This window comes from Apium graveolens, chromosome 9, assembly GCF_009905375.1.
Source record: "Apium graveolens cultivar Ventura chromosome 9, ASM990537v1, whole genome shotgun sequence".
In the NCBI taxonomy this organism is placed as follows: domain Eukaryota; kingdom Viridiplantae; phylum Streptophyta; class Magnoliopsida; order Apiales; family Apiaceae; genus Apium; species Apium graveolens.
In genome coordinates, this window is record NC_133655.1 from 144,346,688 (window position 1) to 144,418,776 (window position 72,089).

Genomic DNA, 72,089 nt, shown 5'->3' on the forward strand with positions numbered 1-72,089 from the left:
GATCCAAATTTTCCAGATCATGTCTATTATCTTTTGAAAGCACTTTATGGACTGAAGCAAACACCTAGAGCCTGGTATGACACTTTATCAAAGTTCCTTTTGGAAAATCACTTCATAAGAGGTACTGTAGATAAAACTTTATTTTTCAGATATGTTAATGGCTCTAGTATACTTGTTCAAATTTATGTAGATGATATTATTTTTGGCTCTACAAATGAGAAACTTTGCAAAAAGTTTGCCAAACTGATGCAAAGTAAGTATGAAATGAGTATGATGGGAGAACTGACTTACTTTCTTGGTTAACAAGTTCAGCAAGTAAGTGATGGAATATTCATTAGTCAAACTAAATACATTTTTGATCTTTTAAAGAAGTTTGATCTAGTGGATTGCACATCTATAAAAACTCCCATGGCCACTGCAACTAAGCTTGAATTAAACACTACTGAAAAGTCTGTGGATATTTCAAGTTATAGAGGCATGGTTGGCTCACTTCTGTACTTAACAGCAAGTAGGCCAGATATAATGTTTGCTACATGTTTATGTGCTAGATTTCAGGCTGATCCTAGAGAATCTCACTTAATAGCTATTAAGAGAATTTTCAGATATCTCAAAGAAACACCAAAACTTGGCATTTGGTACCTTAGAGATTCTGGTTTTGATCTAACTGGTTATTCAGATGCAGATTATGCAGGTTGTAGAATTGATAGAAAGAGTACAATAGGAACCTGTCAATTTCTAGGAAACAAGCTTGTGTCCTGGTTCAATAAAAAGCATAATTCAGTTTCCACTTCTACATCTGAAACTGAATATATTGCTGCTGGTAGTTGCTGTGCACAGATATTATGGATGAAAAATCAATTACTAGACTATGGTTTGCAAGTTGAGAGGATTCCTATTTTCTGTGATAACACAAGTGCAATAGCCATCACTGAGAATCCAGTACAACATTCAAGGACAAAGCACACAGATATCAAGTACCACTTCATAAGGGAACATGTAATGAATGGTACTGTGGAGCTACATTTTGTTCCAAGTGAGAAGCAGCTTGCAGATATCTTTACCAAGCTACTGGATGAATCCACCTTTTCAAGGTTGGTAAGTGAGTTAGGTATGCTTAATTACTCTTAAATCTATATGAGTTAATTTGCAAGTTAAAATACAGCCAGAAATTTAATTGTTTTTTAAGTCAAGGATGAAATTTTGGCTAAGTCAAAATTTACATCTCGACGGATGATCTTTATCCATCGAGTTTGATCATCCGTCGAAATACTATTTGCTAATAAAAATCAATTTTTTTTCTGGAATATGTAATGACTAGACAGATAACCGTTTATCCTCATCCGTCGAATTGTCTTAATCTTAGCCGTTAATTCCCTGTACATTATCCATCGAGTATACCTACAGTTTGTAAGCATAACACGACAGATAATGGGTGGAATTTTTACAGTTTATTTTTTTTTAAATGGCTATTTTAGGCAATTTCTATTGGTTACTTTATTTTACTTTATTATTTTTGAAAGTTATCTTTGAGAGAGTATAAAAGCTTATTTTTTTTTAATCTCTTTTCTTTTATCACTCTCAATTCAACTGCTCTAATTTCATTCTCTCTCAAAGCACTTACTTTCTTTCTCTTCAAGCTCTTACTCTTTAACAATGGCACCTGTTGTAAAGATTATGTCTCAAATTGGGTTCATTTATGAGAAGAACAATTTCACTGCACTGGTTAACAAGGGTATTCAGCAATCTGGTGAATATCACAAGATGATGGACTTTGTGAGGAATTGCAAGCTCAATTATGCCATGCTGGAATCACCCACAATCTTCTGTGAAGTTGTTGAAGAGATGTGGACCACTGCTACCTACAACTTTACAGATAAGACCATCACACTAACCATTAAAAGTAAAGAATTCTGTATCAATAGTGATGTGATAAAAGCATGTTTGAAGATTCCTGATAACACTGTGACCTCACCACACACTGACACTGATATTATCAATATGCTAAATTCCATGAACTATGCTCTTTCTACTTCTAAGTTAAGTGATATTAGGAGAATGGAGTTTTATGTGTGATATTGTGATAAAGGTTTTCTCATAAAAGATCAGTAATTTTGATTCAGTGAATATTTCCATGCTTAACATGCTCTACATGCTAGTTACAGATAAGTATTTTAATTTTAGTGACCTTGTTTTATTTGAGTTAGGTTTTAAACTGGGAGAGTTAAATAAAAGAGGTAAGAATGTGTATTATGCTAGATTCCTTATAATGTTAGCTAACCACCTTTGTGAAGAGATTGTGCTGGAGAATCCAAACAGTAAATTATATTGTTGGGTTCAAGAGAGAAGGCTCATTGCAGATTTGAACATGGCCAATCATCACAAGAATGTACCATTATTCTATTTTCCTGTAATGCAAGCACCTCACGTAAGTGAGGTAAGTTCATCTATCCCTACAACTATTCCAAACTCAATAATTTCTTTGAGTTCTAGTGTGGCTATGGCAACTGTGTCAATGACCAAACAATGCCTACCCAACCTACCAAACCTACAATTATTTCAAAATCCAAATCAAAGAAAGCCCCCTCTGGTATCTCTCAAAAGATGCCAGTTGCAAAATCCACTAAAGCCAAAGAGGGGAGTGTGAAGGAGGGTAAGTTAGGTGAGGGAAGGGGTGAACATAAAAGAAACCCCAAGAATAAGGTTGGAAAGTTGAGTGGATCCCAGCCTAGCCACACTGCAGTTTCCCAACAAACTGCAGTGCTTAAAAAGGATAAAAGCTCATTTCTAGCTACATCCTCCCAAAAGGATGTAGTTATTGAACAAAGCTCTCAACCAAGAGCACAGGCCAAGAGGGTTAGGGACACAAGCTCACCCCAAACTTATGCCAGAAAGAAGAAATCTAAAACCTTTGGGGATGCACAGGGTACACAAACAGTGCAAACTGGTGCAACAGACACAGTCACTGCACCTTCACAAATTTAGTTTGATGTGGCTCCAATAAATGTGGAGTCACAGCCAAAATCTCTAGTTATAGAAGCACCTCAAACACCAAACTCACCAACAAATTCTCTGGATGTGTATATGATAAACACATCAATTCCTGAGTCCCCTTCTTTAACTCTGTTGGGGAAGCCAAAATCTATTGCAAGTGAGCATCATCTTTTAGATGATTTGTTGGCTCACTTGCCAATTCTTTCAGGAACTGTTGTATCATCTGTGCCCAAAATATCTTCAATCAGCACAGAGTCAATAAATAGTTTCTATTCCCAGCTCATTCATTTCTACTCTCTCGATGGATATTGCTCATCCGTCGAGTAGTGATTGTATCCCGACGGATAAGCTTGACAGCAGTTATCCGTCGGATAGCAAATCCACTCACTCGATGGATATCACTCATCCGTCGAGTATCTCTGCACAACTTCAAACTTCATTTATTTCAAGTGCAGAAGATTTAGTGGTTGTACAGTCACTCTTAGGATTGAGAGAGAAGAGTGTGTTGAGTGTGAGTCTGGGTTGCTCCCAGGAAAAAGGAGAGGAAATGAGTGAAACTATACAATCCATTTCTTCAGGATTGGCAAAAGAGAGTGAGAAGAGTCCCACCTTAGTAGGTGAAGGTGAGGGTGTGAGGGTGGGGAGCTAGGGTGAGACCCTGATGCAACAAAAGAGAGAAAACGAGAGAAATGCAGGTACTGGAGTTATAAGGATGGATGTCATTACTAGTGAGTCAATGAATGTCCAGGATGCAGACAGGGAAGGACTATCTCAGCATCCTAAAGTTGTTATAGATTCCACTTCCCTTGATGCTGAGGTATTTACTCATCCTGTTCCAGCTTATCAACTTATAGCTGAACAGGGCAATGACAATGCAGAAAGGATGCTGAATTTGGTGCATACCACACAGTCTATGATGAGAGCTAAGGATGCCATCACAGCTTTGCCTTCTATAGCTGGTGATGTGGACTATGAGACTGGTGGTTCAGCTGATTTCTTTGGAGATGGAAGTGGGGATAGTGAAGATGAAGCAATGGATATAGGGGGAGAAGTAGGCTCAAGTTCAAGATCAGGTATGCCATCATGGGCCTTCTCAAAGCACTGTGATGAGCATTACTTCAAGACCACCCTGATCCAACTAATCAATCAGACAAATACTGCTCTTCAAACCACTACTAATGCCAGTATCAAGAAGCTCCTTCAGGAACATCTAGCTTCCCTGCAACTTCAACAAATCCAGGGCTTCCAGCATTCTAGGGATGTAAACACCATGAAGGGTGATATTGAGGAGATGAAGAATTGCCAAAATTTTCAGGAATGGGAAAGAAATTTGTGTGATGGCTGGACATCCTCAATTTGCTCAAGCAAAGAGAGAAGAAAAGGCTAGATTGAAGCAGGAAAAGAAGCAAGTTGCTCTAGATGCTAAAAAGGCTAAACAGAAGAAAGACCAAATTGCTATCTTATCCAAGCTACATGTTATAAATTCATCACAACAAATTCCTGTTCAGCCATCTGAAATTACTAAATCAAAGAAGCCAGTTGAACAACAGAAGAAATCTCAAAGAATCAAGGAATTGGCTAAAAGAACTAAAAGGAAACTGGATATTGTTGACAAGGAATTGGAAGATCAATTTCCTAAGGAATCCACACCATCTACAACTCAAGCATCAAAGCCCTCTGTGGTATTTGAAGATATCAGGGTGGTGGATCCCTACAGGAATATTCATGGTGAACCTATTGTACCCAAGGATGAGCCAATAGAATGGGAGAACATACCAATTCCTGAATTCAATCTACCAATCCTTAGCAAGCCAAAGAGAACAAAGTCAAGAGCAGTCAAGAAAGTGAAGCTGTCACCTCTCAAATCCAAATCTGTAGTTAAAGCTCAGTCCAAAGACAATAGGGGAGATTACATGTACTTGTGTGAAATCAAAGAATTTTCTGATCTAAACCTCTATCTAGATGAACTAGATGAAGTGAGAGGAATTGATGCATACAGAAACCTACCTGAAAGGTTAGTGTTCAAGTACAAAGGAGGAAAGAAGATTCAGTGGCCACTTCACAGGATCCTTCAAGAAAGCCAAGCTGTACTGATTAAAGTTTATTCATCCTTCAAGAAGAACATTGGGTTCAACATTACTGCAAGAAGATTGGTACTGAAGAAGATTGAAGAGCTAAGGAGTGTTAGAGCTAAAGATGCACTTCCAAAGACTCTAATTATCCCTTACACAGGGAGAAGAGTGCATCTAAGGCCCTACTGGCTGATGGAGTTCAAGGATGACAAAGGTGTGAGAAGATTTTTCAGATTAGAAGACCAATTGAGCATCTCCAGCAATGAGACTCTTTTGGAAATGCAAGGAAAGCTAAATCTCTCAGAATCTGATGAACTGGAATTCCACAGGCAGCTCCAAAATCAGATTGAAGAAAACAACAAAAAGCTTGGAAAGAGATCCAGACCTTCAAGGAACTAGATAAATCTGTTCAGGCTAGAGGAGCATCTTGAAAATGAGTGTGAGCAAAACTTTGTACATTTTGTTATTTGAAGCACTTTTCAGTAATATCTACTTTCTTTTTAAAGTTGTATTTTTAGGGTGTTTTGATATCATCAAGTATCTCTTAATTTATGGCTACAATTCCAGTAGACATAAATTGGGGGAGATTGTTTTGTATATGTTGTGTACTTGATGATTTCATGAACAAAACACCCTGATAGATTTTACTTAGTGAAATTATGTAGCACTCGACGGATAAGATATATAGTCCCGACGGATGACTCATTATAGTCCCGACGGATGATGACTTATTATCCATCGAGTGAGTAGCTTATGTAACAATAAGTCTATAGCACATTTCTACATACACCATTGTATAGATTCTGTACGTAGTATTCAAGTCATGTTGACTTTAACTAGATATGCAGAATAGGTTGATTAATTGTACATAGATGATGTCTTGTAATTCTGCATAAATGAAATGAAGTCAAGTGCCAGATTGCTACCCGACGGATAAACTACAATGAAGTCGACGGATGATCAACTAGACAACCCGCCGGATGATCAATAACTCGACGGATGATCATGAACCCGATGGATAAAGAATTCAAATATCTGTTGACAGTGACAACTGAAAGAGATATGTCCTAAGTCCAATCATGTATGAGGATTTATGAATAACTTTTATGTAATCTGTTTTGATTTCATTGATATTAATAAAAGACTTGTTTTGTTTTTATTGCGGGCTCTATTTATTTAAATGTTTAAATAAGATATACCACAGTTTAGAGTAAAGTTTTTTATGGATTGTGATGAGATCATAATAATGAGACCTAAAAGATGATAACTCTAAACTTAAATAGTTCCTGGTCGTAGGATTACTAACTGGTAATTAATAATCCGCAAAGATTGGTACATACTATGCTTGCTTCATTATGAAGGATGTCTGTTCTCATAGACATTTGTGTGGTGACACTATAGCTAGTATGTAGGTGCTTATTATAGAATAAGTTCACTGAACATGACTCACACAGCTGAACAACTGATGGAGTTCACTCACGTGTCAGCAGTTGTTCACATAGTGATAGTTGTACAAGTATCCTTAGACTTGAGGTCATCATAGTCATCTTGTATACACTGAACTATGCTTTGGTTTAGTTCTTAGTCTCAAGGGACAATTATAAGGGCTCTACTGGGTATAGGAATTTGTACACGAAGATAGTGTATGATCAATAAAGGATCTACCCCTTCCAGTGTAGGAAGAGAATGTTCAATGCTGATCCACTTATGTTAGTTCAAGAATCTCTGGCCATAGTGAATGAAATTAGAAAGGAGTTTCTAATTTACATTAAATAGAACTAAGCATAGTGAATGGGAAAGCAAGTGATTAAATAAGATAGGCTTGACACAAGTTCCATGCCTTGTATTTAATCGTGACATTGCAGGGTAGAAGGAATTAATTGTACGGTAACTACTTACTGAATAGGTTCTTGGTATTCTAAGCAGTGAATTCGTATTATCCGGATAGTCGCGATATGCTGAGAAGTATCCCTCACAATGTAGAATAAATATGATTAATTAATTAATCATATTTAATGAATTAGAGAATTTATATAAATAATGATAAAATAGTTTTATTATTATTTATTTCTACTACCGGCTTAATATTGAACCTACAGGGTCACACCATAAAAGATAATGATTTAATGGTGGAGGAATTAATTAATAATGGCTGATAATTATTTATTTATGAAATAAATAATTAATTAGCAAATTTAATAATTGATTAAATGAGATTTAATTGATTATAAATTAATTAAGAAAAGGTTCTTAATATTATTAATTAAGAATTTAATTTTTGGAAATTAAATCAAGTGAGAGAATTATTTCTAAAGAGTTTAGAAAAAGGATTAATAATTAAAAGGTGTTTTAATTATTAGTGAGAATAATAAAGGGTTAATAATAATAATATTTTATGGGAAAATTTTCAGCTAAAATTTTTGCCTATAAATATACTATTATAAACCCTATTTTTGCCTCAACCAAAAAGATTTACAAAACCCTTCAATGGCATCAGAGCTACTTGCGAAAAGTTTTTTATTCGTTTATGTGTTTAACTGTTTTCGATATATGAGCATGTACGTGATTCGCCATGATTTGATGTTGATATAATATGCTTATATATGTATAGTTTTGAATATATGATATTCATGTGAGTTGTATAATCATAAGATGATTATGTAATCTGTATATATACTGATATATACATGAGTTATGTTTGTTCTAATTATGAGAATCATATTAGATACAGATTTTGAATTGGTTGATGCAGATTTGCTGAAATCTGGGTCTGGTGTCCGATTTACACAAACGAATACTCTATTCCATAGGTAAACGAGCGTCTGAACAAAACTGATAGTTAAGCTATCAACGACTCGTCTGTAAGGCGTTTGATGTCGTTTACTGCCCGTAAACAGTGATTCTTGTTTTTCTGATTTGATTCTGATTTTTCTGATTTTTGTCATATTTTCTTTTTATGATTAGATAATGGATAATATGATATGTTAAGATCAGATTATCTGTTTTAATATGCTTTTATGTGTTGTATGAGCATGGTGGATGGTTATGGCCTTTCGACCTTGGTGTAATGGTTTTGGTTTTGGTTTTGGTTTTAAATACGACTTGCATGTCGTTAATCTTTGTAATCATAAATCTCGAATGTAACTCGAGTTATTCTTGTAAGTTCATTAGATTAGTTTTACTTTCAATCATGTAATATAATTGAAGACTCACGAAGGCTATCCAATGGAGGTGATACAAAGAAGAAGACGAGGCATACAAGAAGTCTAAACAAAGAAGAAGACTTATGTAATAAGTAGTTGTATTTATTTCCATCACCATATTAGATTGACCTTGATCTTTATCATGAGCTTGATAAAGATCACATAGGATGGGGCCATAACCAAACACATTTACTTTATTGCACTTTACATTTACTTGTTTATTTAATTTTATATATGAGATATATGCCTATGTTTACCATGCGATGATAGATTTAGGTGAACTTAAATCAATATAAGGCGTGCTCTAGAAAATCTAGAATATGAATCGTTTCTTACCTTAACAATAAATATTATGAATACAATCATGAGATTCTTGTGTTTATGAAACACGTAATTGAATATAAATTTTCAATACTGAGAGAAAGGATGATTCTGTCAACAACAGATTTCTATCTGTAAGAAAGTGTTATTAAGTGACGCCTCTTGACAATTGTAACGCCCCCAAATCCGGGGTCAGAGGATTTGGTCGTCACTATAAAACCTCAATCCAAAATAACATGTTTAATCAAATAATAAATGCCAGCGGAAGATATTTATCATTTATGACCCCAAACTAATCCAAGATCTTTTAAGGTTACAGTTCTAGAAACAAGAATGCCAAATTCCATCAATAAATTTTCACTTTCTTTTACAACTCTTTTTAATAAATTCCAACTCAAAACTAAACCCACTAGTATAACTTCGAAATGAAGTATACTAGGCCCAAATAAAATACACAACTATAATATAATATAATATAATATAAACAACTTTACACAATAAAACTTACACTAGCCCGCAAACCCTGGATCAACCATCTTCCAAAAGCTTTTTCTTTGCTTCCTCGAATTACGCAGCTAAACAGCGCAAGCTAATCCTCACTGGAGGTTAAATTTAAAAACAGGCAAGTATGAGCGGAAGAAATGCTCAGCAAGTTAATTATAACATATATAGGGTCGTTTTGATATAAAACCGACATCTGCATCAGTGCAGAACATTTAAAAATCATAATTGTTGAATCATAAAATTATAGTAGTGGAACCCCATAATTGATTCCTTAATTGTATTCAAAAACCCTTTTTATATTTTCCAGCGACGTGCTTCAGCCATACTTTGAATCATAACAAGAATAAAACTCGTAAAACAGTGTTTACGGAAATATCGTAAACCACAATAACATAAAACAATGATTATGGATTGAATCATAAACTTTACTCAAAACCGAATTCTTGAGATTAATACTTATTTTGTTGTCATATCAAATTAGATATCAATACGAACTTTGATGCTCACAACATTCCATACTGAAGTCAACACCAATCATCTGTACTAATACCATCTTTGATATTTAACAACAAACTAAGTATCCTCAAAATAAGAAACTGAATCAAAACCACATTTCATCTTTTATCCGAAAATAAAATACTTAATAAATCATTCCTTGTAAGATGTCAAAATCAATATAATAATTTCGATTGGAACCAAATTATGCACTATGCTGTTCCTGATGATCAGTCATGAAACAGCACCGGTATCCCGCAGTATACCGTAAATATAGGTACTACCCGTATCCCGAAGACATACGGTACCTATAGGGCGCCAGAAAAAGGCATAACTAGCCTTGTAAGATATTACACTTCTGTATTGCACTTCCGTATAATAGCTCACGCTGGACCGGTGCCTCGGCCTCTTACGCTACCAGTAACCATCAAATCTCAAAACCTTTTATTGAAAAGGGGTCATAATACTCGACACCCGAAATAATTTTATTCCCCCATTAACTTGGGTAGGAATATTCACAACCAAATCACTCTTCTCAAAATCCAAAACATTTATAAATCCAGAAATTGGATAAGTAAAATCACTTGACTATTCTGAATATAGAATAGCAGATGAGTATTTGCATAAACAGAATTATTTAATTCAGCGATATGTAAAATATTTATCTATTCCGAACAGAGAATAGGGAAAACAATACTTGCATAAAATGATTCGAAATAAACATCACTTGAACGATAAGTGAAGTCAGGGATACTTGCCTTTGGGTTTTAAGCAGTTAGTCACACTCGCAAAACCACATCTATTCTGACATTCTGTCTCAAAACATCACCGTCTTTCTTTTCAACACTTCACCGATATGCTGCTCCTGCGATTGCTAGAAGCCAGATACCCAATACCATTCCATCTCATTCTTTATCCAACGTCTTGTCCTGATCAACTCGAATGATCCGCATCTATAATTAAAAGATACAACTTTAATTGTCTAAATGATAATTACTTGACGAACGGCGCGTCAAAACCCTATCGTCTACCCATACGATAGCCCACATATAAATATAACAGACAAACACAGGACTCTTAATCCACACACACACATAATTCACATAGCACATAAGCACATAACTCATGTATCACTTAATTCATATCACATATGACTCAGTTCGTCAAAAGGGTCGACTCGATATGTTTAAAACTGAAATCAGGTCAAAAATATGATTTTTCGATCAATAATCGACTCAGAATAACTTGTAAAACAAACGACCTTTCGAAACAAAAAGGATTTGGGTCTCGAAAGTATTTTTAATAAAAGCGGAATATTTTTCTGAGTCTGTACGCGTTCGTTTCGTATTAAACGGACGAACGGTTTATTTAATATGAATTTTTGAACATTTTTCGGAATTAAAACAGGTCTCCGAATCATTTATAACTAAATAATAGTGCTCGAACACTCGAAATAATTTTATAAGAATTATTGAGCCTGTAAAATAATTTAAAATAATATTTTCTTGGAAATCGGACAGCACCTCCTCTATTTCTCGGACTGCCAGTCGATATCAAATCGACACAACCAACAACAATCAACACAATAATTTATATTTACGCATATAAACACTCCAGAAATGAATAACACGGCCACCTGAACCAAAACTCGGACCAAAAGTGACTTCTCCAACAATTTCTAAAAATTATGAAATAAATATATAAACATTAACATGCTATAATATACACAAGTATGAAGGCGGAATTTCGGAATCGTTACCCAAAATAAATTCTGATCACCCCGAAGAGAAAATCTGATGTCCGGAAAATATCTCCAGAAAAATCCGAAATTAATAGTGATAGATATATACACGCTGAGATGCCATGTGGAGTAATCACCACCTCCAAACTCTTTTTCTACGCCCCGCAATTAAAATAAATTAAAATGGAAATATAACGGAAATATGCCCCGCAATTTTTCTTCTCAAAACCTTGCAATATATATACCTATGCGTAGGTATCGAAGCGCTGATCGTTTATATATATACCAATTGAAATTTGGATATACGATTGAGAAGATATGAATTTTTGAAAATTAAAAGTATATAAACAGGGAGAGAGACAGAGAGACAGAGGGGGGAGAGACTTTTTGGTAAAAGGAAAATGGGGGGGTTTGTTTAGTTCACGGGTGGCAGGTGGGGTGGTGGCCTCCTGCCACGTTTTCTCTTTTGTTTTTTTTTTTTTTTTTTTTTTGTTTTTGTTTTTTTTTTCAACAGATCACAGCAACGTATCCTTATTTATATCTGAAAATTTTGTTTTTTTTGCCCCGCATTTCTCAACTTATCGAATAAACGCGCAGGTAAATAAAATCAGAAAATTACCAAACAAATTCTAAAATTCTCAGAATAATTAAAAACTAATAAAATAAATTTTTTATAATTTTTAAAGCATTTTTGACTTGCGCGTTATACCCGCATTACACAATTTAACGAACCGAGCTGCACTTGAAACAAATTCAGAAAATCACAAAAATAGTCTTAAAATGTTACAAATATCCCGAAGTTTATAAAAACATAAATTTCGAAATTTTAAAATAATTTTTGAAACACAATTTATACCCGCTTTTATCAATTAAACGATTCAACGCGCGGTTAAAATTAATCCTAAAAATTCCCAAAATAATTTTGAAATTCTCAGAATATTTCAAACTTAAATAAATATGAGTTTCATAATTTTTGAAGAATTTTGGAATTAAATATGGATTTTATAAATAAATGAAATCTAAAAATCATACAGGGCTAAATAATTGATGAAATATTGATTTCTAAATTTTATAAAATCCCAAAAATAATTATTGTAATTATAAAGTCATAAAAATATTTTTGAAAGATAATTTAAATATTTATGAATTTAGATTTTCAATAAAATCACTTTTAAAGACAAAAACAAAATGATACGACTCAGTAATTTATAATACAAATAATCCTCAATCACAACTAAGTCCCACACAATTAATATTACATACAACACATAGCAGACATAATATCCATCCAATCCCCACTATTACTAAACGAACTCAATTTACCGATATCAATAAAATGATCGGTTTTCAAATAAACTTTTGAAAATAATACATTTAAGTAAATATTTTCAGATATTAACAAGGACCGATATAACACTCAACAATTAGCACATTACCAATTAATAACACAAACTCGTAAAATAGGAATTAAATATCCACCATTTTATTCCTTCCTAATCAGAAAATCACCTAAACATATTCAAATATTAATAATAATAATTCTGAAAATACGGGATATTACAATCTACCCTCCTTATAAGGATTCCGTCCTCGGAATCAGCAGAAGACAGCACTTAGGGTTTTCTAACCAACTTTCCATTTCCAAATAACCTCAATTTTCCATAATCTTAAACAAATCTTGTATTCCTGGTATAATAAAACTTTTACAGGAGCTTCACTGTGTACCACTGTTCCGTCTACATCCTTTGACCAATTCCTCAATAGAATCGCTTTACTGATTGCGAGAAAGAAGAATAGAGAGAAAGATAGAGGGAAGAAAAGAAAGATAGATAAAGAGAGAGAAATAAAAGAACAGATTGACTTCGCTATATGCCACTGATATTATAATCGCATCGCAGTCCACTGTCTTCCTTGATAATTCCATCACATCGCCTTACTTTGACTTGAGATAACTCAGCTTAACTTAATTAACATACCTTCGAATATTTGGAATGATACAATCATGGAGTTTCAAAAAGAAAAGTATTTGATACCATAACGGAACCAAAATCTGAATTTGAGAAAAAGTATTGTTGAAATAAAAGAATAACTGAGAGATCAATATGATCAAACGAACTTGGTATTGCGTGTCCAAATTAAGACAATACTAAAGGTTGTTAACCTTCATGTATTCACAACACACACAAGTGATGGCGTCCCATCCAACTCCTATCACACAGAAAGGTATACCTTGTGTCCCTTATAGTTAAGGTTGTTCATCTCAGTCAGAATAAAAGAATATCAAAGGAATTCAAAATCAAATGAATAAACTGAAAAGATTTCAAAGCTGATATTTCTGAAGGAATAGAATCCAGAGAACAAAATTATGTCACCAAATGAGCAAATGGTGTCACATCATCAAGAAACTATCCACCAAATAAGAAAAGTGAAATTCATTATTATAACTTGACAGAGCTATCAAAACCTGAAAAATAGGCTTCATGACAACCTCTGGCACATTTAAAACACAGTTATGATTGAAAATGAGTGTTAGGGAATATATCCTCTAACAATTACTTCTTTTGAGAGAGGCCAAAAGAAATTATAGAAAGAAAAGGTATTGCCAAAGTCTTAATGCTTAATACGTAATTTGAACTCTTCAGTTGACTCGTCATCCGATTCTAGATACTTCTTCACGTTCCAAGGATATCAAAAATCTTCATCATCGTCGAATCGTAGTAGTCTCGAAAGATTCCACCATATAAGTTCGCAGTTTCCCGGAGTTCCATCCAGCTCAACACAGCCATCTCGAATGAATGCGCCTATCTTAGCTTACTCGTTGGTACTATATCCAATAGTCCAACAGGAACTCGATATGAGCTCAAGCGTCCTCACATAGCTATAAACAATCCTACACACTCTCGTTTCTAGTTTACTATAACCTCAGCTCTGATACCAACCTGTAACGCCCCCAAATCCGGGGTCAGAGGATTTGGTCGTCACTATAAAACCTCAATCCAAAATAACCTGTTTAATCAAATAATAAATGCCAGCGGAAGATATTTATCATTTATGACCCCAAACTAATCCAAGATCTTTTAAGGTTACAGTTCTAGAAACAAGAATGCCAAATTCCATCAATAAATTTTCACTTTCTTTTACAACTCTTTTTAATAAATTCCAACTCAAAACTAAACCCACTAGTATAACTTCGAAATGAAGTATACTAGGCCCAAATAAAATACACAACTATAATATAATATAATATAATATAAACAACTTTACACAATAAAACTTACACTAGCCCGCAAACCCTGGATCAACCATCTTCCAAAAGCTTTTTCTTTGCTTCCTCGAATTACGCAGCTAAACAGCGCAAGCTAATCCTCACTGGAGGTTAAATTTAAAAACAGGCAAGTATGAGCGGAAGAAATGCTCAGCAAGTTAATTATAACATATATAGGGTCGTTTTGATATAAAACCGACATCTGCATCAGTGCAGAACATTTAAAAATCATAATTGTTGAATCATAAAATTATAGTAGTGGAACCCCATAATTGATTCCTTAATTGTATTCAAAAACCCTTTTTATATTTTCCAGCGACGTGCTTCAGCCATACTTTGAATCATAACAAGAATAAAACTCGTAAAACAGTGTTTACGGAAATATCGTAAACCACAATAACATGAAACAATGATTATGGATTGAATCATAAACTTTACTCAAAACCGAATTCTTGAGATTAATACTTATTTTGTTGTCATATCAAATTAGATATCAATACGAACTTTGATGCTCACAACATTCCATACTGAAGTCAACACCAATCATCTGTACTAATACCATCTTTGATATTTAACAACAAACTAAGTATCCTCAAAATAAGAAACTGAATCAAAACCACATTTCATCTTTTATCCGAAAATAAAATACTTAATAAATCATTCCTTGTAAGATGTCAAAATCAATATAATAATTTCGATTGGAACCAAATTATGCACTATGATGTTCCTGATGATCAGTCATGAAACAGCACCGGTATCCCGCAGTATACCGTAAATATAGGTACTACCCGTATCCCGAAGACATACGGTACCTATAGGGCGCCAGAAAAAGGCATAACTAGCCTTGTAAGATATTACACTTCTGTATTGCACTTCCGTATAATAGCTCACGCTGGACCGGTGCCTCGGCCTCTTACGCTACCAGTAACCATCAAATCTCAAAACCTTTTATTGAAAAGGGGTCATAATACTCGACACCCGAAATAATTTTATTCCCCCATTAACTTGGGTAGGAATATTCACAACCAAATCACTCTTCTCAAAATCCAAAACATTTATAAATCCAGAAATTGGATAAGTAAAATCACTTGACTATTCTGAATATAGAATAGCAGATGAGTATTTGCATAAACAGAATTATTTAATTCAGCGATATGTAAAATATTTATCTATTCCGAACAGAGAATAGGGAAAACAATACTTGCATAAAATGATTCGAAATAAACATCACTTGAACGATAAGTGAAGTCAGGGATACTTGCCTTTGGGTTTTAAGCAGTTAGTCACACTCGCAAAACCACATCTATTCTGACATTCTGTCTCAAAACATCACCGTCTTTCTTTTCAACACTTCACCGATATGCTGCTCCTGCGATTGCTAGAAGCCAGATACCCAATACCATTCCATCTCATTCTTTATCCAACGTTTTGTCCTGATCAACTCGAATGATCCGCATCTATAATTAAAAGATACAACTTTAATTGTCTAAATGATAATTACTTGACGAACGGCGCGTCAAAACCCTATCGTCTACCCATACGATAGCCCACATATAAATATAACAGACAAACACAGGACTCTTAATCCACACACACACATAATTCACATAGCACATAAGCACATAACTCATGTATCACTTAATTCATATCACATATGACTCAGTTCGTCAAATGGGTCGACTCGATATGTTTAAAACTGAAATCAGGTCAAAAATATGATTTTTCGATCAATAATCGACTCAGAATAACTTGTAAAACAAATGACCTTTCGAAACAAAAAGGATTTGGGTCTCGAAAGTATTTTTAATAAAAGCGGAATATTTTTCTGAGTCTGTACGCGTTCGTTTCGTATTAAACGGACGAACGGTTTATTTAATATGAATTTTTGAACATTTTTCGGAATTAAAACAGGTCTCCGAATCATTTATAACTAAATAATAGTGCTCGAACACTCGAAATAATTTTATAAGAATTATTGAGCCTGTAAAATAATTTAAAATAATATTTTCTTGGAAATCGGACAGCACCTCCTCTATTTCTCGGACTGCCAGTCGATATCATATCGACACAACCAACAACAATCAACACAATAATTTATATTTACGCATATAAACACTCCAGAAATGAATAACACGGCCACCTGAACCAAAACTCGGACCAAAAGTGACTTCTCCAACAATTTCTAAAAATTATGAAATAAATATAGAAACATTAACATGCTATAATATACACAAGTACGAAGGCAGAATTTCGGAATCGTTACCCAAAATAAATTCTGATCACCCCGAAGAGAAAATCTGATGTCCGGAAAATATCTCCAGAAAAATCCAAAATTAATAGCGATAGATATATACACGCTGAGATGCCATGTGGAGTAATCACCACCTCCAAACTCTTTTTCTACGCCCCGAAAATAAATTAAAATGGAAATATAACGGAAATATGCCCCGCAATTTTTCTTCTCAAAACCTTGCAATATATATACCTATGCGTAGGTATCGAAGCGCTGATCGTTTATATATATACCAATTGAAATTTGGATATACGGTTGAGAAGATATGAATTTTTGAAAATTAAAAGTATATAAACAGGGAGAGAGACAGAGAGACAGAGGGGGGAGAGACTTTTTGGTAAAAGGAAATTGGGGGGTTGTTTAGTTCACGGGTGGCAGGTGGGGTGGTGGCCTCCTGCCACGTTTTCTCTTTTTTTTTTTTTTTTTTTGTTTTTTTTTTCAACAGATCACAGCAACGTATCCTTATTTATATCTGAAAATTTTGTTTTTTTTGCCCCGCATTTCTCAACTTATCGAATAAACGCGCAGGTAAATAAAATCAGAAAATTACCAAACAAATTCTAAAATTCTCAGAATAATTAAAAACTAATAAAATAAAATTTTTATAATTTTTAAAGCATTTTTGACTTGCGCGTTATACCCGCATTACACAATTTAACGAACCGAGCTGCACTTGAAACAAATTCAGAAAATCACAAAAATAGTCTTAAAATGTTACAAATATCCCGAAGTTTATAAAAACATAAATTTCGAAATTTTAAAATAATTTTTGAAACACAATTTATACCCGCTTTTATCAATTAAACGATTCAACGCGCGGTTAAAATTAATCCTAAAAATTCCCAAAATAATTTTGAAATTCTCAGAATATTTCAAACTTAAATAAATATGAGTTTCATAATTTTTGAAGAATTTTGGAATTAAATATGGATTTTATAAATAAATGAAATCTAAAAATCATACAGGGCTAAATAATTGATGAAATATTGATTTCTAAATTTTATAAAATCCCAAAAATAATTATTGTAATTATAAAGTCATAAAAATATTTTTGAAAGATAATTTAAATATTTATGAATTTAGATTTTCAATAAAATCACTTTTAAAGACAAAAACAAAATGATACGACTCAGTAATTTATAATACAAATAATCCTCAATCACAACTAAGTCCCACACAATTAATATTACATACAACACATAGCAGACATAATATCCATCCAATCCCCACTATTACTAAACGAACTCAATTTACCGATATCAATAAAATGATCGGTTTTCAAATAAACTTTTGAAAATAATACATTTAAGTAAATATTTTCAGATATTAACAAGGACCGATATAACACTCAACAATTAGCACATTACCAATTAATAACACAAACTCGTCAAATAGGAATTAAATATCCACCATTTTATTCCTTCCTAATCAGAAAATCACCTAAACATATTCAAATATTAATAATAATAATTCTGAAAATACGGGATATTACAACAATGCTCCACCCGATCTGGGAATCATCTGATTATCGATTATTGATTTGAAATATTTAATTTAAAAGGAAGAATCTCTTTATAATATGATTATGATTGTAACGTAATATAATCCCTCTAAAATTAAATAATATCAAGTAGTAATTGGCCAATGATACAACGGGCTTGTGTCGGTCATAGCCTTCCAACATGGTAGAAATTGGTTCTTATTTTTAAATTATTGTCGTTTCATGCTACAGCCGAGGGCTTTGATTTTGAAATATGAAATACTTATCTATTACATAGAGATGTGTACATTGAATTAGAATCTAAAGGTCGGTACGTGCTACAGCCGTGGGCCGTTGGAGACTGATTCAATTGTACGAAATGTTGGGTTAGACTTGACTTAGAATATTGAGATTGTCGTGCCACAGCCGTGACTCAATTATTCAAGAGGCTAAACTTATATTAAGGAATAACATAAGATGTAATTGACAAGAGTTGTCTGCCTATTGCACATCACATGACGTTTCGTGCCACAGCCGAGGTTGTGTGATGGAATGTAGCATCCCTATTCCCACTAGCATTATGAATGCTTAATTTTCACTTAGGGGGTTGAAAAAATTTGATAAACTAGTGGGAGACACTTATGAATAAAGACCCGATTCATATAGTGTTTTGAAATGAAATTAAATATTTGCTAAGTGTTGTTATGTGTTTATCATTTACAGATTTACTATATTCGTCATGTCTTCTGCACTATCACTCCGGAGCATACTAGATGCTCACAAGTTGACTGGTCCTAATTTAGCTGTTTGTTTTCACTGTAACAAGTTGGGGCACTGGAAGAGGAACTGCAAGGTTTACCTTGCAGAATTGAAGAAGAAGAAGGGTAGTAAGACTATCGCTTCTGATTCAGGCATGTTCATGATCGAAGTTAATATGTCACTAGGTCAAATTTCTACTTGGGTATTAGATACCGCCTGTGGTTCTCATATTTGCAATTCGTTGCAAGGACTAAAGGGAAGTAGGAGTCTTAAAAAAGATGAGGTGATTCTACATATGGGCAATGGAGCAAGGGTTGCGGCCATATCTGTAGGATCATTTAGTTTACATATGCCTACGGGCAAGACTATTATTTTGAATAATTGTTATTATGTTCCCTCTATTGTGAGGAATATTGTTTATATTCCTATGTTGGATGTGGATGGTTTTTCATTTATTATTAAGAATAATGAATGTTCTATCCTTAGTGATAATGTTCTTTTTTGGACGTGGCATTTTAAATAATGGTCTGTATGTATGTGACGCAGAGCATGATTTACTTCAGATTGAACAAACTAATAAAAGAAAATGAGATGATGAAAATCTGACCTATTTATGGCACTGTAGACTAGGTCATATTAGTGAAAATAGACTGTAGACATTGCATAAGGAAGGGTTACTTGACCCCTTTGATTTTGAATCATTACCTACATGCGAGTCTTATCTATTGGGTAAAATGACCAAATCTCCATTTAGTGGACATGGAGAGAGGGCTGCAGATTTGCTAGGATTGGTACACACAGATGTATGTGGACCAATGTCTACGCAAGCCATGGATGGATTTTCGTACTTCATTACTTTCATAGATGATAGATCTAGATTCGGATATGTGTATTTGATGAAACACAAGTCTGAAGCCTTTGAAAAGTTCAAAGAATATAAACATGAAGTGGAGAAACAAACCAAACACAGTATTATAACTCTTCGATGAGATCGAGGTGGTGAATACTTGAATGGAGAGTTTCTAGATTATCTCAAAGAAAATGGTATAGTCTCCCAGTGGACTCCTCCATATACTCCACAGTTAAATGGGGTATCTGAAAGGAGAAATCGAACTTTGTTAGACATGGTTCGGTCCATGATGAGCTATGCGAATCTTCCAGTATTCCTATGGGGTTATGCATTAGAAACCTCAGCATATTTACTGAATAAGGTGCCTTCCAAATCTGTTCCTCAAACACCATATGAGATATGGAAAGAAAGGAAACCGAGTCTTAAACACGTTAAGATTTGGGGATGTCCAGCTTATGTCAAGAAAGTTGACCCATATAAGCTGGAATCTCGATCCGTAAAATGTAATTTTGTGGGATATCCTAAAGAGACTTTGGGGTATTACTTTTACACCGATCATCGAGTGTTTGTCTCCAGACATGCTACCTTCTTGGAAAAGGAGTTTATCCTTGAAGGAAAAAGTGGGAGCAAAATTGAACTTGATGAAGTTTAAGAAGCACAAACTACTACGGATCAAGTGGAAACACCTGTTCAGACTGAACAACCTTCTGTGGAACAGCCCATTCGTAGGATAGGGAGAGTGTCTTGCCAACCTGAGAGGTATTATGGCCTTGTCATTGAGAATGACAATGAGTTGTCAATCATTGATGATGACGACCCTGTGACATATAATGAGGCTATGAGTAGTGTTGACTCAGAGAAATGGCATAGTGCCATGAAATCCAAAATGGAATCTATGTATACCAACCAAGTATGGACTCTGGTTGAGGCGCCTGAAGGTGTTAAGCCTATTGGGTGCAAGTGGGTATACAAAAGAAAGATTGGAGCAGATGGCCAGGTGGAGACCTATAAGGCCAGGCTCGTGGCAAAAGGATTCAAACAAAGGCAAGGGATTGACTTTGATGAAACTTTTTCGCTTATAGCCCTGTTAAAATCAATTCGGATTTTGCTTGCGATTGTTGCTTACTACGACTATGAGATCTGGCAAATGGACATGAAAACGGCCTTCCTCAATGGGGAACTTGACGAGGAAGTGTATATGACACAGCCAGAGGGTTTTCTTTCCAAGGAAAATGAACACCTAGTGTGTAAGCTGCTGCGAACCATATATGGTTTAAGGCAAGCTTCTCGTAGATGGAACATCCGTTTTGATGAGACAATCAAAGAGTTTGGTTTTATCAAAAACATAGATGAACCATGTGTCTACAAGAAGGTTAGTGGGAGCGCGGTAACATTTCTTGTATTGTATGTGGATGACATACTTCTTATAAGAAATGATATACCGATGCTACAATCAGTCAAAGTATGGCTATCAAAGAACTTCACCATGAATGACTTGGGAGAAGTATCCTACATTCTCGGTATGAAGATCTATAGAGATAGATCTAGAAGAATGATAGGTCTTACCCGGGGTACATACATCCAGAAAGTGCTTAAAAGGTTTAGCATGGAAAACTCCAAAAGAGGTCTCATACCGATGAGCCATGGAGTGTCCCTTTCCGAAAAAATATCTTCTAAGACACCTGAGGAAAGAGAGCGTATGAGTAAGATTCCTTATAATTCAGCAATAGCATCTATCATGTACGCGATGTTGTGTACAAGGCCTGATGTTGCTTATTCAATTAGTGTGACGAGCAGATATCAGTCCAATCCAGGTGAAAACCACTGGAAAGCAGTGAAAAACATCCTTAAGTACTTGCGAAGGACTCAAGACATTTTTCTTATTTTTGGTGGTGAATTTGAGTTGAAAATAGAGGAGATGTCAAAGTCGAGAGAGTTGACACACATAACAACGTAGCAGACCCACTCACAAAGCCACTTTCTCAGAGTCACTTTGATCGTCATAAAGACAAGATGGGTATTAGATACCAGAGTGATTGGCTTTAGTACAAGTGGGAGATTGAAAGAGATATGTCCTAAGTCCAATCATGTATGAGGATTTATAAATAACTTTTATGTAATTTGTTTTGATTTCATTGATATTAATAAAAGACTTGTTTTGTTTTTATTGTGGGCTTTATCTATTTAAATGTTTATATAATATATACCACAGTTTAGAGTAAAGCTTTTTATGGATTGTGATGAGATCATAATAATGAGACCTAAAAGATGATAACTCTAAACTTAAATAGTTCCTGGTCATAGGATTACTAACTGGTAATTAATAATCCACAAAAATCGGTACATACTATGCTTGCTTCATTATGAAGGATGTCTGTTCTCATAGACATTTGTGTGGTGACACTATAGCTAGTATGTAGGTACTTATTATAGAATAAGTTCACTGAACATGACTCACACAGCTGAACAACTGATGGAGTTCACTCACGTGTCAGCAGTTGTTCACATAGTGATAGTTGTACAAGTATCCTTAGACTTGAGCTCATCATAGTCATCGTGTGTACACTGAACTATGTTTTGGTTTAGTTCTTAGTCTCAAGGGACAATTATAAGGGCTCTACTGGGTATAGGAATTTGTACACGAAGATAGTGCATGATCAATAAAGGATCTACCCCTTCCAGTGTAGGAAGAGAATGTTCAATGCTGATCCACTTATGTTAGTTCAAGAATCTCTGGCCAGAGTGAATGAAATTAGAAAGTAGTTTCTAATTTACATTAAATAGAACTAAGCATAGTGAACGGGAAAGCAAGTGATTAAATAAGATAGGCTTGACACAAGTTCCATGCCTTGTATTTAATCGTGACATTGCAGGGTAGAAGGAATTAATTGTACGGTAACTACTTACTGAATAGGTTCTTGGTATTCTAAGCAGTGAATTCGTATTATCCGGATAGTCGCGATATGCTGAGAAGTATCCCTCACGATGTAGAATAAATATGATTAATTAATTAATCATATTTAATGAATTAGAGAATTTATATAAATAATGATAAAATAGTTTTATTATTATTTATTTCTATTACCGGCTTAATATTGAACCTACATGGTCACACCATAAAAGAGAATGATTTAATGGTGGAGGAATTAAATAATAATGGCTGACAATTATTTATTTATGAAATAAATAATTAATTGGCAAATTTAATAATTGATTAAATGAGATTTAATTGATTATAAATTAATTAAGAAAAGGTTCTTAATATTATTAATTAAGAATTTAATTTTTGGAAATTAAATCAAGTGAGAGAATTATTTCTAAAGAGTTTAGAAAAAGGATTAATAATTAAAAGGTGTTGTAATTATTAGTGAGAATAATAAAAGGTTAATAATAATAATAATTTATGGGAAAATTTTCCGCTGAAAATTTTGCCTATAAATATACTATTATAAACCCTATTTTTGCCTCAACCAAAAAGATTTACAAAACCCTTCAACAACACAGTCACATGCGTCGAGTGGATGCAAATGGAATGTAGTAGCCTGTTCAACTGGGTTTTCGAGAACAAAGAAGCATTGTCATTTCCATGCTATTATGAAGATATTCAAAGATGCTGGAATAGAGTAATGAAGTAGCATTGTAATTGTAATAACCCCAAAATTTTGAACTTTTTGTAACCCTTATGAATAGTGTTTTTGCTGATATTGCTGAATAAGAAAATTTTTCATGCCACACTATGTAGGGGTTCTTTTATTGTTATTCTGAGATCGTAATAGTACTCTTTATGATAAATAAGTGTATGTAAAGATCGTCAGAATCCAAATCCGAACACTTTGATTTTTCCCGAAAATCCACCAGATATCGAAAGAATTGAGTATAAGGTAACAGGATAAAAAGGATTTAAATTCAAGGATTGTAAGAGAGGATCATAAAAGGAATATAATGTATTGAGAAAGGTTAAGGGAACCCAAGTAATAAGATCCTGGGTATGATCCCTCAAACGATAAATGAAAACGAAAGTTAAGCGAACCGTATAACAGATCAGCGGTCATTAGCCAAGTAATTAGAAACTAATCAAAGAGATTAGTAGGGATGATGTCATCAAACCAATGAGAAGAGGACAAAGGTGGGAGGGTGACATCACATAGTGACATAAGCATGACCAAAGCAAGTGTGTTGTTGGTTGAATTAGAACCACACAAAAGTTACCATGGTAAAAGGTAAGAAAACAAAGCAAAACAAATCAAAATGTCAACCAACCAAGCCAAAACATTTCATTTTCACCAAAAACACAAAATTATTTCATCTTCTTCATCAAAGCTCTCGGCTTTTCTTCTTTTCCAAAGAAAGAAAAATCAAAATCTTAGTTCCAAGCTTTGTTAATTAGCAAGGTAATTATCCAAGACTCCTTATGCATAGATATAGCTATCCTATAAGTTTGAGCTCCTAAATCATTCACAATCTCTTCCTAAAAATCATGGAAGAAGATGGTGAATAGTGTTTTTCAAGAACTTAAATTTTTGTTCTTGAGTTTTTGTTTAGATTAAGCTTGGATAAGGACTTTTAAGGGTGATTCCAAGCTAGTTACTTGATTCTCCACTCTCCAAGGAAGGTATAACCCCTCCAAACCCTAACTTTATCTGAGTAATTAGGTTTAGTTTTGTTGTTATAATTCATGAGAGGCTTGTTTGTTGTGAATGTAGAGATTAGTTGGTTTTGTGAAGTTTTTGGAGTGGTAATTCTTGGATTGTTGATTAATGAACTTAAGTGTAGTCTAAATTCATGTTTAAGAATAGTATAAATTGATGATGTAGAGTTGTTGGGGTTGTTATGATGAAGTATGGATGGAGTTTGGTTGGGATGTTGATTGTGAGTTGATTGTGAGATGATTTGGAGTGGTTTAAATTTGGGTAATCGCGTAAACATAGCCGTCGTAATGTCCGATTTACTTTAGGCTGTTTTTGTTCTTAACATTAGGACCCGTGAACTCACTGCTAGGTTTTGACCATTTCCATGATTAGATAGTTCATGTTACGAACTTCGTTTTGATATGTAGTTCGTTTGATTCCGATGTACGGTTTAGGAGAAACGACCATTTTAAGTAACGACGTTTTGCGAACGAATCATTACCCCTCGCCTTACTTTGAAACATAGGTTAAAGACCTAAAAGGACTAATTGGAGTATGAAACATTTATGTAAAGTGTAATAGGCAGTTGGTAAGACACTCGCGAAAGAATCGCCTTAAAACTCGTAATGGTTAATTTATTAAAAATGGTGGAGCCGAGGGCACTCGAGCGACTTAAGAGAATAAGTAAGCACAAAGCGAGCGTTAGAGTCTAAATTGGTTAAAGTATAGATTTATAAGTGACTTTGGTTTAATTCCAACTTATATGTTGTTTATAGGTTACCAGACTCATCCCAAGCCATTTGTAACCCCCAGTCGCTCAGGCAAGTTTTCTACCCGTTAACTGTTGTTGTGATGTACATGTGTATATGCATTATCTTGTGATAGATGCATGATTGTTATTAGCAAATTCTTGCGATATATTGGAGCATGTGATATGGTATATATGCATGTCTGTTTCGTAATCTTTATATATATCTGTTGGTTCAAATGCTTATAGTTGCATAATACATATGCTAGAGATAAGCAGTAGTTGCGTATACCCTGAGGATAGGGGACCCAAAGGTGAACCCTTTTCTAAAACCGGGAGTAGATGTTCCCGAATATATGATATATATATATATATATATATATATTTATATAGTTTTCAAAACTATTAATCGAATAAGGTTTATTCGATAAGTTTATATTATTTAATGAATATTACTTGAATATTCATTCGAGGACTTATGACTCAGTTTATATTATTTAATGAATATTACTTGAATATTCATTCGAGGACTTATGACTCAGTTTATATTATTCAATGAATATTACTTGAATATTCATTCGAGGACTTATGACTCAGTTTATATTATTTAATGAATATTACTTGAATATTCATTCGAGGACTTATGACTCAGTTATATTATTTAATGAATATTATTTGAATATTCATTTAAGGACCTATGACTCCGATTATTTACTGAATAATATTTTTTATTTTATTAAAGAATAATGTGTCGATAATCAAACTTACTTTTGATTATTCAAATAAAGATATTACTTTCGTATAAGTATATCTTTGGTTATTTACTATTCATTTCAAGTATAAGTTTTACAACTTCTACTTCAATTATTTTTATAAAGATTATTCTTTATGGGAATGTTATTTAAATAATAATATTCAGATATTTCCTAATATATTGGGACTGATTTACTTTATTAAATCGGCATTACTCCAAACACTCTTTATAGTGTTTTCGAGTCTTTAAAATGATTTTTAAAAGTTAGAGCGGATCCCAAAACTCATTTTTTTATATATTTAAGATCTTCCTTTTAAAGGGGATTTAAATACTCGCTCAAAACCGGAGGGATCCGGCTCTGTGGTGTATTTTATATTCGCAACAAGGTTGTTGTTTTGGTAAATGAATTGATTACTTACCCAACGTTCGGGAAGTAAGTCCATCTATCGAGTCGGCATAAGCAACATGGGCTCAGTGGGCGTCCATGAAAGTGTAAGTGGCTCAGTGGGAGTCCATCAAATGCGTAAGTGGCTGAGTGGCAGTCCAGCATAAGGACCTATTGCGACCAGGGTGATGACCAGTGGGGAATTCGTCCATCTACTAGTAGAAAAGGTTACTTATTGGTATCTTTGCCTGATCAGCAAGATACCGGGTTTTTGCCACAATTCTTTTCCTTTCCAAAAATTCATTGGATGTTACAAACTCTGTTCATACTTTACATGACAGAGGTTTTCAGGAAATGTATAAAGAGATATATATGTGGATATATATATCGGGACTTAATGAAGTATATCATAACTTCATAACTTCATTCAATAATACTTCAAAGATTTAATCTATTCAAATCTTGTCTTGTAGTCTCATCTATGTGATGAACTGTTGAAAGCTCATTATACTTTGAACAGTGGTAGTTCAAGTAGCTTTATAAATGATATAAGTATTGTGAAGTATTTGGTAACTTCATCCCTTGTTTTTGCTTATATCCAGTAAGTAATTATCTTACACTTGATAAAGGATTTTAGTAAGTTATCCATTTAGATACTTGCATTATTGTTTACACTATATATTATCTTGCGAGCTGTAATGCTCACTCTTTCTTTATTTCTTCATCACACAACAACAGTTAGGAAAGATGGCCAGACTCAAGCAGACCCAGCGCAAGAGCGTGGGAAGCGCCCCGCGCCTTCCCGTTGAGATCATAGCTGCTATAGCTGCAGAGGTAGATCTATCTGTAGATCAGACCTTCTACTTTTGGGAATCAATTATGTATAATTATAACTTGTGGCAGATAATGGCAATTAATTGTAAACTTATCAAGTAATCATTTTGGGTTGTAATAACTTTTAAATTGTGGATTCAAAGACTTGTACTTATTTCAATTTCATATCTGAGACTATAACGGGTTATGGTGTGTGTTAGTGTGGGGTCATAGCATAAGGTTATTTATTATAATTAAGTGAAGTGATATTGTGGAAAGAAAGACCGTGACGACCCGGATTCCTGACCCCGGATCTGGGGGTGTTACAGAAATGGTATCAGAGCTAAGCGTTATAAACCTCAAAGATGATGCGACGATATAATAATAAACTCACAAAGATAATAAGAACTCTTGCCAAGTTCATGGTCGGACTACTTAAAGTAGCTCTGACAGTTAAAACCCTTACGGGAACCCTTATAAGTATCATGATAGTAACTTAGCTCGTTTAATGTGTAGGCACATGAGATAGAGGACCCTGAGATGTTCGAGCGTGAGCATGATGAGGCACTGCTAGATGCCGAGGATCAGGAGGAGCCTGAGATGGAGGAGGATGAGGAGGACCCCTCAGAGGAGTCAGAGACAGAGGTTGTTGCTATTTCAGATGAGGAGGACCCGGATGAGGTCCCAGTGGCTGAGGAGCGTGTCGGAGCTATGGTAGTGTACACTGGTACCCCTTTACCCACACTCCCGGTGGTCAGAGCTCCTACCCCTCCACCACTATCTTGGATCCCCAATGATGATAGCTCAGAGACCCATACTTTCGAGCCTAGGCAGACCGAGGAGGCACCCCCAACAGCTCCGGATTCACCACCTCTCGACCCTGCCCATAGGCAGTCTTTGTTAGCCCACGGCTATGTTCAGGATGTACTGAGGACCCGAGTGGCTGTTGATGAGGCCCGGCTGGATGAGGTCAGGAGGGAGTTGGATGCGGAGAGGGCGGGTAGGCGTACCCGAGCTTATGAGACTAGGGCTGCTATACCCCGATCCTTGAGGAGGGAGCTGACGGGGATAGAGCTCACGTCCCGAGCGAGACTCCGATCGCTCCAGGGGGACAGGCATGATAGGATCTCCAGGCGGCAGGCCGACTATATCTTCCATCGTGCGATGGAAAGGGTATGGGAGCTGACCCGCTCCGGTGTATGATTCAGGAATGACGATGGGATAGTCTAGTTGTCTAGTTAGTCGAGACCTTAGTAAGAGCCAATTTTCCGGGATAGTTGACTTGTATATATCATCCTTTTTTCTGACTAGACAGATAGACTATTGTGTATCACTTTTGGGACAGATGGTTGTAGCACTGTTGTACTTTTGACCAGATCAAACTATGTATTTCTCGTATTATGTATATATTTGTTTCCTTTTAGTTCAGTTCCTTAGTGACGAGATCACTGTTTTTATCATTATTATTACTGCACTTCTTATTAGAACTGTCATAATAGAATTGCGAGATACATTCTCCCCATTATAGAACTGTGTAAGGCACAATGTTGTGTATGATTGTGACCTAATATGGAATTTCCCAAATATTTATCAGTATCATGCCGCCAAGAAAGATTGGAACTAGGGCGAACCCTGGATCTGAGGACCAGGGAAGCCATAACCAGGACGATAGGAACCAAGAACACAGTGAAGAGAAAGATGAGGATTATGTGGAACAAGATGACTCCCTGTATGAAGAGGAAGAGGAAACATATGATGTTGAGGGATTTGAGATAGAGGCTGAAGAAGGAGAAACTGAGGTTGAGCAACCAGTACCAAACCCAGGCATGGATCCCATGGGTCAGTTCATGCAACTACTAAGGCAGAACTTGGAACGTCAACCCAACCCACCCCCTCAAGGAAATAACAATGATGTGGTAAACTCTTTCAGGGCTTTTAAGTCCCTTAAGCCCCCTGAGTTCCACGGATCAGCCGACCCAGTTGAGGCAAGGGCATGGCTGAAGGAAATGGAGAAATCCTTTGAGATTCTGAGTACCGATGAGGCACAGAAGACTGTATTTGCTACCTACCTTCTTAAAGGAGAGGCCAACTACTGTTGGGAGGCCAAGAAAAACATGGAGACAGATGCTAGTATAACCTGGGAGAGATTCAGTCAGTTGTTTCTGGGAAAATATTTCCCGAGGTTTATGGAAAACCAGATGGAGCTCAAGTTCTTGGAGCTAAAGCAGAATAACTTATCTGTAGCAGAGTACGAAGCAAAATTTACTGAGTTATCAAGGTTCGTGCTGGAGTTTGTGAACACCGAGGAAAAGAAAGCTAGGAGGTTTCAGCAGGGACTGAAACCGTGGATTCAGAATAGGGTGGCAATCCTTGAGCTTACTGATTATGCCACTCTGGTGCAAAAGGCAACAATTGTAGAAGCCGGAAGTGAACAGATGCAAAAGAAAAGAGAGAAGAAGGGAATAAAGAGGAAAAGTATGAGCATGGGTGGAGGTTCCGCAAGAAGGAGCTTCCCAACTAGAGTTAATCGAGGAGCAGTATCCCTACCGGGACGGAACACTGGGTTTAAGCGGCCAATGAGCGTGAATGTGAGCTAGAGCGGCCAGAAGTCAAGAATGTCCTATTCCAACCAGTCTCGACCCCCATTGCCAGCCTGTAACACTTGTGGAAGGATGCATACTGGGGAGTGTAAAGGAAAGCCAGTAACCTGCTTTAAGTGCGGTCGAGAGGGTCACTATTCAACTAAGTGCCCTTCATCAACCCCTGCTGTCATTCCAACCACCACTTGTCATCAGTGTGGATGCCCGGGTCATTGAAAGAGGGAATGCCCAATGAACAAACCAGCAGCTTCAGGAGCCAGCAGGGCTGCCTCCAATAAGCCACCTACTGCGAGGACTTTCAACATGACAGTCCAGGATGCTATGAAAGACTCAGATGTGATAGCAGGTACCCTTTCTCTAAATTCAGTCAGTGCAAATGTTTTATTTGATTCGGGAGCAACTAAATCTTTTATATCAAAGGACCTTGTGCGTAAGTTAAGACTTAAGGCTGAAGCCTTGATAGAACCCTTACAAGTAGAAATAGCCAATCATGAAATTATTCCTGTTAACCAGATTCACCCTGCCTGTGAGTTAGGCATAGGGGAGCAATCTTTTAGTGTTGATCTGATTCCTTTTAAATTAGGGGAGTTTGATGTAATTTTGGGAATGGACTGGCTATCTAGCAATGATTCTCAGATAGACTGTAAGGGGAAGAAAGTTAAGTTAAATATCCCAGGAAAGAAAGAAGTCATATTTAGAGGAAAGAGGCGGACGCAGAAATTTTTGACTATGGCCCAGGCCAGAAGGATGCTACGAAAAGGAAATGAGGCTTACCTAGCTTATGTGATGGACACACAGAAGGAGGTGCCCAACTTACAAGATATTCCGGTAGTCAACGAATTTGAAGACGTATTCCCACAAGACCTTCCGGGATTACTGTGACGCCCTCAATCTCGGGGTTAGGAAATGAGGACTCACACACCTCTATTCTAATAATTAAATATGCATAAACCCCGATTAACTACTAACAGGATCAACAGGATAAAGTATGAGACAAGATTACAACTACCAAGCATTTGAAATCATTCGGACTCTTTCAAGTCGAAACTCATTCTTAAATCAGATTTTAAAGAAACAAGGTTCAGGGAGTGAATCAAAGATACGCAAGGAACAATCCTCAAGAATTCTGTATCAAGGACAACAAGGCACTAAATTAGAAGGATCAGCATTAACTTAGGGATCAATAGGGTGATCAAGAGAAACAGGATATCATTAAACAGAGTTAACTAATATAATCAATAGGTTCAATATGATTCATGGCATTATAGGTAACTTGAACAGAAAGGTCTGGTTATCAATGAGTGAAGTCAATAGGCTTATCAATAACAGGTTATCAAGAATAGGGATTCTTTAAATCAATAACAGGGTTTCATAAAACATGGGTCTCATAAAACAAGGGTTTTATGCTTAAACAGTTCAGTACTCTACATGGTATGAACAACATTTCCTTTATAAACATTTACACAAGTAATCAGAGTTACTTGCCTGAAATTGCTTTCCTGAGGGTTGAACTACTGCCACCAAGTAAATCCTTTCCTTTCCTAGCCTGAATGCCCTCACGCTCCGAATCTACAATAAAACCAAAATCTTAATTAGATTCTCAACTCTCGTTCCCGGAATGATCACTCTATACGATAACTCGATTATACCTTTGACTCGAGTATACGAATACAGCTTATACATATAAGCACATAGCACTTAGCACATAGCATAATCCTTTCTCGTAGTTTTTTTAAATCCTTATATACTTTGCAATCAAAGCGTACTTGCTTAACCTTGGCTACTTCTTAAATCATACTAACATAACTCTTTTACGACCACAGCTATCACTATAGCTCTTAATAACAAACAATTCAATTTCCTTTTTCTTTTATCCCTTAATTCGAACCATACATACAAAACACATCCACATATATTCAATTTCAATTTCATATAAACAAACACAACTAATGCAATTCACAAGGATCATTTAGCACTTAAACTTCATCCCTTTTTAACCAAAAAATCCAAATCCTACTTTCATTAAGATCGAAATCAACACTTCCGTTTAATTACCAAAATTCGAACATAACACTTCTTAATCTTTGTCATTCAATCAAAATCTCACTTAGCAATTCAATCCACTTAATTTCACCTTTTTATTCCTAAGAATCCATTCGAGTTTTTTTCCATAAATCAACATACAAGAATGGATTTTAACATGCAAGGCAATACATCACATTTCCCACTTATTTTAGTTCTTAACTAGATCATTCCATTCACTTAAACACCAAATCATGTAACACCTAACTCATTCAACCATCATGCATTTGCTTAATCAATAATTAACCCCTTTTTATCTTATTTTCATTCGGCAAGAACATAATTTTCAACTCAAGGACTAATCAATAACATGCACTAATTGATCTTCTTTAAAACTATCATGCAATCACCTTTAAGCCACATAAACCTAGTGTTCAACAAGATTAACCCACAAAACCCGAAGTCTTCTTCTTTATTAGCAAAAGCCGAAGCAAAAACCCACATGCAAATCCTCAATTTTTTGATTTTCTAAGCAATAATCATATGCACTCATTCATTTTCTTCCTAACACAATCAATGGAATCATTTAATCAAGCACACACTTGAATTTCATCAAAGAAACAAAACCCTTTTCTAAATTTTCAAGAAATCATAACATGCAACACTAAATTCCAACGATCACATCATGGAAAATCCACCGGCTCTCCTTTGGATCATGGCCGACGGTGTTCGAACTTGAGAGAGTCCATAACGGATCTCTTCTCGAGTTTATGACCTCCAATCACGCTTAAATTTACTCTCTTAGTTATGCATCAAGAAATTGTTTTTCTTGAACACAACCATAGTGATTACTTCAACAAAACCTTTATAATCACTTATATGCAAGTAGGAATCGAAGTATATACCAAGAATAACAACTAATGGAAGCAATATCTCGGTGTTTGAGTGTGTTTTAATGGTTGCATGCGAGTGAGAGAGGTGAGAGATGAGAGAGCCGAGAGAGAGTGAGAGAGAGTGTGTTCGAGAGGGAGAGGAGAGAAAAAGAAGAGAGAAAAGAGTGAGTTTACGGGAAAGAAGAAGAAAATGGGGGAGGAAGGAGTTATTTATACTCCACCGAAACAAGGGCAATTTAGTAATTCAATAATTCCTTTTTGACTTGCACTTTCTTTCTCTTTTTACTCAAATGCAACGAAATTCAAAATAAAAATATTTCTCTCTCGGAAAGTCGAAGATTATTGAAAATGATAATTTTAACACGTAGGTCTCAAAATTAGCTTTTTATCCATTACTCATAATAAGAATTTGAGCGAACGGTTGATTTTATATGAATTTCGCAAACTTGCTTTAATAAATACATTTTCCACATAAAATCGATTTAAAAATGCAAAGATCAATAATCAAATTCACTTATTATTTTTAAAAAGTCTCTAGGATCTTTACGAAGATAACAGAACACATCCCATGTTTTTATCCTTCTCAGATGATTTTATAAAAATACGCGAAGGTTAATTAAACCTTTACTTAAATCACATAATTCCTTTAAAATTCACAAAACTGACACAGAACACATAGTTATGCAGGCAGCCAAGCAATCACACACATACAGTCACATAACGACTCAGGTCTGATCATAGAATCTATCCCTCTTTAATCTTTATCATCTTTTACGCGTACCGGGTCACGTTCAACCTGACGGCCCGACGCTCGGCATTTCGATTACGCTTCTCATTATCTTTGCCAAATCAACACATCTCTTAAGACGAAATACTTTATTCATTCACTTCACATATAATTCACATTTTATATTATTTAATTCCATATTAGGACGGGTTCCGTTCTACCTGACGGCCCGACACCAAGCTTAACTTCTAAGCTAACTCTTTATTTTGGAACGTTTTTATCCACGCTCCTTAACTCTAGCATACAGATAAGACAAATAATCATCACGTAATTACATAATTATAATCACATCACATAACACACTCTTTATTTTCTTAATTACGACGCAAAATTCTCAGTCACTACAATCTACCCTCCTTAAAAGGATTCTGTCCCCAGAATCTAATCTAAGCAAACAGATGGGGATACTTTTCTTTCATTTCGCTTTCTAATTCCCAAGTCGATTCTTCGACTAACGGATTTCTCCACAACACTCTAACTAGAGGTACAACTTTATTTCTAAGCGTCCTTTCTTTTCGATCCAAAATTCGCACTGGTTGTTCTATATAGGATAAATCTGGTTGGATTTCCACTGGTTCCAACTCGATCACATGGCTCGCATCAGCATTATACTTCTTCAGGAGAGATACATGAAACACATTGTGCAGATGTTGCATTTGCGGCGGCAGCGCCAATTCATACGCCACTTTCCCAACTTGTCGCAATACTTCAAATGGTCCAATGTTTCTTGGACTTAGCTTTCCTTTCTTTCCAAATCGAGTTAAACCTTTCCATGGAGATATCTTCAACAAGACTTTGTCTCCAGTTTCGAATTGTACATCTTTCCGCTCTTGATTTGCGTACTTTGCCTGTCGGTCTTGAGCTGCAATTAATCTCTTTCGTATCATTTCAACCTTTTCCTTCGTTTGCTGAACTAGCTCTGGGCCAATTAACTTGCGCTCACCAACTTCGTCCCAATAAGTAGGGGATCTACACTTTCTTCCATACAACGCTTCATAAAGTGGCATGCCTATACTTGCGTGATAACTGTTGTTGTAGGAAAACTCAATTAAGGGCAAATGATCGTCCCAATTTCCTTTGAAATCTATTGCGTAGGTTCATAACATATCTTCAATCGTCTGAATTGTCCTTTCACTTTGTCCATCTGTCTGCGGATGATATGCCGTGCTCATTTTCAATTTCGTTCCCAAATGATCATGGAATTGTCGCCAAAATCTCGAATTAAACCTTGGATCTCTATCAGACACGATAGATACAAGAACTCCATGACGCATCACGATCTCATCCAGATACAATTTGACCAGCTTCTCTAATGAAAACCTTTCGGTTATCGGCAAGAAATGTGCTGACTTTGTCAATCGATCAATTACCACCCAAATCGCATCATGATTTGACTTGGTTTTAGGTAATCCTACCACGAAATCCATCACGATATGTTCCCATTTCCATTCAGGTATGTCCAGTGGCTGAAGCAATCCGCTTGGCCTTTGATGTTCCGATTTAACTCTTTGGCACGTGTAACATTTACTTATCCATTCCGCAATTTCCTTTTTCATGTTTGGCCACCAAAATTTTTTTTTTAAATCCTGGTACATCTTCGTACTCCCAGGGTGAATTAAAAATCTCGAGTTATGCGCTTCTTGCAAAATCTCGTACTTTAGTTCCACAACATTAGGTATCCAAATACGTGAGTTAACACGTATATCCCTTTTCCACTCTTTTGAGCTTTAATTTCTTCTCCCGTCATCTTGTCCTTTTTCGCGATTCATTATTTGCTCTTGACAGCATCAAATCTTTTCCAAAATTTCAGGTTGAAACCATATTGCATACATAGCTTCATCTCCACATTCTGAAGTCTGCACCTCTATTTCCATCTTTTTAAAGTCCTTGATTAATTCTCCCGATGACGTTAACATATTCAATCTTTCCTTTCGACTTAAAGCATCAGCTACCACATTTGCCTTTCCAGGATGATAGTTTATCGCACAATCATAATCTTTGATCAACTCCAACCACCTTCTTTATCGCATATTCAGCTCTTTCTGAGTAAAGATATACTTTAAGCTCTTATTATCCGTATAAATCTCGCACTTTTCCCCGTACAAATAATGCTCCAAATCTTAAGGGCAAATACAATTGCTGCCAATTCCAAATCGTGCGTTGGATACTTTTGCTCATGCGTCTTGAGTTGCCTTGACGCATATGCTATTACCTTCCCGTGTTGCATTAACACGCATCCAAGTCCTTTATATGAAGCATCACTGAATATCACAAATTCCCCTTTATCATCAGGTAACACCAACATTGGGGCGGTTACCAATCTCTTCTTTAACTTTTGGAAACTTTCCTCACACTTTTCTGTCCAAACAAACTTCTCGTTCTTTCTCGTCAACTTTGTCAACGGAACGGCAATCTTTGAGAAATCTTGCACAAATCTTCTATAGTATCCGGCTAATCCCAGAAAACTTCTGACTTCCGTCAGAGTCTTGGGTCTTTCCCAATTCATTACAGCTTCTATCTTGGCTGGATCCACTTTAATTCCTTCTTTATTAACTACATGACCAAGAAATTGCACTTCCTTTAGCCAAAATTCACACTTTCAAAACTTTGTATACAGCTTCTCTTTTCGCAGAATTTCCAAGGAAATCCTCAAATGCTCCTTATGATCTTCTTCCGTTTTGGAGTAAATCAGTATATCGTCAATAAACACAATCATGAACTTGTCCAAATACTGCTTGAACACTCTGTTCATAAGATCCATAAATGCAGTTGGCACATTCGTCAAGCCAAATGCCATCACCAAAAACTCATAGTGTCTGTATCTTGTTCGGAATGCTGTCTTGGGTATATCTTCCGCTTAGATCTTTAATTGATGATACCCAGATCTTAAATCAATCTTTGAAAAGCACGAAGCTCCTTTCAATTGGTCAAAAAAGTCGTCGATCCGCGGTAGAGGGTACTTATTCTTGATCGTCAACTTATTCAGCTCACGGTAATCAATACACAATCGCATACTTCCATCCTTTTTCTTCACAAATAACACCGGTGCGCCCCACGGGGATACACTCGGTCGGATCACTCCTTTGTCCAACAATTCTTGCAACTGAGCTGCCAATTCCTTCATTTCAACCAGCGTCATACGATAGGGAGCTTTCGACACTGGTTCCGTACCAGGAGCCAAGTCAATCGTAAACTCAATCTTTCTGTCTGGAGGTAGTCCAGGCAATTCATCAGGAAACACGTCTAGAAAATCTCTTACTACCAGAATATCGTCAATCTTTACAGATTCTTTTTCCATGTCCACGACATGAGCCAAATAAATTTCGCATCCTCGACATATTAATCTTCTTGCCTCAATAGCCGTTAGAAATTTCTTCTCTTGCCTCTTTCTTTTAAATATCACTTCCTCACCATCCTTGGTTCTTAACTTCACCTTCTTACTTTTACACTTTATTTGTGCCTCATGGTTTGACAACCAATCCATTCCTAGTATAACCTCAAATTCTCCTAACTTAAAAGGAATTAAGTCAGCAGAAAAGTGCCGACCTTCTATAGACACATCACAGTCAGGACAAATCTTATTAACAACAACTTTCTCTTGATTTGCTACCTCTATAATCAAATTAGGCTCTAGAGGGTACGCAACACAATTTACTTTATCAAGAATACTTTCAGAGATAAAAGATCTAGTTGCTCCAAAATCCATCAAAACTTTTACTTCTACTGAGTTTATAACAAGCATACCTGCTACCACGTCCACATCTTGCACCGCATCTTTCATTGTCATGATAAAGATTCTAGCTCTGGGTTGAGCTGATGGTGCTGGGAGAGACGGCGGTCCAGTAATTCTGATAACATTAGCCTTCTGCACAGGCTCCTTGCAATTTTTGGCCATATGGCCCACTTTACCACACTTGAAACAAGCCAAATCCGGTTTCCTTACTCCTTTGAACATTCTGAAGAATAATGCCCCTTCTGGTTGTACTTGAAACATGTTATGTCCAGCTTATTACACCTCCCCGGGTGTCTCTTTCCACAGTTCCTGCATTCTTGCATCCGGGGTCTGCTATCCTTTCCCGGTTGTCCAGCTTTCTGGAAACGGTTCTTCTGAGCTCCATTCTCGGGTCTAAACTTCTGGAACTTTTGGTTCTAACCTCCATGATTCTTCCCAAACTTCCCTCTGAACTTTGAGCTTCCTTGCTCTTGCTCGGAGCTTTCAAACTTCCTCTTTCTTCCTTCATTTTCTCTTCGAGCAGCTTCCCGCTCACCTTCCACTATGATTGCTTTCTGAATCAAAGCAGCATAGTTCTTGATCTCCAACATAGCTATCTGACTCCTAATCCACGGCTTAAGTCCCTGCTGGAACTTAGCCTTCTTCGCTTCAGTATTCACGTACTCTGGTACGAACCTTGACAATTCCGAAAACTTCACTTCATATTCTGCTACCGACATTTCCTCATGTCTAAGATCCAAAAATTTCATCTCCAACTGATCTTGCATATAACTTGGCAAATACTTTTTGTTAGAAATATGTGTATTAGGTTGATGATAAGTTAAGCAAAACACTTAAGTAGAAATCTAGTATTTGTAGCCTCAACGGATAAGACCATCTTGGCTATCCGTTGAAGGAGTAGCTTTACTTAGCAATAAGTTTAGTATTGTAGCACATTTCACTCTCTGGTTTCAAGCTGTAATTCTTAGATGTTGTTAGGAAATAATCAGTCATGTTGACTACTAATGGATGTACAAATAGGAGGGCTAATTGTAAATATTTCATGCCTTGTAATTTTGTATAAGTGAAGAAGTATCAACGGATATTGAAGACCTTCAACGGATAAGAAACAAAGCTTCAACGGATGTCTCTAATGCTTCAACGGATAATATCCATCAACGGATAAGTGCTTCAACGGATAAAGACTTCAACTGATAATGCATCAACGGATAAAGCTTCAACGGATAAAGCCTCAACGGATAAGGCATCAACGGATGAAAGCTTCAATGGATGCTTAGTTCATTAACAGTTGATAGTGACAATTCACAAGCTGACAGAGGCACATGGGTTGACAGAGTCATACTGGAATGTGGAAGCCTCTAGGAGGAATCAAGAAAATGCAGCATTTCCATTCTGATGCAAACAAGGAAATATTCAAAGATTTACAGATTTTCCTAGATTGCATTGGATAGAGAAATGAAGAAGAAACATGTGAAGAATCTTTTCAATTGTATTTTACAGTTTGTCTTCACTTGTAAACTTGGTGATATATAAACCAAGTAGCAGCTAGTAATTAGATATGAATTTTTCCTGAGCTGTTTAGAACTATCAAAAGAGAAAATTATCTAGTTTGTACTAGGAAGCAGCTGTGATTTAATTCTTTGAATCACAGATTTTCTGAAATAACACATCTCTGGTGGAACAACAAATCCACCAGAAAAGTTTTTAAGTTCTTTGTGCTCATTACATTTGTGTTTGAATATATATTTGTCTGCATCAGCTTCAAGCAATTCACACACATTTGATCACTCAAACACTTAGACTTAGAAACTGCTCAAAACTTGAAAAAGTTTTGAGATTTACATTCAACCCCCCTTATGTAAATCTCATTGTTAGTCTACTGGGAATAACAATTGGTATCAGAGCGAGCTCTTAACATACAAAGAGTTTAAAGATCTATTCTGCTAACATCATGAGTGCACAGAAGAATCCTCCTGCTACCATCATGAGTAGGAAGGATATTGGTGTAAAGATCCCAGTCCTGGAAAAAGATAATTATCATCACTGGAAAGTGAAGATGCATTTACATCTTCTTTCTCAAGATGAAAGCTACATCAACTGTATTGAAAATGGTCCTCACATTCCTCACAAAGTAGCCACAGCTGCTACTGCAACAGTTGCTGTTGGACAGTCCATTCCTAAGCCAAAAGCAGAATGGACTATTGAAGACATGGAAGAAATCCGCAAGGATAAGAGAGCCATGAACATTTTGTTTAATGGCTCAGATCAAGATATGTTTGACAATGTCATCAATAGCCAAACTGCAAAGGAAGTTTGGGATACTGTACAAATCATCTGTGAAGGTACTGAGCAGGTCAGAGAGAACAAGATGCAGCTTCTTATTCAACAGTATGAATATTTTCACTTTGAAGAAGGTGAATCATTAAATGATACCTTCAACAGGTTTCAGAAACTGTTGAATGGATTGAAGCTGTATGGTAGAGTGTACTAAGTCAAGGATTCCAACTTAAAATTTCTTAGGTCTCTGCCAAAGGAATGGAAGCCCATGACTGTCTCTTTGAGAAATTCTCAAGATTATAAGAACTTCACACTTGAAAGATTATATGGAATTCTGAAGACTTATGAACTTGAAATGGAGCAGGATGAGCTGTTGGAAAAGGGAAAGAGAAAAGGAGGAACAGTTGCTCTTGTAGCTGACAGTGAGAAGATGGAAGCCAGGAATGAGGAGAAGACAATGCCAAGTCTCAAAATTGGTACAAGCAAATCAGAATCAAGCAAGGGTAAAGAGCAAGTTGCTGAGGATGAAGACAATTCCAGTCAGGATGAATCTGATGATATTGAAGAACATTTGGCCTTTCTGTCCAGGAGGTTTGCAAAAATGAAGTTCAGGAAAAACACAAAGTTCACTAAGCCAAACAAAAACATGGTGGACAAATCAAAGTTCAAATGTTACAACTGTGGCATTAGTGGACACTTTGCAAGTGAGTGTAGGAAGCCAAATTCTGAGAAAAAGAAATTTGAGCAAGTTGATTACAAAAAGAAGTATTTTGATTTGCTCAAACAAAAGGAAAGAGATTTTCTCACTCAAGATGATTGGGCAGCAGATGGGGTAAATGAAGATAATGATGTGGAATATGTCAACCTAGCCCTGATGGCTAATTCTGATGAAAATGAAACTAGTTCATCAAGCAACCAGGTAATTACTACTGATCTCTCTCAGCTTTCTAAACATGAATGCAATGAAGCCATAAATGATATGACCAATGAATTATATCATTTGCGTGTTTCCCTTAAATCACTAGCAAAAGAAAACACTAGGATCAAGGAGAATAATGTGTTTTTAAGTGATAGGAATGCTGTGTTAGAGGATCAGGTAATTGAGCTTGAAAAGATAAAACTTAAATGCTTGACTGTTGAGAGTGAAGTAGCAGAAGCTGTTAAGAAAGTAGAAATTCTTTCTACACATTTAGAAAGTGAGCAAGAGGTAATCAAGGCCTGGAAAACATCTAGGGATGTTAGTGTTCAGATTACAAAGGTTCAGGTAATTGAATCATTCTGTGAGGATGCCTGGAAGAAAAACAAAAAGGAGTTAGAATTAATTGATGGATTGTCAACGGATGTGGAATCAACGGATGATGAAAGTTATCCGTTGAAGGAAGAAAAGGAGCATCCGTTGAAGGCTCATCAATTAAAACAGGCAAGTTCTTTTAAAAATAAAAATCTCAATAAAAAGAATGATTCAACTCTCTAGAACTTTGTCAAAGAAGGAGCTAGCACATCCAGAGATGTCAGTAAGGTGAATATAGGACACATGACTTTAGATCAGCTAAAAGATAGGCTTAAGTTGGTTGAGGATAAGAAGGAAACTAAAAGAAAATCTAAAAGAAATGGGAAGGTAGGGATTAATAAACATAACAATTACACACCTGATAGGTATGCTCCTAGAAAAAGCTGTGTGCATTGTAAAAGTGTTAATCACCTATCTGATAATTGCAAATCTGTTAAAAATGCTCTCATGCCTTCAAATCCCTCCATGCCTAACATGTCTATGTCACCTCTGCATGCTATGCCTGTTATGTCTCACCAGAATCCCCATGCACATTTTGCAAACATGCCATATATTAACAATCCTTATCTTACTGCATTTAGTATGCCTCAAATGCCATACAATATGCCTATGTGGAATAACATGTTTACACAACCTATGCCTTATCAAATTCAATCAAATGTGTTAAATGATTCTGTGACTAACCCTACACTTCAACCAACCATATCTGAGACCAAGGTTGACCCAAAGTTACCTAAGTCAAAAGATGCAGGAGGAATGAAGTCTAGGAAAAAGACTAACAAGGCTGGACCCAAGGAAACTTGGGTACCAAAATCAACTTAATTGATTTTGTTGTGTGCAGGGACAAAGAAGGAATCTATGGTACTTGGACAGTGGTTGATCAAGACACATGACAGGAGATTTCACCCTGCTCATAGAGTTTAAGGAGAGAGCTGGCCCTAGCATAAACTTTGGAGATGACAGCAAAGGATTCACTATGGGATATGGCTTGATTTCAAAAGAAAATGTCATCATTGATGAAGTTGCATTGGTTGATGGTCTCAAACACAATTTATTGAGCATCAGTCAACTATATGACAGAGGGAATACTGTTTCCTTCAATTCTGAAGCCTGTATTGTCACAAGTAAAAAGGACAATAAAGTGGTTCTAACTGGAGTTAGAAAAGGGAATGTGTACTTAGCTGATTTCAACTCTACAGATGCAGAATCCATTACTTGTCTTCTCAGCAAAGCAAGTCCAGTTGAAAGTTGGCTATGACACAAGAAGCTGTCCCATTTGAATTTCAAGACAATGAATGATCTAGTCAAAAAGGACTTGGTTAGAGGAATGCCTCTAGTGGAATTCACAAGGGATGGACTGTGTGATGCTTGTCAGAAAGGAAAGCAAAAGAAAGTATCATTCAGTAAGAAGCTTGAATCTGCAATTGATGAACCACTACAACTTCTACACATGGATCTTTTTGGACCAGTCAATGTATTGTCAATTTCAAGGAAAAGATACTGCCTAGTGATTGTAGATGATTTCTCAAAGTTTTCATGGGTTTATTTTATTAGATCAAAGGATGAAGCTAGTGAAATCATCATCAATCATATCAAGTAAGTCAACAATCATCCTGATTTCAAAGTAAGGAATATTAGGAGTGACAATGGAACTGAGTTCAAGAATTCAACCATGAAGTTGTTTTGTGAAGAAAGTGGGATCATGCATGAGTTCTCAGCTCCAAGAACTCCACAACAAAATGGTGTGGTGGAAAGGAAGAACATATCACTAATTGAAGCTGCAAGGACAATGCTTGAAGAGTCAAAACTCCCAACTTACTTTTGGGCTGAGGCTGTTAACTGTGCATGTTACACTCAGAATATTTCTCTAATCAATCAAGCAAAATGCATGACTCCCTATCAATTATTCAAGAGAAGAAAACCAACTTTAAACTTTTTACATGTCTTTGGTTGCAAATGCTACATCTTAAGGAATCAATCTGATCACAAAGGGAAGTTTGATGCAAAGGCTGATGAAGGAATATTTGTTGGTTATTCTGCTGGAAAATCATATAGGGTCTCCAATCTAAGAACCAACATTGTCATGGAATCTGTACATGTTGTGTTTGATGATAAAAAGATTGATGGACTAACAGATGAGGGACATCATGAAGAACTCAAATTTGACAACATTGAGATATATTGTGATGATAGTGAAGATGAGAATGATAAAGAACGCATCTCAAGAAGAATTCATAATCTGCCTTTGGATAATGCACAGAATGCTGCATCCGTTGAAAGTCATAATTCAGCTTCCGTTGAAAGAAGCAATGCAGCATCCGTTGAAAGACAAAGTGCATCATCCGTTGAAGTTCATAATGAAGCATCCGTTGATCACAGTTTGTCAACGGATAATCAATTCACTTCATCAGTTGATAGAGCTCCCAATTCCTTTCAAAGGATCAGCAACTCAGGGGGAGTTTCAACAAATCAACATTCTATCTCACATCATGACAATACTGAGGCAACCTCATCCAGGGCTAATCTACCACCTCAAAGGAAATGGACCAAGAATCACCCCTTTGAACTGATCATTGGTGATGCTACATCAAAAGTACAAACTAGAAGGGCTACTCAAGATGAATGTCTGTATAGTAGCTTTCTATCACAGGAGGAACCTAAGCGAGTGGAAGAAGCTCTATTGGATCCAGATTGGATTTTAGCAATGCAAGAGGAGCTAAACCAATTTGAGAGGAACAAAGTATGGAAGCTGGTACCCAAGCCAAGGAACAAGAGTTCTATTGACACAAAATGGGTATTCAGAAACAAGATGGATGAAAATGGCATTGTCATAAGAAATAAAGCCAGATTGGTTGCTAAAGGCTATTCTCAACAAGAGGGAATAGATTTTGATAAAACATTTGCTCCAGTTGCCAGACTTGAAGCCATCAGAATCTTTCTAGCCTATGCAGCTAATGCCAATTTCAAAGTCTATCAAATGGATGTCAAGAGTGCATTTCTAAATGGGGAATTGGAGGAAGAAGTTTATGTAAGCCAACCTCCAGGTTTCGAAGATCCAAATTTTCCAAACTATGTGTATTATCTGTTGAAAGCACTCTATGGACTAAAGCAAGCACCTAGAGCCTGGTATGAGACTTTGTCAAAGTTCCTTCTAGATAATCATTTCACAAGAGGTACTGTTGACAAAACTCTCTTCTTTAGAAATGTTAATGGCTCTAAGATACTTGTACAAATTTATGTAGATGATATTATATTTGGATCTACAGATGATAAGCTTTGTAAAAAGTTTGCTAAATTAATGCAAAGTAAATATGAAATGAGCATGATGGGAGAGCTAACTTACTTTCTTGGTTTACAAGTTAAACAAGTTAGTGGTGGAATTTTCATTAGTCAAACTAAATATATTTATGATCTTTTAAAGAAGTTTGACCTAATGGATTGTTCACCTGCAAAAACTCCCATGGCCACTGCCACTAAGCTTGAATTAAACAAGGCTGAAAAGTCTGTGGATATTACAAGTTATAGAGGCATAGTTGGTTCACTTTTATATTTAACTGCTAGTAGACCTGATATAATGTTTTCTACATGTCTCTGTGCTAGATTTCAAGCCGACCCTAAAGAATCTCACTTAGTGGCTATTAAAAGAATTTTCAGATATCTCAAGGGGACTCCAAATCTAGGAATTTGGTACCCTAGAGAGTCTGGTTTTGATCTAATTGGCTACTCAGATGCAGATTATGCAGGTTGCAAAATAGACAGGAAAAGCACAACATGCACCTGTCAATTTCTAGGGAACAAGCTTGTATCATGGTTCAGCAAGAAGCAGAATTCTGTTTCCACATCAACAGCTGAAGCTGAGTACATTGCTGCTGGTAGTTGCTGTGCACAGATACTATGGATGAGGAATCAACTATTTGACTATGGTCTGACTGTTGACAAAATTCCAATATTCTGTGACAACACAAGTGCCATTGCCATTACTGAAAATCCAGTGCAGCACTCAAGAACCAAGCACATTGATATCAAGTACCACTTCATTAGGGAACATGTGATGAAAGGTACAGTGGAAATTCATTTTGTTCCAAGTGAAAAGCAGATTGCAGACATATTTACCAAGCCACTTGATGAATCAACATTCACAAGATTAGTAAGTGAGTTAGGTATGCTTAATTATTCATAATCTATGTCCTCTATATAATCTGTCTTGAAGCCTGAAATGAATTTGCTGCAAGAACAAAGCTGGCTTTAATTAAGACTTATCCTATCAACGGATATTCTCTATCCGTTGAAAGCCAAAATTGTTCTATCAACGGATGTTCATTATCCGTTGAAAGACAAATACATTTCTGGTAATTTTATCCTTCAACGGATAAAATGGTGTTGTTCATCAACGGATAACTATTTCCCTTATCCATTGAAGTGTCACGTCAGTTACTATAAGTGAGTCACAGCCGTTGATTCTTTTACTCAACCGTTGATACAGATATACAGTGTTGTATGTATTTGTATTTAAGGTACTTTTCAGAATTTCTACAGTTTTATTTATTCTTGAACGGCTGTAACTTACTTAAAAGTCTCATTTAATCATTTTATTTACGGTTTAATTCAAGAAAGTATAAAAGCCCAATTGAACTCTTATTCTCACTTTACGCTTTCTTGCAATTCTTATTCTCTTTCTCTCTAAATTCTCAAGTTTTTCTCTGCAACTTCTACTCACAACAATGGCACCAGTAGTCAAAATTATGTCTCAAACAGGATTTGTTTATGAAAAGAATAATTTCATAGCCTTGGTTGAAAAGAATGAATCCCATTCTGATTATCACAAGATAATGGACTTCATCAAAAACTACAAACTAAGCTATGCAATGCTGGAAGCCCCAACCATCTACTGTGAGGTGATTGAGGAGATTTGGACAACTGCAGAGTTCAACTCCACAGATATGACTATTGCATTCTCTCTCAAAGGTAAGGACTATTGCATTAATTGTGATGATATACAATCTTGCTTTAAGTTGCCTGAGAATAATGCCATGACACCACACACTGATAAAGATGTCTCTGCTATGCTAGATTCCATAGGCTATGCTTTTGATTCTGCTAGTTTAGGTAGTATTAGAAGGAAAGGCCTTAGGAAGGAATGGAGTTTTCTTGGAGATGCCTTTATTAAGGTTTTCTCTGGGAAGATTAGCAATTTTGATGCTATCACTTCATCTCTTGTGAATATGCTCTATATGCTAGTTTCTGATAGGTACTTTAATTTTAGCAACTGTGTTATGCTCGAATTAGGTTCCAGATTAGGTAACAAAGCTAATAGACCACATAACATCTACTATGCTAGATTCTTTATGTTATTGGCTAACCATGTTGCTGAAGGTTTGGTTATATCCAATGAGAATAATAAACTCAAATGCTGGGCACAAGAGAAAAGGGTCCTTGCAGACCTTTTGAGAATGAACCTCAACAGCCAGGTGCCATTGGTATACTTGCCAATCATGAATGCACCACAGGTAAGTGAGGTAAATACTTCTATAACTCCTACTATTTCCAACCCCAATGTTTCTGTAATAACCCCAATTTTTGGGAAATTTTGAAACCCTTATGAATAGTGTTTTTGCTGAATGAGAAAACTTTTCATGCCACACTATGTAGGGGTTCTGATATGGATATTCTGGGATATTATTAGTACTCTATGTAGTATATAAGTGTATGTAAAGATCGTCAGAATCCAATTCCGAACACTTTGGTTTTTCCCGGAAATACCCTAGATGCGGAAAGAATTGAGTATAAGGTAACAGGATAAAAAGGATTTAAATTAAAGGATTATAATAGAGGATCATAAAAAGGAATATAATGTACTGAGAAAGGTTAAGGAAACCTAAGTAATAAGATCCCGGGTATGATCCTTCAAACGATAAACGAGAACGAAAGTTAAGCGAACCGTATAACAGATCAGCGGTCATTAGGCAAACGATTAGGAAGTTAAGCAAAGGGATTAGAGGGAGTGATGTCACCCAACCAATGAGAGGAGGACAAGGAGGGAAAGATGACATCACAACATGACATAGGCATGACATGGGAAGGAAGGAGGTGTGGTTGAATGAGAACCACACAAAATCAAGGGCAACAAGGTAATTAACTAAAAACAACACAAAAATCAACCAACCAAGCCAAAACATTTCATTTCACCAAACAAAACACAAAAATCTCTCTTCTTCTTCTTCATGCTCTCGGGTGCTTTTCTTAAAAAATGAAAGTCCAAGCTCCTCCACTTACTATTTAGCAAGGTAATTATCTAAGCTTCCCCATGGATAGTTACATACTTCCTATAAGTTTAAGCTTCTAATTCCAAGCCAATCTTTTTCTATAAATCATGGAAGAAGATGGTGAATAGTGTTTTTCAAGAAATAAAATTTGTGTTCTTGAAGTTTTGTTTAGATTAAGCTTGGATAAGGACTTTAAGGGTGATTCCAAGCCATTCTCTTGATTCTCCACTCTCCAAGGAAGGTATAACTTCTCAAACCCTTAGTATTAAGTTTTGTTGGTTTGGATTTCATAATGTTAGATGATGGGTTAGTGTAATGAGTGTGTACTCATAATAGAGCTTTGTTTAGTAACTGGTTTTGTTGATTTTGGAGTTAGGAGTGATGCTTGTTAGATTTGAAGTTCTTGGTCACTTTTTTTTGACTTGGTTTAGATGAATAAATTGGTAATATTGAGTTGATTGGGGGCTGTTGTAATGTAGTTTAGATGGAGGTTTGATTGGGTTGTGAATTGGAGTTGAAATTGTGGTTGTTTGAATTGGTTTAAATATTGGAAATCGCGTAAACATAGCCGTCGTAACGTCCGATTTTCTTTGGACTGTTTTTGTGCATAGCATTAGGACCCGAGAACCCCCTGCTAGATTATGACCACTGCCATGTTTAGATAGCTCATGTTACGAGCTTCGTTTTGATATGTAGTTCGTTCGATTCCGATGCACGGTTTAGGAGAAACGACCGTTTCAAGTAACGGCGTTTCGCGAACGAAACTTTTCCCCTCGCCTTACTTTGAAACATAGGTTAAAGACCAAAAAGGGTTAATTAATGCATGAAACAATTATGGTAAGTGTGTTAGGCAGTTGGTAAGACACTCGCGAAGGAATCGCCTTAAAACTCGTAAAGGTTAAATTATTAAAAATGGTGGAGCCGAGGGTACCCGGGTGACTTAAGCAAATCAGTAAGCGCAAAACGAGCGTTAGAGTCTGAGTTGGTTAGAGTATAGATTTACAAGTGACTTTGGTTTAATTCCAACTTACTTGTTGCTTATAGGTTACCAGACTCGTCCCGAGCCATTCGTAACCCCCAGTCGCTCAGGCAAGTTTTCTACCCGTTATACTGTTGTTGTGATGAATATATGTATATGCATTATCTTGCGATAGATGCATGTTGGTTAATTAGCAAACGTTGCGATATATTGAAGCATGCTGATATGGTATATATGCATGCCTGTTTCGTATTCTTGATTTATATATCTGTTGGTTCAAATGCTTATTCGTTGCATAATACCTATGCTAGAGATAAGCGGTATTTGCGTATACCCTTAGTATAGGGACCCAAAGGTGAAAACATTTTCTAAAACCGGGAGTCGAGGATCCCGAGTAGATTTTATATATATATATATATATATATATATATTTATATATATATATGGTTATAGTTTTCAAAACTATTAATCGAATAAGGTTTATTCGATAACTTTATTTTATTAATGAATATTATCTTGAATATTCATTCGAGGGCTTATGACTCCTTTTATTTTATTAATTGAATATTATTTGAATATTCATTTGAGGATGTATGACTCCTTTATTTTATTTAATGAATATTATTTATAATATTCATTCGAGGTATTATGACTCCGCTTATTACTGAAATATATTCTTTATTTTATTAAAGAATAAGGTGTTAATAATCAAACTTATTTTCGATTATTCAAATAAAGATAATACTTTCATATAAGTGTATCTTTGGTTATTTAATACTCGTTTCTAGTATAAGTTTTAATACTTCTACTTCAATTATTTTTATAAAGATTATTCTTTATGGGAATATTATTTAAATAATAATATTCAGATATTTTCTAATATATCGGGACTGATTTATTTCATTAAATCAGCTTTACTCCAAACATTCTTAAAAATGTTTTCGAGTCTTCAAAATGATTTTAAAAGTTAGAGCGGATCCCAAAACTCGTTTTCCGATTTAAGATCTTCCTTTCGAAGGAGACTTGAATATTCGCTCAAAATCTTGGGGATCCGGCTCTGTGGTGTATTTTATATTCGCAACATGGTTGCTGTTTTGAGAAAACAATTTGATTACTTGCCCAATGTTCGGGAAGTAAGTCCATCTGATTGAGTCGGCATAAGCGACAGGCCGGGGTACGGTCTATAAAAGTGTAAGTGGCTGGGTGGCAGTCCATCAACGCGTGAGTGGCCGGGTAACGGTCTAGCGCGAGGTCCTAATGCGACCAGGGTGATGACCGGTGAGGAATTCATCCATCTACAGTAGAAAAGGTTACTTATTGGTATCTTTGCCTGATCAGCAAGATATCTGGTTTATGCCAAAATTCTTTTCCTTCCAAATTCATTGGATATTGCAACTCTGTTCATACTTTACATGACAGAGGTTTTCAGGAAATGTATGGGAGATATATATGAATCTATTTATATATCGGGACTTAGTGAAGTATCTCGTAACTTCATTATTTATAATGATATTCAAAGATTGAATCTATTCAAATCTTGTCTTGTAGTCTCATCTATGTGATGAACCTTTGAAACTGGTTATAACTTGAACGGGGGTAGTTCAAGTAGTATTTGGGAAAGATATAAGTATTTTGGGGTATCTTGTAACTTCATCTTTTAAACTTATATCTAGTTAATGATTGTCTTATGAATGACAAAGATTTTCGGAAAAACGTTGAGACAAGGTTAGATATATGAGATCACCTTGCAACGATATTTTTATATATACAGTTATAAACTGGAACTCTATGTGTATTATGCATGGAAGAGGACTTCTCATATTTTGAAAAGTATATATATATATATATATATATACTGAATATTTTGCGACTTCATCGCATTAAGATATCAACTTGGTTCATTTCTTTTGACCAAGACTTTTATGAGTGCTATGAGAAGGCTCATATATTGTTAATCATTATACATATTATTTTGGTGGGCTTGCTGCTCACCCTTGCTTTATTTCTTCATCACACAACAACAGTTAGGAAAGATGGCCAGACTCCAGCAGACCCAGCGCAAGCGCGTGCGAAGCATCTCGCGTCTTCTCGTTGATGTTGTAGCTGCTATAGCTGCAGAGGTAGATCTATTGTAGATCAGACCATCTACTTTTGAGAATCAATTATGTATAATTATAACTTGTGGCAGATAATGGCAATTAACTGTAAATTTATCAAGAAATCATTTTGGGTTGTAATAACTTTTAAATTGTGGATTCAAAGACTTGTACTTATTTAAATTTCATCTCTGAGACTATAACGGATTGTGGTGTGTGTTAGTGTGGGGTCACAGTATAAGGTTATTATTATTAATTAAGTGAAGTGATATTGTGGAAAGAAAGACCGTGACGACCCGGATCCCCGACCCCGGATCTGGGGGTGTTACAGAAATGGTATCAGAGCTAAGCGTTATAAACCTCAGAGATGATGGGACGTTAAGATAATAAGTTCACTAAGATAATAAGAACTCTTGCCAAGTTCATAGTCGGGCTACCTAACGTAGTACTGACAGTTAAAACCCTTATGGGAACCCTTATAAATATCGTGATAGGAGCGTAGTTCGTTATCGTATATGGTAGCGGGACTCCGAACCCTGAGGTTGAGGAGCAACATCGCGATGATATTTTATTACTAATTGGAGATCGGATTGTGGATCCGATAGAGTGTCCTAATGCAGGACCGGATGATGTTGATATTGAGAAGTTAGCGGTTGAGGATGTTGTCCTAGAAGGGATAGTTGTTGAGGAGGATCCCATGGAGGATCCTGACAGGATTGGATAAAGGACCACTGATGAATTGATGACCATGGTTTGGTCGACTACCAGAGGTAGGATTGGCCGGTCACTACCGGAGGTTCGTTCAAGTTGTAAAGATAGTAGCCCCTTTAACGCGGCTTACTCGTAAGACTGAGAAGTTTGAATGGACAGAGAAATGCGAGAACAGCTTTCAAGAACTGAAGCAGAGGTTGGTGATGGCCCTTATGCTGGCATTGCCGGATGGAAAAAGAGATTTTGTGAAGTATAGTGACGCTTCGCACAAGGGCTTAGGGTGCGTGCTTATGCAGCACGGTAAGGTAATCGCGTACATGTCAAGACAATTAAGGTAATATGAAATTCGATATCCCCGCTCATGAGCTTAGGCTCGTGGCAATAGTTTACCCTAAAGATTGGAGGCACTACTTGTATGGAGAGAAGTGCGAGAATTACCTAAGCCATAAGTGCTCTAGTACATTTTCACGTAGAAAGAGCTCAACATATGCCAGAGGAGGCAGTTAGAGCTAATCAAGAATAATGATTGGGAGATTCTTTATCATTCGGGGAAAGCCAATATGGTGGCTGATGCCCTTAGTAAAAAGGAGAGACTCAAGATGATAATGTCTTTTGGAGAGTTTATAAGAGATTTTGAGAAAATGGAAATAGAAGTGAAGGTAACCGGAGCCGGTACCGAAAAGTTGTTTGAGATTGCAATACAGCCCGAATTATTGGAAAAGATCATATTGTGCCAGAAAAAGTTATGAATGAAGGCAGGGAGCCAACAATTAGATAAAAGATTAATATCGAGAAAGATGATAAGGGAATAATGAGGTATTCCTATAGAATTTGGGTTCCGAAAGTTCAAGAGCGTAAGGATGAGAACTTAGATAAGAGCCATAGTTTGAGGAATAAGATTTAGAGCAAACCCTGAACGTAATAGTCAGGGAGGTCGCCATCAAGATAGAAGGAACCCATGACATAATGGAGTGGAAAATGAGGATTTTAAATTAAAAGATGACCCCAATTATGGGGAGTAGGATGAAACATTTCATACTAAGGAAACAGAAAGTCGAGTAAGGAAAGGAGACCCGAGACGGTACTCCTATACGGCAATTCATGGACCTGTCTAAAAAGAACTCAGACTATTATCCCCAACCACCACCCTGAGGAGACAGTGCGGTGAGAAATTCTTTCAGGACCTTTAAGTCGCTAAGCTCTCAGAGTTCCATGGAACAAGCTGACCCAGCCGAGGCGAGAGCCTGGCTAAAGGAAATATAGGAATTATTTGAGATTCTAAATGATTGACGAATCACAAAAGACTGTTTTTGTCACTTACCCTCCTAAGAGAGAGACCACCCGCTGGTGAAAGACCAAGAAAGGCACGGAGCCAGAGGTTATGATAAACTGATTAAAGTTCAGCCAATTGTTTTCGGGAAAGTAATTCCCAAGGTTATGGAGAGAGTGTAAAAGCTTTAGAGCCAGAACAAAGGCAGACGAGTATGATGAATTGTGAATTTAAGTTGTAAAAGTTGTCAAGATTCGTTCTAAGGGCACGAATCCAGAATGACGGGATGTTGAAATCAATGTTTATGTTGTGTTGGTTCATGAAATAATGATAAGAGAAAGGAAAAAAAAAAGAAATTGAAGTGGAAAGGAATATAACGGCAATAGAGTTTGAGGTATGATAAGGGAGTTGGGTATGAGGAAACCCTAACGACTCGTAGCAATAGAAATAGAAAAGTATGCATTCTTCAGGATGAGGGTGATTCACCATGAGTTAAAATTGATGGTTGAGGGCATAAGAGATACATATATATTATCCCCTGTAAGTTAGGAGGATTCGAAGAAACCTTGAGATAGTTCGAAGGATAAATAATGAGACGCGGATAGACTGAGGAGACAAGAAAGTAAGAAATTAAGAAAATTGGATTAAGGAAGTGACCTTCAAGAATGTGAAGTGTAAGACCGGTGGCTTGATACCCAGGAAGGGAGACGCCAGGTATGAAAGATATCCCAATATTGAGATGACTGTTGAGATAAACAACAAAAGTAAATAAGGATTTATTAAGAAGAAGTTCACGTTGAACACGACCAATATCTTCCAGAACATCCTTGTTATCGTTACCAAATTAGGCAAGACAAGCGGATAACCGTTGTTATCTTTTGGAGGCCATATGGATTGACCTCAATTTGAATAAGGATGCTATTATGAAGTTAGGTATAGACTATCGAGGTGGGAATGATGAATATGATAATCTATCAAGGATATATGACTTGATTTATTCATGGAAGGATGCAGGTACCTTTTAAAGGTGGAATTAAGGATAGAACATTGGTAACTTAAAATGAATCCTAGGGGACTGCATAAAGGTTGGCATGTCACCCTTAATAGGGACAGTATGAGTTTTGACAGTATGATTGGGAAAGGGTTAAGGTAACAACAACCTTTAAGAATCAGTGGAGAAATTTTTCAGAAGTATATAGACAATGGTTCTAGTATTAGTAAATGGTATTTTGATATGCCCTGTATATAGGGAATACAGGAGGAACGATTGAAGGATAACCTTAGAGGTTTTACAAGGAGAAAGGAAATATTCGAAATTCTCAAGAATAAAAATGTTGATAAAGGAAATATGACATAATTATAATGATGCCAAGTGGGGCACGTGTTAAACCACGAGAAGGTATGGATCGAACCAGTAATGGTCGAAGTTGTTCAGGGCAATTAGGACTTAAGATAAAAAGATGTTCTAATTATGATTGAGAGTCAGTCGTGACAGTGATTAACCTCTAAAGACTGAGGCAATAACTTATGGAAAAATGGTGATTTTTTTTTTCTCATCAGATTTTAATGAAAACATCTTCACATAAGCTGTGATGGAAATGAGATAGAAAATTTAGTTGAAGGTGGTTAAAAGACATTGATTATAAGGAACTATGACTATCGGGAAAGGCCAAAGAGGTGGCCGACACTTTAAAGGTAAAAGGATAATTGTAGGCGCTTGTGCCAAAGGAATACAGTGATGATGGTTAAAGCTGTGATGGTTGTATTTTGGGCTGGAAGATTGTCATTCCTTCTTATGACTGTGCAATACCCAACCGTAATAGTAGTTAGTAAAGGTTTAATTCGTGTAATCGCCATGAGCGGGCTATCTATCTCAGAAGATACTATCTTGAGATAAGCCAGGACTATATTTCAAAAAGGATTAAACAAACCTTTGAGTTAAGTCTTCTATTGAAGGCATATGATTAAGAATGGTATTAACCTGCTATCGTTGCTTTGAGCGAAACTCTTCTGCAAATTTTATCTGCTTCATGTCATGTATGTATGTCAGAATCAAGAGTGTACTCCATGAATCATGAATGGTGATTATGTTAACTCCTTAGAAGGATTTGATACGACATATATGGACTCCGTATGGTTAGCTATTAAGACTTCATGGAAAATGAATGACTACAGTAGGTCAGTGGTGGACCATAGTAAGGCAGCAATGATTCTGCGAGTATTGAGCTGATTACAACCGTGAGAGTTGTATTGGAATGGGTGTTGAGATTGAGTACCACTAATCGGGTCGTGGTAGTGTATAAGTTATCATTGATAGACTAATTAAGTAGAGTATCTACCTAGTGAATAATTATTCTTTCTTATCAATAGAGAGTCGTATTATTATACGAGGAAGGTTGCGGTGCAAGCATAGAATCCTAGTAACGGTGATATATAGAATGAGATCCCAAATTCGATTTTCGATGTCGAGGGAGTTTCAAAGGTGATTGTGTATAAGCTCGAGGAAGAGCATGGGTCCATAGAATGATGGACGGGATAGCGAAAATATTTAGGCACGTGAAATGCGATGCTATAATACTTGATGTTGATATAAATACATATATGTTTTGTTCTTCTATGACAAACCTCTATAGTTCAGAGGTAGATTCCAAGCCAGATATTTTATGGCAATAAATTTTTTTATGAATATACAATTCTCTTCAGTTCGTTCTTTTCTCTTATTTTCATTTCATGTAAACTGAGAAGAACAACCCTTCCAGAAGGGGAGGTATTGCCGAATGACTATCTATCTGTGTGATAGAAGCCGAGTAGGATACCAGCTATTGTTTAATTGCTTGTCAAGTACTAAAGGCTGGCCACCTTCTGTACTAACTATGCGATATAACAAGTGTTCATGATCATAGTGATCTCTCAACAAATTCCTTTACTTCTATTTGATTGATCAAATTTTGGAAAATAGAAACAACTGAAAAAGGAGTAATAAAGTGGTGGTAGTATGCGGAATGGAAACACATTCGTGATACTAAGGTTGACGTGGTTATTAAAAGGTTATAGAATGCTAGCGAGCAAAAGTATAACCCGTATAATATTAGGAACGGAAGGTAGTAGCGATTACGAACTGGAAAAGAATGGGTATTGAGAAGCAAAAGCTCTAATGCTAAAAGCTATAATGAGAGTCTGTGCAATAGACTTGAAAGAAATTGGAATGATCACTTAACACGGATTGAGTTTTCTTACGACAATAGATCATATGTCAGTATTGAGATATCGACTTATGAGATCCTTGAGGGAAGACAATGTCGATCTCCCTTATGTTAGGATTAAATTATAGAGCGCAAGATGCTCAGACCCGCAGTTGTCCAAAGGACCAGGGATATAATAGATCTAATCAGAGGACGGCAGGTAGTAGCCCAAGATGGACATGATAAATATGTTGATTTGACACGAAAGGACAAAGAATAGGAAGTAGGGGACCTAGTGTTGTTATAGGTATTCCCTTGGAAAGGAAGGATGAGGTTCGGAAAGAAATGAAAGCTAAGTCCACGAATTGTTGGACCCTTGGATATATTAAGACATATTGGGAAGTTATCATATGAGCTAGCCCTAACCCCGAACATGTAACAAGTTCGTAACGTGTTTCACGTATCAATGTTAAGGAAGTATAATTCAGATGCCAGATAAATAGGGGCATATGAGCGCATAGACATGCAACCCGACGTAACCTATATGGAGCAACCAGGAAGGGTTATAGAGTGAAAAGGAACAAGTGCTTAGGGAAGGGTTATCAAACTATTCAGAGTTTGATGGAAGAACCACAATGTGGGAAAATTTACTTGAGAGTTAGAAAGGGTAATGCTAAGAAAGTATCCCTATTCATTTTCTATCTGATTCCGGGACGGAATCCTTTTAAGGAGGGGAGACTGTAATAACCCCAATTTTTGGGAAATTTTGAAACCCTTATGAATAGTGTTTTTGCTGAATGAGAAAACTTTTCATGCCACACTATGTAGGGGTTCTGATATGGATATTCTGGGATATTATTAGTACTCTATGTAGTATATAAGTGTATGTAAAGATCGTCAGAATCCAATTCCGAACACTTTGGTTTTTCCCGGAAATACCCTAGATGCGGAAAGAATTGAGTATAAGGTAACAGGATAAAAAGGATTTAAATTAAAGGATTATAATAGAGGATCATAAAAAGGAATATAATGTACTGAGAAAGGTTAAGGGAACCTAAGTAATAAGATCCCGGGTATGATCCTTCAAACGATAAACGAGAACGAAAGTTAAGCGAACCGTATAACAGATCAGCGGTCATTAGGCAAACGATTAGGAAGTTAAGCAAAGGGATTAGAGGGAGTGATGTCACCCAACCAATGAGAGGAGGACAAGGAGGGAAAGATGACATCACAACATGACATAGGCATGACATGGGAAGGAAGGAGGTGTGGTTGAATGAGAACCACACAAAATCAAGGGCAACAAGGTAATTAACTAAAAACAACACAAAAATCAACCAACCAAGCCAAAACATTTCATTTCACCAAACAAAACACAAAAATCTCTCTTCTTCTTCTTCATGCTCTCGGGTGCTTTTCTTAAAAAATGAAAGTCCAAGCTCCTCCACTTACTATTTAGCAAGGTAATTATCTAAGCTTCCCCATGGATAGTTACATACTTCCTATAAGTTTAAGCTTCTAATTCCAAGCCAATCTTTTTCTATAAATCATGGAAGAAGATGGTGAATAGTGTTTTTCAAGAAATAAAATTTGTGTTCTTGAAGTTTTGTTTAGATTAAGCTTGGATAAGGACTTTAAGGGTGATTCCAAGCCATTCTCTTGATTCTCCACTCTCCAAGGAAGGTATAACTTCTCAAACCCTTAGTATTAAGCTTTGTTGGTTTGGATTTCATAATGTTAGATGATGGGTTAGTGTAATAAGTGTGTACTCATAATAGAGCTTTGTTTAGTAAGTGGTTTTGTTGATTTTGGAGTTAGGAGTGATGCTTGTTAGATTTGAAGTTCTTGGTCACTTTTTTTTGACTTGGTTTAGATGAATAAATTGGTAATATTGAGTTGATTAGGGGTTGTTGTAATGTAGTTTAGATGGAGGTTTGATTGGGTTGTGAATTGGAGTTGAAATTGTGGTTGTTTGAATTGGTTTAAATATTGGAAATCGCGTAAACATAGCCGTCGTAACGTCCGATTTTCTTTGGACTGTTTTTGTGCATAGCATTAGGACCCGAGAACCCCCTGCTAGATTATGACCACTGCCATGTTTAGATAGCTCATGTTACGAGCTTCGTTTTGATATGTAGTTCGTTCGATTCCGATGCACGGTTTAGGAGAAACGACCGTTTCAAGTAACGGCGTTTCGCGAACGAAACTTTTCCCCTCGCCTTACTTTGAAACATAGGTTAAAGACCAAAAAGGGTTAATTAATGCATGAAACATTTATGGTAAGTGTGTTAGGCAGTTGGTAAGACACTCGCAAAGGAATCGCCTTAAAACTCGTAAAGGTTAAATTATTAAAAATGGTGGAGCCGAGGGTACCCGGGTGACTTAAGCAAATCAGTAAGCGCAAAACGAGCGTTAGAGTCTGAGTTGGTTAGAGTATAGATTTACAAGTGACTTTGGTTTAATTCCAACTTACTTGTTGCTTATAGGTTACAAGACTCGTCCCGAGCCATTCGTAACCCCCAGTCGCTCAGGCAAGTTTTCTACCCGTTATACTGTTGTTGTGATGAATATATGTATATGCATTATCTTGCGATAGATGCATGTTGGTTAATTAGCAAATGTTGCGATATATTGAAGCATGCTGATATGGTATATATATGCATGCCTGTTTCGTATTCTTGATTTATATATCTGTTGGTTCAAATGCTTATTCGTTGCATAATACCTATGCTAGAGATAAGCGGTATTTGCGTATACCCTTAGTATAGGGACCCAAAGGTGAAAACATTTTCTAAAACCGGGAGTCGAGGATCCCGAGTAGATTTTATATATATATATATATATATATATATTTATATATATATGGTTATAGTTTTCAAAACTATTAATCGAATAAGGTTTATTCGATAACTTTATTTTATTAATGAATATTATCTTGAATATTCATTCGAGGGCTTATGACTCCTTTTATTTTATTAACTGAATATTATTTGAATATTCATTTGAGGATGTATGACTCCTTTATTTTATTTAATGAATATTATTTATAATATTCATTCGAGGTATTATGACTCCGCTTATTACTGAAATATATTCTTTATTTTATTAAAGAATAAGGTGTTAATAATCAAACTTATTTTCGATTATTCAAATAAAGATAATACTTTCATATAAGTGTATCTTTGGTTATTTAATACTCGTTTCTAGTATAAGTTTTAATACTTCTACTTCAATTATTTTTATAAAGATTATTCTTTATGGAAATATTATTTAAATAATAATATTCAGATATTTTCTAATATATCGGGACTGATTTATTTCATTAAATCAGCTTTACTCCAAACATTCTTAAAAATGTTTTCGAGTCTTCAAAATGATTTTAAAAGTTAGAGAGGATCCCAAAACTCGTTTTCCGATTTAAGATCTTCCTTTCGAAGGAGACTTGAATATTCGCTCAAAATCTTGGGGATCCGGCTCTGTGGTGTATTTTATATTCGCAACATGGTTGCTGTTTTGAGAAAACAATTTGATTACTTGCCCAATGTTCGGGAAGTAAGTCCATCTGATTGAGTCGGCATAAGCGACAGGCCGGGGTACAGTCTATAAAAGTGTAAGTGGCTGGGTGGCAGTCCATCAACGCGTGAGTGGCTGGGTAACGGTCTAGCGCGAGGTCCTAATGCGGCCAGGGTGATGACCGGTGAGGAATTCATCCATCTACAGTAGAAAAGGTTACTTATTGGTATCTTTGCCTGAACAGCAAGATATCTGGTTTATGCCAAAATTCTTTTCCTTCCAAATTCATTGGATATTGCAACTCTGTTCATACTTTACATGACAGAGGTTTTCAGGAAATGTATGGGAGATATATATGAATATATTTATATATCGGGACTTAGTGAAGTATCTCGTAACTTCATTATTTATAATGATATTCAAAGATTGAATCTATTCAAATCTTGTCTTGTAGTCTCATCTATGTGATGAACCTTTGAAACTGGTTATAACTTGAACGGGGGTAGTTCAAGTAGTATTTGGGAAAGATATAAGTATTTTGGGGTATCTTGTAACTTCATCTTTTAAACTTATATCTAGTTAATGATTGTCTTATGAATGACAAAGATTTTCGGAAAAACGTTGAGACAAGGTTAGATATATGAGATCACCTTGCAACGATATTTTTATATATACAGTTATAAACTGGAACTCTGTGTGTATTATGCATGGAAGAGGACTTCCCATATTTTGAAAAGTGTATATATATATATATACTGAATATTTTGCGACTTCATCGTATTAAGATATCAACTTGGTTCATTTCTTTTGACCAAGATTTTCATGAGTGCTATGAGAAGGCTCATATATTGTTAATCATTATACATATTATTTTGGTGGGCTTGCTGCTCACCCTTGCTTTATTTCTTCATCACACAACAACAGTTAGGAAAGATGGCCAGACTCCAGCAGACCCAGCGCAAGCGCGTGGGAAGCATCCCGCGTCTTCCCGTTGATGTTGTAGCTGCTATAGCTGCAGAGGTAGATCTATTGTAGATCAGACCATCTACTTTTGAGAATCAATTATGTATAATTATAACTTGTGGCAGATAATGGCAATTAACTGTAAATTTATCAAGAAATCATTTTGGGTTGTAATAACTTTTAAATTGTGGATTCAAAGACTTGTACTTATTTAAATTTCATCTCTGAGACTATAACGGGTTGTGGTGTGTGTTAGTGTGGGGTCACAGCATAAGGTTATTATTAATAATTAAGTGAAGTGATATTGTGGAAAGAAAGACCGTGACGACCCGGATCCCCGACCCCGGATCTGGGGGTGTTACAGTTTCTTTGCCTTCCAGTATGGCTATAGAACATGTGTCTTTGTCCAAACAGGCTCCTACCAAAGCCACCAAATCTAAAGTTTCCAAAGTCAAGTCAAAGAAACCTACCTCTGTTGTTTCTCAAAAGACAACAGTTGTAACAACTACCATAAACCCTGAAGGGAGTGAACAGGGTGTGAGTGGTGAGGGGAGGGGTGAACATCAAAAAGCCCCCCAGAATAAGGTGTGAGAGGTGAGTGGTACCCAAACCAGCCAAGCCACAGTCTCTCAAAAGACTGTGGTGGTTCAAAAGGAGTCCAACACATCCCTAGTTGCATCCTCCCAAAAGGTTGTAAATATTGAAAATAGTCCCCAACCAGGGACACAGAACAAAAGAGGGAGGGACACTGAACCCACACATTCACCATTTAAAGCCTTTTCAAGGAAGAAGAAGGCCAAGACCCCAGTTTCCACACAAGGGACACACACAGCACAGATACATCCACCTGTATCTGTGCCTTCTCAAATTCAGCTTGATGTGATTCTAGCAAATATGGAATCACAGCCCCATTCTCTCAATATAGAAACACACCATTCATCAAACTCTCCAACACCATCCCTAGATGTGGATATGATATTCACATCAATTCCTGATTCTCCCTCATTAAAACTCAGGGAGGAGCCCCACTCAAAACCTGGTGATCATCATCTTTTAGATGATTTGTTGGATCATCAGCCAATTATTTCAGATGTAGTTGCAGAATCTGTGTCACCACACTTAAAATCAATCCAGAAAGATTCAACAATTATGTCACTTTCTATATCTACATCTTTTCCTCCTTCAACGGATATCTCTCATCCGTTGACAAGTGGTTGTTCTTCAACAGATAAGCTTAACAGCAGTTATCCGTTGATACCATCAGTTTCCACTTCAACGGATATTCCATATCCATTGATGGTCTCTACACACTTAACAGAAACAATTCCAACTGTAGAGGACATGGAAACTGTACAATCACTTTTAGGTTTGAGGGAAGGGAGTGATCTTTTGAGTGAGAGGCTGGGTTGCTCCCAGGCAAAAGGAGAGGTTGAGAGTCACCATATGCATGCTATTTCTTCCAGCATGGCAAAAGTGAGTGAGAGGAGTGCCACCTTAGAAGGTGAGGGTGAGGGTGTGTATGAGCCAGGGGGAGCCCCTGATGCAAGAACAGAGAGAAATTGAGAGAAAGGCAGGTACAGAAGCTATAAGGGTGGATCCAGCCATTGCTAGTGAGTTAATGAAAGTGGATGATGCAGAAAAGGAAAGACAATTTCAGCAACATTACAAAGCTGTCATTGATAACATTTCCTTGGATGCTGACACTTTTACTCACCCTGTTTCAGCCTATCAATTATTGGCTGCACAGGGCAATGTGGAGGCAGAACAGACACTACACGTTGTACACACTTCAGAATCTCTTCTCAGAGACAAAGCTGCTGTCAATAGGCTGCCTTCTCAAGCTGGTGAGCCATCTGAAGAATTTGGAGTAAATTCTAATGATGATGACTCTAATTCTTTGAATGAGAGCATGAACTTAGGGGGAGTAGCAGGCCCAAGTTCTGTTCCTGATCTTCCTGACTGGGCATGGGCAAAACCATCAACACCAGGAGAGTTTGGTGTCACTTTGGTCAGACAAGTCATGACAATTCAGAAGGCCCTTCAGGAGACTCAAGATGCTGGTACCAAGGCAATTCTTCAAGCTCATCTGGAATCTCTGCATCTCTTGCAGTTGCAGCATTACCAGCAAAATCTAAGTGTGGATGAGCTCAAGCAGGACATTGCTAATCTGAAATCCTACAATGCTGAGAAATTGGATTCAGTTATACCCTATGGTACTATGCAAGATTTGTTGGGGAGACTGAGGAAAGCATCTGATGCTGATAAGAGGCTGGCCAGATTGGAAGATAGGGTTCAAATCATTGAAGACTCTATGGTCACCATTCTTCAGAATCAACAAACTCAAACAAATCTACTCATGCAGCTGGCAAAAGCACAAGGCTTGACCCCTACCCATGATGATAACAAAAAGGGGGAGAATAAAAGGGGAAGGGGAAGGAGAGCCATCTACAACAGTTCAGATTTCTCAAGTGCTAGTTCCTGTCATCACAACTTCTCCAACTATTCAAGTCAAAGGAAAGCTAGATGGAATTGATCTAATCCAGATAGCAGCAGCTGAATTGCAAGTCAAAGAGCAAAGGAAGAAGATTGATGAAAAGATGCAACTAATATTTGGTTCTACAACTTCTCAATCACAATCTGTGAAGCATAGCACAAAAGTGGAATCAATTATTATGGAACTCAAGCCAGTAGGGAGGCATAAGATTGGAGAAACTTCTTCCAAAGATCTACAACCTATAGTTCTCAAGCCCAACAACAGGTCCAATAAGGACTCTACAAAGAATCCTCTAAAAGAGGTGGATTTTCCTCTTCCAAAAGCTGATGAGGACAAGCTTTTAGGTAGAAGTATTGCATATCTCAAACAGACCATGGATGAGGCTGTAAGGAGAAACATGGCTATTATTTTCAGAGAGGGAAAGAGCATATGTGTGATGCAAGGACATCCCAAATTCTCAATAGCCAAGAGGGAAGAAACCAAAAGGTTGAAGGAAGAAGCCAAACAGCTAAAGGCTGACAAAAGAGCACAAGCAAAGCTTGAAAAACAGCTAAAGTCAAGTCAGGCTGAAGAACAGAAAGAAATTGAAGACAAAGGTGAAGATGAAGCTATGGGGGACATGGTTGGTACTGAGATGGAGGAAAGAAGTAAGGAAGAATGGCAGAAAGGGAAAAGAAAGAAGGTCAATGCAAAGAGAAAGAAGGTAGATAAGACTGAAGAAACCCAATCAATATCCAAACCACTACCCTATATTCCTGAACCCATTGTACCTGACCCCTTCATGAACATTCATGGTGAAACAATCATTCCCAAGGAGGAACCAATTGATTGGGACACCATCAAATTGCCCACCTTCCTAACCTCTTCTCCACCATCAAAGAAGCAGAAAAGAAGAATCAAATCAACACCCTCTAAAGCCTCAATCAAATTCACACAGAAGCCTAAGCCTAAACCTCAAACCTTTAAAGATGATTATGTTCACATATGTGACATAAAAGAATTTTCAGACATTGAACTCTATCTGGATGAGCTGGAGGATGTAAGGGGAATAGCTGCCTACAGACAGCTACCAGAAAGACTAGTGTTCAAATACAAAGGAGCTGGGGAAAGAACATGGCCTCTTCACAGAATTCTGAATGAAGGCTACTCTACCTTGATTAGAGTCTACTCAGCCATACAAAGGGATTCTGGCTTTACCAGGACTGCCAAGACTGAGATTCTCAACAAGATTGCCACCATAAGGAAAACTTGGAGGGAGCCCAATGCTTTGCCTAGAACTTTACTCATTCAAGAAAGAGGAATTATAATTCACAAATCACCTCATTGGTTGATGGAGTTCAGAGACAACAAAGGAGTCAGAAGATTTTTCAGAATTGAAGATCAGCTAAAGTTTGCCAGTAATGAAACTCTCAAGGATATGCAATCTAAGTTAGATATCAATGAAGAAGATGAAGCTGAATTCTACAGACAACTTCAACTTCAAATAGAGGAGAATGACAGGAGGCTAGGAAAGAAAACCAGGGATCAAAGGAAAAGAAAGTAATTTGCTCAGGCTAAAGGAGCACCCTTGGAAACAATGTAACTCTTCAATTCCATCTCAGCATATACATTTTTGTAGCACTTTTGAATTTCTGCTTTATTATAGTTTATATATTTGTTAAGTGTTTTGTTATCATCAAGCTAAACCCAAATTTATGCCTACAGTTCTAGTAGACATAAATAGGGGGAGATTGTTAGGAATATGTGTATTAGGTTGATGATAAGTTAAGCAAAACACTTAAGTAGAAATCTAGTGTTTGTAGCCTCAACGGATAAGACCATCTTGGCTATCCGTTGAAGGAGTAGCTTTACTTAGCAATAAGTTTAGTATTGTACCACATTTCACTCTCTGGTTTCAAGCTGTAATTCTTAGATGTTGTTAGAAAATAATCAGTCATGTTGACTGCTAATGGATATACAAATAGGAGGGCTAATTGTAAATATTTCATGCCTTGTAATTTTGTATAAGTGAAGAAGTGTCAACGGATATTGAAGACCTTCAACGGATAAGAAACAAAGCTTCAACGGATGTCTCTAATGCTTCAACGGATAATATCCATCAACGGATAAGTGCTTCAACGGATAAAGACTTCAACTGATAATGCATCAACGGATAAAGCTTCAACGGATAAAGCCTCAACGGATAAGGCATCAACAGATGAAAGCTTCAACGGATGCTTAGTTCATTAACAGTTGATAGTGATAATTCACAAGCTGACAGAGGCACATGGGTTGACAGAGTCATACTGGAATGTGGAAGCCTCTAGGAGGAATCAAGAAAATGCAGCATTTCCATTCTGATGTAAATAAGGAAGTATTCAAAGATTTACAGATTTTCCTAGATTGCATTGGATAGAGAAATGAAGAAGAAACATGTGAAGAATCTTTTCAATTGTATTTTACAGTTTGTCTTCACTTGTAAACTTGGTGATATATAAACCAAGTAGCAGCTAGTAATTAGATATGAATTTTTCCTGAGCTGTTTAGAAATATCAAAAGAGAAAATCATCTAGTTTGTACTAAGAAGCAGCTGTGATTTAATTCTTTGAATCACAGATTTTCTGAAATAACACATCTCTGGTGGAACAACAAATCCACCAGAAAAGTTTTTAAGTTCTTTGTGCTCATTACATTTGTGTTTGAATATATATCTGTCTGCATCAGCTTCAAGAAATTCACACACATTTGATCACTCAAACACTTAGACTTAGAAATTGCTCAAAACTTGAAAAAGTTTTGAGATTTACATTCAACCCCCCTTCTGTAAATCTCATTGTTAGTCCACTGAGAATAACACTTTTCCAAAAACATCTCGGTAAACTTCTCCCAAGATAAGTCTTTGCCTTCCAACAACGCCTTAGACGACTCCCACCAGAAACTTGCTTCATCTTTCAGATAATAACTTGCGTACTGAGCTTTCTTATCATCCTTAACTTCTGCTAACTCAAAGGCTTTTTCCATCTCTCTCAACCACGACTGCGCTTTAATCGGGTCTGGTAAACCTAAAAATTCTGGAGGATGAACAGATTGAAAGTGCTTGAAATTTCCAACTTTTGGGGCCACAGGTTGTTGCAAAAGCTGAGCAAGCCTACTCATCATAGTGGTTTCTGGGTTTATTTCTGGATCTTGGGTGGGAATTTCTTCTTCTTGGTGATCTGGTGAGTTGGCCATTTCTTACAAACCTGATTGAGCAATTATTTAGCAATACGATAGCATGACATCTATATAACAACAATTTTTATGAAATCTCTTTTATGGGTTTTAAGTTTTACCCAATTTGCACATGCAATCCTATTACTACATAATTCTCATATCAGTGTTGTTTTATCATGGCACGGAATAGGGTTTTATGATCTTTAAGCATGGTTTCATTAAAACATGGCATTGAGAACAGTTTACAAGATAGTCAAGTTGCACAAAGGAAAGCAAGATAATAGATTTATTTAATCAAAGGTTACATAGGGAATATTTTGGATTTTAAGGTTCTGAAACAAGGTACAATAAATAGCAGGGTTAAACAGAGGAAAAATTGGAAAACATTCCCCTATCTACCCCTAACTTCCAACTACTACTACTACTACACTGGTCTGAAATACAACAAGATAAATGAAAAGGGATCCCGGCATCTGACCAAGTATCCCAAAGCCTACCGACGCTGAAAACAACAACAACAATCTACGGGCTCAACCAACAGTCCCGTCTAATCATCTAGAATCTCTCTCAATACAACCAACATCCAGCGAATGATCTTATGCAGCCTTCGGGCCTCGGCATCAGCATCACTAGTGGATGGTCCCTCATCTAATCTCCTCCTGGAAACCTGCTCCACCAACTGAATCCTAGCTCTCCACTCCTCCATCACCACCGAAGTCCTCTTCCTAGAGTCTCGAATCAACCTATCTACCAAAGCTCCCAACTCAGGAATGCGGGAGTACACAAAGTCTCGGTCCTGGGCTAACTTGCCACCAACACTAACAGGAACAGTCTTAGGCATCTCCGACTCTGGCTCAGGGGCAGGGGTCTCTGAATCAGGCCTCAAGGGTGAAATCTGCATGGGGATCTCACTACTCTCAGAAGGGTCCTCCTCTGGGTCTGAACTAACATACACAGGCTCCTCTGGAGAGGGTGGAACGGGGTCCACAGGGGTACCAGTCAAGCTAATCTCTGAGTCTGAGTCACTAGCACTACTAGGATCCTGAGAGAAAACACAAAACAACCAAGAAACAATGTTAGGGTTAAATAAAGCTTCCAGCTAACTCACACCCTAACTCTAGTTTCCACTTTCCAGTCAACACTTTCCTTAGACTATACCTTAATAGTCTAACACAACTCTACATGAGTCGAACTCTCTCGCGATATAGATATATTCCCAAAATACCCTTTTTAAAACCTAACTTATCTCAAGGACTAGATCCTGTAGCTTTGATACCAACTTGTGACGCCCTCAATCTCGGGGTTAGGAAATGAGGACTCACACACCTCTATTCTAATAATTAAATATGCATAAACCCCGATTAACTACTAACAGGATCAACATGATAAAGTATGAGACAAGATTACAACTACCAAGCATTTGAAATCATTCGGACTCTTTCAAGTCGAAACTCATTCTTAAATCAGATTTTAAAGAAACAAGGTTCAGGGAGTGAATCAAAGATACGCAAGGAACAATTCTCAAGAATTCTGTATCAAGGAAAACAAGGCACTAAATTAGAAGGATCAGCATTAACTTCGGGATCAATAGGGTGATCAAGAGAAACAGGGTATCATTAAACATAGTTAACCAAGATAATCAATAGGTTCAATATGATTCATGGCATTATAGGTAACTTGAACAGAAAGGTCTGGTTATCAATGAGTGAAGTGAATAGGCTTATCAATAACAGGTTATCAAGAACATGGATTCTTTAAATCAATAACAGGGTTTCATAAAATATGGGTCTCATAAAACAAGGGTTTCATGCTTAAACAGTTCAGTACTCTACATGGTATGAACAACATTTCCTTTATAAACATTTACACAAGTAATCAGAGTTACTTGCCTGAAATTGCTTTCCTGAGGGTTGAACTACTGCCACCTAGTAAATCCTTTCCTTTCCTAGCCTGAATGCCCTCACGCTCCGAATCTACAATAAAACCAAAATCTTAATTAGATTCTCAACTCTCGTTCCCGGAACGATCACTCTATACGATAACTCGATTATACCTTTGACTCGAGTATACGAATACAGCTTATACATATAAGCACATAGCACTTAGCACATAGCATAATCCTTTCTCGTAGTTTTTTTTATATCCTTATATACTTAGCAATCAAAGCGTACTCGCTTAACCTTGGTTACTTCTTAAATCATACTAACATAACTCTTTTACGACCACAGCTATCACTATAGCTCTTAATAACAAACAATTCAATTTCCTTTTTCTTTTATCCCTTAATTCGAACCATACATACAAAACACATCCACATATATTCAATTTCAATTTCATATAAACAAACACAACTAATACAATTCACAAGGATCATTTAGCACTTAAACTTCATCCCTTTTTAACCAAAAAATCCGAATCCTACTTTCATTAAGATCGAAATCAACACTTCCGTTTAATTACCAAAATTCGAACATAACACTTCTTAATCTTTGTCATTCAATCAAAATCTCACTTAGCAATTCAATCCACTTAATTTCACCTTTTTATTCCTAAGAATCCATTCGAGTTTTTTTCCAAAAATCAACATACAAGAATGGATTTTAACATGCAAGGCAATACATCACATTTCCCACTTATTTTAGTTCTTAACTAGATCATTCCATTCACTTAAACACTAAATCATGTAACACCTAACTCATTCAACCATCATGCATTTGCTTAATCAATAATTAACCCCTTTTATCTTATTTTCATTCGCCAAGAACATAATTTTCAACTCAAGGACTAATCAATAACATGCACTAATTGATCTTCTTTAAAACTATCATGCAATCACCTTTAAGCCACATAAACCTAGTGTTCAACAAGATTAACCCATAAAACCTGAAGTCCTCTTCTTTATTAGCAAAAGCCGAAGCAAAAACCCACATGCAAATCCTCAATTTTTTGATTTTCTAAGCAACAATCATATGCACTCATTCATTTTCTTCCTAACACAATCAATGGAATCATTTAATCAAGTACACACTTGAATTTCATTAAAGAAACAAAACCCTTTTCTAAATTTTCAAGAAATTATAACATGCAACACTAAATTCCAACGATCACATCATGGAAAATCCACCGGCTCTCCTTTGGATCATGGTCGGTGGTGGTCGAACTTGAGAGAGTCCATAACGAATCTCTTCTCGAGTTTATGACCTCCAATCACGCTTAAATTCACTCTCTTAGTTATGCATCAAGAATTTTTTTTCTTGAACACAACCATAGTGATTACTTCAACAAAACCTTTATAATCACTTACATGCAAGTAGGAATCGAAGTATATACCAAGAATAACAACTAATGGAAGCAATATATCGGTGTTTGAGTGTGTTTTAATGGTTGCATGCGAGTGAGAGAGGTGAGATATGAGAGAGTCGAGAGAGAGTGAGAGAGAATGTGTTCGAGAGGGAGAGGAGAGAAAAAGAAGAGAGAAAAGAGTGAGTTTACGGGAAAGAAGAAGAAAATGGGGGAGGAAGGAGTTATTTATACTCCATCAAAACAAGGGCAATTTAGTAATTCAATAATTCCTTTTTGACTTGCACTTTCTTTCTCTTTTTACTCAAATGCAACGAAATTTAAAATAAAAATATTTCTCTCTCGGAAAGTCGAAGATTATTGAAAATGATAATTTTAACACGTAGGTCTCAAAATTAGCTTTTTATCCATTACTCATAATAAGAATTTGAGTGAACAGTTGATTTTATATGAATTTCGCAAACTTGCTTTAATAAATACATTTTCCACATAAAATCGATTTAAAAATGCAAAGATCAATAATCAAATTCACTTATTATTTTTAAAAAGTCTCTAGGATCTTTACGAAGATAACAGAATAAATCCCATATTTTTATCCTTCTCAGATGATTTTATAAAAATGCGCGAAGGTTAATTAAACCTTTACTTAAATCACATAATTCCTTTAAAATTCACAAAACTAACACAGAACACATAGTTATGCTCGCAGCCAAGCAATCACACACATACAGTCACATAACGACTCGGGTCTGATCATAGAATCTATCCCTCTTTAATCTTTATCATCTTTTACGCGTACCGGGTCACGTTCAACCTGACGGCCCGACGCTCAGCGTTTCGATTACGCTTCTCATTATCTTTGCCAAATCAATACGTCACTTAAGACGAAATACTTTATTCATTCACTTCACATATAATTCATATTTTATATTATTTAATTCCATATAAGGACGGGTCCCGTTCTACCTGATGGCCCGACACCAAGCTTAACTTCTAAGCTGACTCTTTAAATTAGAACGTTTTTATCCACGCTCCTTAACTCTAGCATACAGATAAGACAAATAATCATTACTTAATCACATAATTATAATCACATCACATAACACACTCTTTATTTTCTTAATTACGATGCAAAATTCTCAGTCGCTACAATTACCACCCGATAGAGTGATTGAATTTGCTATTGAGTTGGCCCCCGGGACGGCGCCAGTTTCAAAAGCACCTTACCGGTTAGCCCCATTAGAAATGAAGGAATTAGCTACCCAATTGGAGGAACTTTTGGATAAGGGTATGATAAGACCCAGTGTGTCTCCGTGGGGAGCACCAGTGTTATTTGTTAAGAAGAAGGATGGGAGCATGAGGCTGTGCATCGACTATCGAGAGTTGAACAAGCTAACCATAAAGAACAGGTACCCATTACCTAGAATAAACGATCTGTTCGACCAGCTAAAGGATGCTGTTTATTTTTCCAAGATTGACCTGAGAACTGGATATCACCAACTAAAGATTAAACCCGAAGATATTCCCAAGACAGCGTTCCGTACCAGGTATGGGCACTATGAGTTCTTGGTAATGTCCTTTGGATTAACCAACGCTCCAGCGGCTTTCATGGACTTAATGAACAGAGTATTCAAGAAGTACTTGGACAAGTGTGTGATAGTTTTTATCGATGATATTTTAATCTACTCAAGGACTGAGGCAGAGCATGCAGAGCATTTGAGGATAGCTCTAGGAATACTCAGAGAGGAACAGTTATATGCCAAATTCTCGAAGTGTGAATTCTGGCGGAATGAAGTACAGTTTTTAGGACATGTGATCAATAAAGAAGGAGTATTGGTCGACCCCTCCAAGATAGAGGCGGTCTCCAATTGGGAAAGGCCAACCACACCCACAGAGGTAAGGAGTTTCATAGGATTGGCCGACTACTATCATAGATTTGTACAGGACTTTGCGAAGATCGCAGCCCCTTTGACATGACTTACTCGTAAGACAGAGAAGTTTGAATGAATGGAGAAATACGAGAACAGTTTTCAGGAATTAAAGAAAAGGTTGGTAACGGCCCCGATGTTGGCATTGCCAGACGGAAAAGGAGATTTTATGATATATAGTGACGCGTCGCACAAAGGATTAGGGTGTGTGCTTATGCAGCACGGTAAAGTGATTGCGTATACATCGAGACAACTGAAGGAATACGAGATTAGATATCCGACTCATGACCTTGAGCTCACGGCAATAGTTTTTGCCCTAAAAATTTGGAGGCACTACTTGTATGGAGAGAAGTGCGAGATTTTCACAGACCATAAGAGCCTCAAGTACATATTTACGCAGAAAGAGCTCAACATGCGCCAGAGGAGATGGTTAGAGCTAATCAAGGACTATGATTGTGAGATTCTCTATCATCCGGGGAAAGCCAATGTGGTGGCTGATGCCCTTAGTAGAAAGGAAAGACTCAGAATGATAATGACTTCGGAAGAATTAATAAAGGATTTTAAGAGAATGGAAATAGAAGTAAAGGTAACCGGAACCGGAACTGAAAAGCTGTTTGAGATCTCAATGCAGCCAGAGTTATTGGAAAAGATCAGATTGTGCCAAGAGAAAATAATGAATGAAGACAGAGAGTCAATGACTGGAGAAGAGATCCATACTGAGAAAGATGATAAAGGGATAATGAGGTATCCTACCGGATTTGGGTTCCGAACGTTCAAGAGCTTAAATATGAGATTTTGGATGAAAACCATAGTTCAAGATATTCCATTCACCCGGGAAGCACCAAGATGTATAGGGATTTGAAGGAATATTACTGGTGGCCCAACATGAAGAGGGACGTAGCAGAATGGGTAAGCAAATGTTTGACTTGCCAAAGAGTAAATGCAGAGCACCAGAGACCCAGTGGACTCTTACGACCCCTGGAGATTCCCGAATGGAAATGGGAACAGATAGCCATGGATTTTGTTATCGGTTTACCAAGGACGAAAGCCAACCATGATACCATATGGGTGATTATAGACCGACTGACAAAGTCAGCTCATTTCATTCCTATCAATGAGAGATACACATTCGATAGACTGGTGGACATTTACCTTAAGGAAATAGTGACGCGACATGGAGTCCCAGCGTCCATTATCTCAGACCGAGACCCCAGGTTCAACTCCAGATTTTGGAGGAGATTTCAAGAATGTGCGGGGACCAAGTTAAATATGAGTACTGCGTACCATCCCCAG